Source organism: Porites lutea, chromosome 4 (genome assembly GCF_958299795.1).
Source record: "Porites lutea chromosome 4, jaPorLute2.1, whole genome shotgun sequence".
Taxonomy (NCBI): domain Eukaryota; kingdom Metazoa; phylum Cnidaria; class Anthozoa; order Scleractinia; family Poritidae; genus Porites; species Porites lutea.
In genome coordinates, this window is record NC_133204.1 from 36,287,519 (window position 1) to 36,359,607 (window position 72,089).

The 72,089-nt window shown below is 37.6% G+C and overlaps 4 protein-coding genes across 5 annotated transcripts; 3 read left to right on the forward strand and 1 right to left on the reverse strand.

The window, feature by feature from the left end:
• The first annotated feature begins 9,539 nt into the window (after positions 1-9,539).
• Positions 9,540-10,987, forward strand: LOC140934602 (apelin receptor B-like). The gene is made up of 2 exons (XM_073384200.1): positions 9,540-9,869; positions 10,203-10,987. Exons 1-2 carry the CDS (start codon positions 9,623-9,625, stop codon positions 10,985-10,987), a joined length of 1,032 nt encoding a protein of 343 aa, XP_073240301.1. The 5' UTR covers positions 9,540-9,622.
• Positions 10,988-17,262: 6,275 nt separating this feature from the next.
• LOC140934603 (apelin receptor B-like) lies at positions 17,263-18,676 on the forward strand. Its single transcript, XM_073384201.1, has 2 exons — positions 17,263-17,556; positions 17,892-18,676. The coding sequence occupies exons 1-2, from the start codon at positions 17,310-17,312 to the stop codon at positions 18,674-18,676; spliced, it is 1,032 nt and encodes a 343-aa protein (XP_073240302.1). The 5' UTR covers positions 17,263-17,309.
• Positions 18,677-28,872: 10,196 nt separating this feature from the next.
• Positions 28,873-56,400, forward strand: LOC140935526 (neuromedin U receptor homolog nmur-2-like). 2 transcript variants are annotated; one of them, XM_073385084.1, is made up of 3 exons: positions 28,873-28,960; positions 52,642-52,900; positions 55,261-56,400. In XM_073385084.1, the coding sequence occupies exons 2-3, from the start codon at positions 52,696-52,698 to the stop codon at positions 56,043-56,045; spliced, it is 990 nt and encodes a 329-aa protein (XP_073241185.1). In that variant the 5' UTR covers positions 28,873-28,960; positions 52,642-52,695; the 3' UTR covers positions 56,046-56,400. The 2 variants fall into 2 exon arrangements, with proteins under 2 accessions (XP_073241185.1, XP_073241184.1); XM_073385083.1 differs by lacking the exon at positions 28,873-28,960 and adding an exon at positions 40,283-40,378.
• Positions 56,401-68,557: 12,157 nt separating this feature from the next.
• LOC140935527 (SIN3-HDAC complex-associated factor-like) lies at positions 68,558-71,741 on the reverse strand. The gene is made up of 3 exons (XM_073385085.1): positions 71,389-71,741; positions 71,123-71,276; positions 68,558-68,940 (listed from the first exon to the last, which is right to left on the reverse strand). Exons 1-3 carry the CDS (start codon positions 71,614-71,616, stop codon positions 68,573-68,575), a joined length of 750 nt encoding a protein of 249 aa, XP_073241186.1. The 5' UTR covers positions 71,617-71,741; the 3' UTR covers positions 68,558-68,572.
• Positions 71,742-72,089: the final 348 nt, after the last annotated feature.

Below are 72,089 nucleotides of genomic sequence, written 5' to 3' on the forward strand. Positions count from 1 at the left end.
ACGGTGATTAAAATTCAAAGGCAGCTTTAAAAACAAGCAGTTCTAAGCACGGGTACTCAGATCGCCAGTTGGTGATTTCTCGTCTTGTTGCGGAGCGAGAGCATGCCCAGTTCATTTTTTTATTGTACCATTCGGTTTAAAGTTCGTATGATCAAATATTCGTGTGATTAATTCAGGAAGAAATTTATAAAACAATAAATCTTACACAACGGGTGTTGAAAACAAGCGACTCAATAGAGCATAATTACTGATAAAGCTAGCCTTCAAGCAAGGTCATTTTATTTTTTAGTAGCGTTGTACCTTACACTGGGTAGGAGAAAGTCACTAACGTCATTGCGAATATAAATATAAATATCAGACTCTGTGTTAGGCTATTTACAAGCCTACACTTAAAGCTTTAAAGGAGGTATTTAGTACACTAAGAATGTAAAACTTATTTTAACTAATAGCTAAATGTCAATTGCTTGCAAGGAAAACGTTTCTGAAATCTGGAAGCTATCAAATATTTTTTTTCTTATCTTTTTAATATAATTTTTCAATTGTACTTTTTTTTCTTTTTTGACGCGGGTGAAGCGAAATCTTATTCTCGAGGACAACATTCTGTGAATTAAACTACGTACTAAAGAAAAAGAGTAATGGAGTCTGAAGAATTCAAATGTTATTAAACTTTAAAGATTTTGGACAGGAAATAATGTCTTTCATAAAAAATATTTATATGTATGAACAGTAATTGGCAAGATCAGAACGGGTTTTGACAGATAGTACAAGATAAAACATCACAAATATTGTTATTAATGTAATACAACATTACTGTAACTCACTGTTTAATACATCGAGATGATGAATGAAACTATTAAAGTTAATGCCGACATAGGGGCAACAATTTTTTGGACGCAGACCATTATTTACATTCAGCTTTATTCAATTTTTTCGCCATTAGAAAATCATTTCGTGGAGATTTGCCGAGAAAACTGCAAATGGATTTTGGACAGGAAATAATGTCTTTCATAAAAAATATGTATATGTATGAACAGTAATTGGCAAAGATCAGAACGGGTTTTGACAGATAGTACAAGATAAAACATCACAAATATTGTTATTAATGTAATACAACATTACTGTAACTCACTGTTTAATACATCGAGATGATGAATGAAACTATTAAAGTTAATGCCGACATAGGGGCAACAATTTTTTGGACGCAGACCATTATTTACATTCAGCTTTATTCAATTTTTTCGCCATTAGAAAATCATTTCGTGGAGATTTGCCGAGAAAACTGCAAATGGCCCGGAAATGACGTGCTAGTTAATCATTTATCTGGAAACATTATTGTAGAAGGCTACTTGTCAGCCTGAAAGGATGGGATTTGAAATTAAAATTTGTGTTGGTGCAAATGAGGTTTAAAGTACAGTGCTAGATTGCCTCCACACAAAGAGTAATATCTATTTTTTTAATATTAGATTAAAAGTATCTTTTATAATAATGAAGAGATTGTAATTTTACCTTTTTAACGGCTTGTAGCTTTCTGATGAAAAACTGGTGGGGTATGTCATGCTACGGTGCAGCTGGTTTTTATATTTACACGGTTTCCATAAACCCTCTATACGAGATATTTGCCTACGTAAAAAATTGAATTTTTTTTAGCACATGTCATATGGCTAAGAGGCAATACATTTAAAAGTAAATGTTCTGTTATTGCTGGATAAGCCCAGAGTTCATATCATGATGTGATTTATTTTCATGGTAGGATTCTTTTATGGTTTATTCTTTTAACGGGTCAGTTTCCGTCGGTGTCATAAAAATTGAACAAGTATTTATTCACAACTGTCACTTTCCTGAAGCAATTAAGATAGCGTGAAAGAGCAGGCGCGTAGTTAAAGTTCTTTGTTGTGGGAGTACACTGACTCGAACAATAAGATGAGCAAAGCGAACAAAACTGAATATCAAATCATTTGAAGCATCATTTCCAGTTCTGTATATCTAAGGAGCTCTTTTCCATTGGTTTTATAGGAGGTACGTTTTAGTAAAAATCATAAAGTTTAGTTCCTTACACAAATTAATGGCGAAAATATAAACATAGAAAGCATGTAAGCATCGACTACTATAGATTTCTCAGGCACCTGCTTATTTTTTTTATAGAGTGTTGTAAAATGTTTCTTGTTAAGTTCCTTTCCCTCCTAGAGATTTCTATGTAAAAGACCATTATGTTTACAATATGATTGTCAGGTAAAAAGAATTACAGCATCTGATTATCCTTAGGGTAGTGTAAGCAGTATTTTTAATTTTCGTTATAAGAATTGAAAGCAGTAACACTGAACCCCACTGAGTTTCTTCTACTCAGGCGTTCTCAATTTCTGAACTTAAATTGGATTTCTGGAGTCCATTTCCAAGTTTTTTTATGACAAATAGGTAATAGAATAAATAATGATTTAGAGGTACTATTAATATAATGAGAGTGGTTATTCGTGCGACCATCCTCAACCGTTCTTGATCGAATAGGAGTTTTGAAAGTTTGCTCTTTGAGGAGATCAGAACCACTCGGAACAAAGAGGAGAACCAACAACAAACTTAACCAACATATGTCGTCGATGCCGGCGGGGATTTGCGTGCCCGCCTCGTTGCTGGGAAACGAGTGCTCCCAACACTGCCGGTCATCCGTTCTCTCTAAAGTGGTTTTCCACTGTCGCGTATATTTTTCGCGCTTGCACACGTAAGATTTACACGAGTAAATAACATAAAGGCACTTGTTGAAAAAGGTCGCGCGTGAACGTAAAACGTGAAGGTGAACTGCGCTCAAATTTTACGTTTACGCGCGACCTTTCATACATTGCCTCAGTGCGCTTAAACTTAAAAGTTGAAGCTCTACTATTTTAGAAATCCACTTTATTTAGGGACGAAGCATAAGAAAATGGGGTTGAGAGGGAGTTTCTGCTTATCATGTTTTTTTTGGTTTGCATTGTGTGTTTAAGGGTTGATCATCGTTTACGAGAGTTTGCACTTTTCACAATATTATTGTTACAACTGTTATTGAGGAAAAACTAGTGCTTTACAAAATTGAGGGCCCTTAATGTTCAGTGTAGCAAGATTTATGTCCTTTGCTGTGTTTGCCTGAGGGAGCTTAGAATGAAACAAGTGTCCGCAGCTGTGTCCCGCTCGCTTACTAGAGTGTGTAAATAAAGAATTTGTTTGGGAATTCAGACGGGGTTTTGTTTTCTTTTCTAAGGGTAAGGATTTGAATCTTGAGGGGAAGCTTTCCAGTGTAAAGTTCGGGTTGTATATTCCCTTTCCGTCTTTATTATTTAAGAAAACGTGAAGACTGTGCCTCTCGGAGGCTCTAAGGTCTTGAAACATGCATTTGAAGGTCAGCTTCCATTTTTGCTTCTGCCGTTTTGAAGCATTTTATGAAACGTGCGCTGCTAATTTTAATTCCGAGTTCGAAACATAGCGCAATGAAAAAATTCTTCTTTTGATTAAAAATAATAATAATAATGTCAGTGTATGGACTCTATATAATGTACAATGTAGATTTTTATATGAGGGGTAATATTGCCATTTACTCCTCAGCAAACGCAATAAATGAAAGTTATACGAGGATTTAAAGGTTTAAATTGTGACGTCTGAATATATTTTGAAAACGTTTTCTGTCGAACAAAGTACGAGTTGACTGGTAATGTAATTCACGGAGCAATTTTAACGCAAGTTCTTAGACTAAGTTAACACTTAACCCTAAATTTTTGTTACTTTTTGAAGAGTTTGTGAACTCCAAATTTCCTCTTTTTTCTGAACGGTGTTCCTGAACATTATGTTTGTGTTGTATTGTTTGTTGTGCTGTGAATGATCGACCTCTTCAACTTATCTCGGAGGGGCTCTTTCCTATTAGTTTCAGTGTTAATTGTCAGAACGGATAGTCGAGAGGGATTGAACCTCTATGGAATGAGTAGATGACTTCTAAAGGAGCGATACCTTTACAGTTTTATACACTCATTGGTCTTCTCCTTGAGTTGAGCTTAGAAAACCTAGAACGCACGGTCGAGCGAGAAAAATGTGTCGACGCGCGAAAACCGCGAAAGAGGAGCGTAAGTTTAACATCCTCAACTTTTTTCGCCAGAAGACTTTTGACCGCCGAGAATATCAACATTTTCTGGATGGTGAAACATATCAACATATCTGGATGATGAAAGATTTGAGCCTTACATTTCTTCAGAGCAGCTTCTGTAGCGTAGTACACGGGGATCTCGACTGACAGTTGACAGTAAATCTATCGTGTAAAACTTAGTTACCTGTTGTGCTGTTAAGCTTCACTAGGCGGTCCTCAGGAGTTTCGAATTTGTTGATGGAAGTCTTATACAAGCTGTCAAACTTTCGTTATAAAAGCTATCAACGATAACAGGAACAGGCTGTAATTATTCTGCAAAGGGTGGAGCTGCAGCTAAGTATGACTTCTAGCTACTTCGGTGAGATCTGTTCCCTCCTCATGTCATCAGTGGAAGAGTGAAATCTAAACTGCGTTCACTCGAATATTCTATATTTAACCATCATATAAGTGAACAATTTGCCGCGTACATACGGTCTCTTTTGTTTTCTTAATACACAGTAATGAAACTTGCAAACAGTTTGTCACCTAAACGTCGCATGATTATGGGTTATTAAGGTTGTAACATATCAACATCCTTTGTTGGGAGCAAAGTGTCGACAGTGTTTTAATGGCTACCACAAATATCTTTAGACTGATCGAATCAGAAACACATATTAAGCTCACTAAACGGAGCCCCAGTGAATCAACAAGATTTCATGTTGTAACAAAAGCCAGCCGAGTACGTTTCAAAACCGTTTACTAGTAAAAACAACAAAGACTTTTAAAACTGTATTAATAAACGCATAAATGACTAACAACAAGAGAGAATAATCTAACGACAAAAACTTGAGAGACGAACGTAATTAAGGATGTCTTAGTATAGAAATAAACTGTGACAATAATGATTGATTTTCGTAATAATTGAGGTACTGGCAATAACAACCGGTATTGTTTGTTCCGTTGCAATCAAATGCGATGTTCGATGCTCATTAAATCTAGCCGGAGTAATGAAAATAGAACTATAAATTTGTCATTATTTATATATTTTTTTCATCTCTGTTTTCATTATATTCTCTATGATTAAAGCTTCCCGCTAATCTTACAGACCTTTTGCGTCAAATACCATGAATGTTAATTACATAGCAAAATCACAATCAGATTGTCAATTCCCAAACAAGTTTCAACACTCCTATTATCTTTGATAAATAACACGCTAGTACGCGACAGTAGGCCTACTCTGGGACCTAAAGTCGCCTAAAGTCGCCCAAAGTCGCCTTTAGTCGCCCAAAGTCGCCTAAAATCGCCTTAAGTCGCCTAAAATCGCCTTAAGTCGCCTAAAGTCGCCTTTAGTTTCCTTAAGTCACTAAATCATTCAAATCTTAACGAGGTTCAAATTGTCTTGTAGTTATTACTTTTTTAGTTTTCTATTTCCAGAATGCATGATTTCTCATAAAGTGTATAATAACCCGTGTTCAATAATATTAGCCACACACCCACCCCACCCCCCACAAAAAAACTCCCACGGTGACTTAAGACCCATTAATTTCTTCTCCAGCCCTCTAATTTATACATTTAATTACTTTACACAATTTACTACACGTAATAATTAGTCGTAAGCAATACAAGAATAATCATTCCTGTATTGTTTATGCAAAAATGACAACATATAGTACACAACTTTATCCAGTCACTTGTACAGGTATTTTATTAATTTCATGCGGGAGGTTTGTCTCATATTTCTCAGTAAAAATATTGTTTAAAAAGGCATTCAAAGGTTCAAGTTCTAGCTAAACTACATTAAACAGTGTGCAAAGAGAGTAGACAGAGTAGTGTCCAGGGAATAGCCCTGGGGTACTGGATTTTATGATTGGGCTAGTGAATTGCGTTTTTAACTTGCCTGGCTGGCAAGTAAAGTTTTTTAGGGAATTCAGATTACAGAAGAACTGTAATCAGTCCCATTCATAAAAAAAATTGGGGTTAGTCAAAATGGCTTTCAGGCTAGTGTATGCTAGGCCAGCTGTAAAGCCGACTTTCTTTGCACCCTGAACAAAATATAGTTAAAACTCTTTTCTACTGCTTTGTGAGAGTCCAACATTGAAAGACATTTCAAGTAACTAAGATCAATACAGGTAGGTTGAAGGGAGAGAAAAACACAATTATTGCCGCCACAACATTAATCTAAATTTTCTGGTAGTTAATACAAGTCTAAAGGTCAATCGAAAAAAGTGTCCATGTAAATTACCGACCCAGATTTTAAGAGCAACTAATGATAAGTTTTTTCTCCGGCACACAACCTCTGATCTGTATTTACCGTCGAATTATATCCATCTATCATTGACAGAAACACAATCACTCTTATAAACTTGAACACTTAGCTTAGCTTGTACAGTCGTCTCTTTAGGTCTTCCCTTCCAGACAGAAATTCAAGCTTTGTACATCGAAGATGCGTAATACTGCTCTTTGTTTATGTTGTCGTGATTGCTCCCTGCCAAACGATTTGATGTAATCCATCATTATTGATGAAGAACGTAGAAAAGCGAAATAATACTGTTCTTTCCTCTACGTTATGGCCGCCCAGAAAGTAGTGTGTTTTGATCACGTGACTAACTGGTCTGGAGGCGGGGAGAGGGCGGGACCGAGAAACCATGGAAATTAGCTTGCGACTGCAGTGGAATTCTGGGAGAAGCAAAATGGCGGATAGAATGTTGTACCTCGCGTTTTCGTATAAAGATCTCCTTTTAAATGGAAATTTCTGACATAATAATGGAAACGTTTACACTTGGTACTGCCATCGGTTTAAACATGACGCATAATGCTTCCTTTTGTGCTGAGAGCGTAAACGCTGCCGCGTGGAACAGACCGAGAGAGGTTGGTTGAAGCTAAGCTTAGTTGTTTGCGTTTCTGCTGGTGCATAAATGCACTCATGAAATCAACCCGACTGGAAAGTTTCCAGAGAGACCATGGATAAGAGAGTACGGTTCACTAGCGAAGCAAGTATTTGGAAGTGTTTTGTTTGACTGAGACAGGAAAGGAGCAATATATATACGGCGAGAACTACAAACTTGTTGTTTTGAATTCAATTGGAAAAACATCCTCTTAGCCAAGCGTGTGGGGACAAACATTGGCAGAGTAACTGCCAAGACATACAATGGGGATCGTCATTTCCATAATGTGCGATATCGATAAGTGATTTTAGATGTTTTAAATTAATTACTTAAATGTTTGTTGTCAAATTATGAAAAAAAGACATTTCAATATAAAGTTTTTGCTACAAACCAGCTCACAGTATGTTACAGAGATGTATTGAAATACTCTACTTTTATGGTTTTATTTTTTGGAAAAAGAAATGCAGGAACCATTGATTTTTTGTCCCTTATATTATGAAATGATGCATTTAAAGACCAAGAGAAAATTTACCCTTTTGGTTGCTTCTAACTCAGATTTTGTCTCTGCTAATGTAATACTAAACCAACACCCTTGATATTAGTCTGTGCCACAGATGGAACTAAACTCTGGGTTAAGTCCATCTGCAAAACAGTGGCAAAATCCTAGTTCTGGGCCCCCTGTGTGTGTATCAGGATTAGAGAACATGCCAGGACTGGACTGTTAAAAATGCCATTGTCCATTTGCCAATCATGTTGAAGGGGAACTCAAAATGCTGGTAATTCATTTAGTGCATCAGGGCCCAGAACAAGGATATTAGAGCTGCTTCACGAATGTTACTAACCACGGTTAGAATACACCTGCAACACAAGCTACCTTGATATTTAATGTTCAAAATATTAGGTAGCTGAGATTGTTGAAAATTTGGAAGACTAATGTAGATGTCTTCAAGACTGAATTAACTATTGCTACAACATTGTGTCCCTAGAGAGGTAGTGTTATCAGATTTTGATTTTGTATATGTTGTAGTTCATTTTTATTTCAGTTAATTTTTATTTTTCCATCGTTTCTGGGTATGGTTATGTATGCTAATGAATTTAAAACAAAGGGAAACCAAAAATTAACTGAAATTAAAAATTAACTGCAACATATTGACACTAACATGTAACTCACCTAAATGTCACCTTTTTCTCCTTAAGTCGCCTAAAGTCGCCTTAAATCGCCTAAAGTCGCCTTAAATCGCCTTAAGTCGCGCAACATTTTGACCAAATTTTCCTAAAGTCGCCTTAAATCGCCTTAAGTCGCCTAAAATTACGGCGACTTAAGGTCCCAGAGTAGGCCTGACAGTATTGATGTAGCATCCAGACCAAGAAGGTTACTGCATGAAAATAAAAGTTAATGGGCCCGTTTTAACGCCTGTATTAGCTTGGGTAAAGAGGGGTAAAAACACAAGCACACGACTAGAATTCATTTCACAACATATTTGTAAATATTAATATATAATACGGCAAAGACGTTTAAAATTGTATAATAACCGTATAATGACTATAGACGAAAACTTGAGTCACACACTTTATTAAACAGCGTCTTGACGACTCATTAGCGTACATCCCATACTTAAAAAGGGTACCTTATTGGTTCGCCCAGGGTTCGCCATTTAGAAGTGTCTTTGAATTTAACAGTCCATGAATTTAACAAAATCAGTTATAAATTTGTTGTAGAATGCAAACGTTATTCTAGAAAATAAATTGCTAAAGCAATGATTGTTTTTTTTTTAATAATTAAGGCATTGGTAATAAAAAATTGAATAATTTCTTCAGTTGCAATGATGCAATGTTCGATGAGCTTTCAGGTTAGAATAATGGATAAATATATATACTTTACTTTATTTCTCCTTATTTTTTTCATTATGTTCGTTATGATCAAAGCAATCTAACCCCTAAGGTCAAAACACAGAGCTATTGCCATACACCGAAAATCAGAATCAGATTTCTTATTTCCCGAACAAGATTTCATCCAATCCAAAATACTATGCAATTCAGATGACCCTGCTGAGACGCAATACAAGCAGACCATGGTTACTGTATGCAAAGAATAGCAAATAGTACCAAACGCACGAAAGAAATTTGCAAAATTGTAAAATGTCTTTGTCGTGTACTATGAAAACAGGGGCGGATCTAGGGGGAGGGTGCAGGGGGAGCGCACCCCCCTCCCCCCCCCCCCCGAGATGACCTGCGGTTTTCTAATACAACGGGTATTCTGCACCCCCTGCTAAAAATAATCCTGGATCCGCCCCTGGAAAAGTACTATTAACAGTACGGTATTTGCCAAATTAGACAGACGTTGGGAATACACATAACTCCATTGGGATTCAGTTTTATTTGACTAAAATTATATGGCCATCGTACAGAGTTTTGTAGAAGGGCACTTAAAATAGTTATAACCGTTAATGATTCTCTGTAAAAGGGGAAAAATGGAAGACGATGATGGATTGAACCTCTTATAATAGATGCCAAAATTTGAGAAACAGTTTCCAGCAATATACCTAGTATATTCCTTACAGCGAATCCGATTCCTCACTAAATTAAGTGTTGTACTTACTTTTGCAGTTCTTTCTTCATGAAAAGCGAGTGACATCATATTTGAGAGCAGAAAAAGACTATGACTCTAGCCCCGACCGGGACAGATTCAGGGACCATCCAACCAGAAACCAACCTATCAGGTGGCGATACGGGCCAAGGAGCTAGCCAATCACAGAATGCTCTTGAAGTTGCCTTCAGTATAATCGCGAGCTGTGCTTTTGTGTTCAACCTTGCCTTCTGTGTAGTGCTCTTAAAGAAACGTGCCATGCTAAAAAAGCCACATAATTCTCTTCTGTTTAACTTGGCCTTGACTGATTTACTTACAGGTACAGTATGCTTTGATTTAAATGCACTTTTGTCTTACCCAAGGATGGTATGGTAGATCGGTATATATCTTTAGAGAACATATGTCAACCATTGAATTAGTTTAGTTTACAGCTTTGAGATTTGATTGCAATAGCCAATAGCCACCTTACTTCGATGAATAATTGTTAGATATCCGATGAATAGCGCTATCCATCGTTTGAAACACCAGGCCCAGATAAATCACTGTTCAAAGGAGGCAATTGTTTTACTTATACTTATCCGCCGTGATTTATATCTAGTAGATATCCCTGTCCAGAGTTTGAACAACCCTGAATTAATTTCTTTCTTGACAGGCGCCTTCCTGATTTTAACACCCGGTTACGTCTCGGATAAACCCTTGTTTCCAATAGCCGACGGGTTTGGTGGTCATCTGTTTTGCGCGCTGCTGGGTAATAGGTACCTCCTCTTTCTGGTGGCCAAAGAATCTGTGTTCCTGGTCACATGTCTTGCCGTGGAACGCTGGTACTGTGTGATGAGACCAATGGAGTACAAAAAACACTTTGGAAGAAAAAGACTCTTAATTTACATAGTGGTTTCTTGGATCGCTAGCTGCGCTTTGCAAAGTCACAAATTTCTTGAGCAAAAACTCAGTGGAAATAAATGCGTTCCTGTTGATGTTCCCTATGGTAGAGAAGGTGCGCAAGCATTCATTTCCGTCAAAAGTGTCAGCACTTTTGTGATCCCTTGTTTCGTCACGTGGCTTACCTTTGCTCATATAAAGTTTCGTGCACCTGTTTATCTGAATGACAAATCATCGCACAGTGAGCGCCGGGAAAGACAGCAAAAGCTCGTACTGCGCATGTGCGCTTTAACAGCTTTTGTGGTCACATTGTGTTGGCTTCCCGCCCAATTGAGTTACACTTTAACTCCGTTTGGTATCACTAGCGTTAGCAGTCCGTTCCACAAAGCGTTCAATGTTGTTTCGCTCGTTAACTCGTGTATAAATCCTTTTATATATTGGTATTATCATAGGGAGTACAGAGAGGAATTTATCCGGCTTTTCTGTTTCTGCAAACTCGCCAAGAAAGTTGTTATCAGTAAACAACAAGAAGTGAGCCCCTCAACTAGCAAGTCTTGAATTTTCGTCAAGAACTGGAACTAGCCTGAAGTCGAGGCTGATGCAGAACCTCTTTGTTAGCCGAACGCGAAACCGGCTCGAACCACTCGCCTACAAAAATAACCGGTCAACGTACCTTATAGGGAGCCAAGGAGGAACTGAACAAAATCAGATTTTATACGCAGAGGCTCCTCCCTCAGGTCTTCCCCCGGTTCTTCCAATAGACCATTTTAGTCACAGAAGGTACCCCTTTCATATACTTTTTATTGACAAATGGTACCCCTTTCACATACCACGTTAAAAAATGAATAAATCACCAGGCCAGAAAATTGCCTTGTCCTTTCAGGACAAAATACGCCTGTTAGCACTCAGTTTAGGTCCTTTCACAGACCGCGATGACATCCAAAAAACGGCTGCGAGGGAGACTAGCCTTCAAGCAAGATCTTTTTTTTCCTTTTCAGTAGCATTGTACCCTACACTGGGCAGGAGACGGTGGTCATTCCCAATATAAATATTAATAAATATCAGACGCAGTGTTATTTGCAAGCCTACACGTTAGGTTTGAAGGAGGTATTTTAGTACACTAAGCATGTAAAAATAAATGTAACTAATAACTAGATGTTAATTGCTTGCAAGAGGAATGTTTCTGAAACTGTCAGTTTTGACCTGGTAGAATGGAATTAGTCAGTTTTTTGTTTCATTCGTTTGTTTGCTAGCAACTCCTATTTTCACATTTGCCTATTTTAGAAAAAAAATGTACGTTTTTTCCCCTTATCTTTTTAATATAGTTTTTCAAATGTACTTTTTTCTTTCGTTTTTGACGCGGCTGAAAAGAAATCGTATACTCAAGGACGACTTTCAGCTTTAAACTACGCAACAAAGAAAAAGTAATCGAGTCTGCAGAATTGAAATGTTATTAAACTTTAAAGATTTTGGAAAGGAAATATTGTCTTTCATAAAAATATGTATATGTATGAGCAGTAATTGGTAAAGATCAGCACGGGTGATATTACTGATATTAAAGATAAAAAATCACAAATATTGTTATTATCGTATACAACGTTTCTGTAACTCACCGTTAAAGACACCGAGACTTTGTAGAATTCTTGATGAATGAGACTAAGTTAATGCCGACATAGGGGCAACAAATTTTTTGGACGCAGGATCATTTACATTCGATTTTTTTTTTCGTTTTTTGTTCGCCATTAGAAACCCATTTTCTCTGGAGATTAACAGAGAGGAAACCGCAAATGGCCTGGAAATGATGTGCTAGTTAATCATTTATCTGAAAACATTATTGTAGAAGGCTACTTGTCAGTCTAGAAGAAAAGGATTCAAAATTAAAAATTGTGTCGGTGCGAATGAGGTTTTAATGTACAGTGCTAGATTACCACCATACAAACGAGTAGTATCTATTTTTAATATCAGATGAAAAAGTATTTTAATAATAATGAGGAGATTGTAACCGTTTACCTTTTTAACGGCTTATAGCCTTCTGATGAAAAAGTGGGGTGCAAGCGAAACCTCGGCTAGGAGTAGGTCTGTCGTGTTGTGGTACAGCTGGTTTTTATATTTATGCGGTTTCCATGAACCTAATCTAAAGGTAATCGCCTCTGTAAAAAAATTGAATTTTTTTTGTGTATATGTCATATTTAGATAAATATTTGTCTAAGAGGAAATACATTTAAAAGTAAACATTCTGTTATTTCTGGCTAAGCCCAGAGTTCATATAATGATATGACTTATTTTCAAGGTTGAATTCGTTTATCTTTTATCCTTTTAACGGGTCAAAGTTTTTTCTTATCAATAGTTTCCGTCAGTGTCATAAAAATTAAACAAGCGTTCATTCACATTTGTCAGTTTCCTTGAAGCAATTAACCTTCAATATCAAGATAGCGCGCATGAGCAGGCGTCTAATTCAAGTTCTATGTTATGGGAATACACTAACTAGAACATATGATGAGCAAATTTGGAACAAAACTGATAGAATCTCAAATCATTTGAACCATTATTTACAGTTCCTGTTTATCTAAGGAGCTCTTCCATTGGTTTTATAGGAGGTAAGTGTTAGTACAAATATAGTTTTAGTTCCTTACACAAATTAATGGCGAAAATATGAAACATAGAAAGCATGTACGCATCAACTTCTACCTTTTTTTCTTAGGCACCTGTATAATTTTAATGGAGTGTTTTAAAACATATGCGTGTTATGTGCTGCTGAATCTTTCTTCCTTTCTCTCCTGGAGAATTCTGTGGAAAAGACCATTATGTTTTGTAATTTTCACCCCAAAAGAATTACAGTAACTGATTACCCTTAGGGTAGGGTAAACAATATTTTTAAATAAAATTTTCATAATATAAATTGGAAGTGACACTGAACCCCGCCGTGTTGTTTTGGGGACTTTTAAATTCCCTTTCTATCAAGGCATCCTCAATTTCTGAACTTTAATTTGGCTTTCATAAAAAGGGAATTGAGCGTGCTGGTTCTGGAGTTCACTTCCAAGTATTTTTTTTTTTTTGCTAAATAAGTAATGGAATAAATAATGATTTAGAGGTACTATATAATAATAATAATCGTTATTTGTGCGACCCACCTCAACCGTTCTTGATCGAATCAGATCGAAAAGAAATTTGGAAATTTTGGTTTTTGAGGAGAACAGAGAAAAACACCTGAGTGGTCAGAGATAAAAACCTCTCGAACAAAGAGGAGAACAAACAACAAACTTAATCAGCATATGTCGTCGTCCATGCGGGGATTCGCGCGGGCCTCGTTGCTAGCAAACGAATGCTCATAAAATTGCGGGTCATCCTTTCTCTCTAAAGTGGTTTTCCACTGTCGCGTATATTTTACGTCATCCATTGCCTCAATGCGTGTAAAGTTAAAAGTTGAACCTCTGCTATTTTAGAAATCCATTTTACATCGGGGTAGGCCATAAGAAAATGGGGTTGAGGGAATTCCTGCTTTTCATGTATTTTTTTTACTTTGCAAGTTCAAGTTGAAGCTCTACTATTTTAGAAATCCACTTTATTTAGGGACGGAGCATAAGAAAATAGGGTTGAGAGGGGGTTTCTGCTTATCATGTTTTTTTGTTGTTGTTGTTTTACAATGTGTTTAAGAGTTGATAATCGTTTACGAGAGTTTGCACCTTTCACATTATTATTGTTACAACTATTCTTGAGGACAAAATAGTGCCCTACAAAATTGAGTGCCCGTAATGTTCAGTAACTGCAGCAGTAAAAAACAAGATTTGTATCCTTTGCTGTGTTTGCCTAAGGGAGCTTAGAATGAAACAAGTGTCCGCAGCTGTGTCCCCCGCGCTTACTGGAATGTGTAAATAACGAATTTGATTGGGAGTTCAAACGGGGTTTTGTTTTCTTTTCGAAGGGTAGGGATTTGAATCTTGAGAGAAAGGTTTTCAGTGTAAAGTTCGAGTTGTATATTCCCTTTCCGTCTTTCTTATTTAGGAAAATACGTGGACTGTACCTCCCAGAGGCTCTGTGGTCTTGAAACATGCATTTGAAGGTCAGTTTCCATTTTTGCTTCTACCTGCTTGAAGCAATGTTATGAAAGGTGCGCTGCAGGGGTAATTTCGATAGTACAATCGTTTGGCTTATTCCTCTATCTATACACGAAATGTAAGACTTTTGAACTCCGACTTAAGCTATGGTTGATAAAAATTTCGATCTGATTCTAATTATGACTCTGAAATTAAGGCTAGAAATTATATCTTTTATGAGGGGTAATATTGCGATGCATTCCGGAGCAAACGCAATAAATGAAAGTTGTACGAGGATTTAAAGGTTTTGAGTCTCTTGATTAAATATATTTTGAAAACGTTTGCTCTTGAACAAAGTACGAGTGAAGAAATTCACGGCGTAATTTTAATACAAGTTCTTAGTTAACACTTAACCCTAAATTTTTGTTAGTTTTTCAAGAATAGTATCCAACATGTTTAATACTATGTGCTTGGAAGATAATTCGTAACGTTTTGAGTTTGCGAACTCTAAATCTTTTATCACCCAGACATGTTAAAATCTTGATATTCTCAGCGGTCAGAAGTCTTCTGGCGAAAAACGTCGAGCACCTTAAAATTGCTGCAGCTAAGTCTGACTTCTAGCTACTTCGGTGAGATCTATTCCCTCCTCATGTCATCAGTGGAGGAGTGAAATCTAAACTGCGTTCACTCGAATATTCTATATTTAACCATCATATAAGTGAACAATTTGCCGCATACATACGCTCCCTTTTGTTTTCTTAATACACACTAATGAAACTTGCAAACAGTTTGTCATCTAAACGTCGCATGATTATGGGTTATTAAGGTTGTCACATATTAACATCCTCTGTTGGGAGCAAAGTGTCGACAGTGTTTTATATGGCTACCACAAATATCTTTAGACTGATCAAATCAGAAACACATATTATTAAGCTCACTAAACGGAGCCCTAGTGAATCAACAAGATTTCATGTTGTAACAAATGCCAGCCGAGTACGTTTCAAAACCGTTTACTAGTAAAAACAACAAAGAATTTTAAAATTGTATTCATAAACGCATAAATGACTAACGACAAGAGAGAATAATCTAACGACAAAAACTTGAGAGACGCACGTTATTAAGGATGTCTTAGGATAGAAATAAATTGTGACAATGATGATTGATTTTCGTAATAATTGAGGTACTGGCAATAACAACCGGTATTGTTTGTTCAGTTGCAATAATGCGATGTTCGATGCGCATTAAATCTAGCCGGAGTAATGAAAATAGAACTATAAATTTTTCATTATTTATATATTTTTTTCATTTCTGTTTTCATTATATTCTCTATGATTAAAGCTTCCCGCTAATCTTACAGACCTTTTGCGTCAAATACCATGAATGCTAATTACATAGCAAAATGACAATCAGATTGTCAATTCCCAAACAAGTTTCAATACTCCTATAATCTTTGATAAATAACACGCTAGTACGCGGCAGTATTGATGTAGCATCCAGACCAAGAAGGTTACTGCATGAAAATAAAAGTTAATGGGCCCGTTTTAACGCCTGTATTAGCTTGGGTAAAGAGGGGTAAAAACACAAGCACACGACTAGAATTCATTTCACAACATATTTGTAAATATTAATATATAATACGGCAAAGACGTTTAAAATTGTATAATAACCGTATAATGACTATAGACGAAAACTTGAGTCACACACTTTATTAAACAGCGTCTCGTACGACTCATTAGCGTACATCCCATACTTAAAAAGGGTACCTTATTGGTTCGCTCAGGGTTCGCCATTTAGAAGTGTCTTTGAATTTAACGGTCCATGAATTTAACAAAATCAGTTATAAATTTGTTGTAGAATGCAAACGTTATTCTAGAAAATAAACTGCTAAAGCAATGATTGATTTTTTTTTAATAATTAAGGTATTGGTAATAAAAAATTGAATAATTTCTTCAGTTGCAATGATGCGATGTTCGATGAGCTTTCAGCTAGAATAATGGATAAATATATCATATATTGCTTAATTTCTCCTTTTTTTGTTTCATTATGTTCGTTATGATTAAAGCAATCTAACCCCTCTAAGGTCAAAATACAGAGCTATTGCCATACACCGAAAATCACAATCAGATTTCTTATTTCCCGAACAAGATTTCATCCAATCCAAAATACTATGGAATTCAGATGACCTTGCTGAGACGCAATACAAGCAGACCATGGTTACTGTATGCAAAGAATAGCAAATAATACCAAACGCACGAAAGAAATTTGCAAAATTGTAAAATGTCTTTGTCGTGTACTATGGAAACAGGGGCGGATCTAGGGGAGGGTGCAGGGTGTGCGCACCCCCCTCCCCCCCCCCCCCCGAGATGACCTGCGGTTTTCTAATACAACGGGTATTCTGCAAAAAAAACAACTATGTGGTTTATTGGTGTTGAAGTAGAGCAAGAGACGACTGCACCCCCTCCTAAAAAAAATCCTGGATCCGCCCCTGGAAAAGTACTATGAAAAGTATTTGCCAAATTAGACAGACGTTGGGAATACACATAACTCCATTGGGATTCAGTTTTATTTGACTAAAATTATATGGCCATCGTACAGGGTTTTGTAGAAGGATACTTAAAATGGTTATAACCGTTAATGATTCTCTGTAAAAGGGGAAAAATGGAAGACGATGACGGATTGAACCTCTTATAATAGATGCCAAAATTTGAGAAACAGTTTCCAGCAATATACCTAGTATATTCCTTACAGCGAATCCGATTCCTCACTAAATTAAGTGTTGTACTTACTTTCGCAGTTCTTTCTTCATGAAAAGCGAGTGACATCATATTTGAGAGCAGAAAAAGACTATGACTCTAGCCCCGACCGGGACAGATTCAGGGACCATCCAACCAGAAACCAACCTATCAGGTGGCGATACGGGCCAAGGAGCTAGCCAATCACAGAATGCTCTTGAAGTTGCCTTCAGTATAATCGCGAGCTGTGCTTTTGTATTCAACCTTGCCTTCTGTGTAGTGCTCTTAAAGAAACGTGCCATGCTAAAAAAGCCACATAATTCTCTTCTGTTTAACTTGGCCTTGACTGATTTACTTACAGGTACAGTATGCTTTGATTTCAATGCACTTTTGTCTTACCCAAGGATGGTATGGTAGATCTGTACATATCTTTACAGAACATATGTCAAGCATTGAATTAGTTTAGTTGTACAGCTTTGAGATTTGATTGCAATAGCCAATAACCACCTCCACTTCGATGAATAATTGTTATACATCCGATGAATAGCGCTATCCATCATTTGAAACACCAGGCCCAGATAAATCACTGTTCAAAGGAGGCAATTGTTTTACTTATACTTATCCGCCGTGATTTATATCTAGTAGATATCCCTGTCCAGAGTTTGAACAACCCTGAATTAATTTCTTTCTTGACAGGAGCCTTCCTGATTTTAACACCCGGTTACGTCTCGGATAAACCCTTGTTTCCAATAGCCGACGGGTTTGGTGGTCATCTGTTTTGCGCGCTGCTGGGAAATAGGTACCTCCTCTTTCTGGTGGCCAAAGAATCTGTTTTCCTGGTCACATGTCTTGCCGTGGAACGCTGGTACTGTGTGATGAGACCAATGGAGTACAAAAAACACTTTGGAAGAAAAAGACTCTTAATTTACATAGTGGTTTCTTGGATCGCTAGCTGTGCTTTGCAAAGTCACAAATTTCTTGAGCAAAAACTCAGTGGAAATAAATGCGTTCCTGTTGATGTTCCCTATGGTAGAGAAGGTGCACAAGCATTCATTTCCGTCAAAAGTGTCAGCACTTTTGTGATCCCTTGTTTCGTCACGTGGCTTACCTTTGCTCATATAAAGTTTCGTGCACCTGTTTATCTGAATGACAAATCATCGCACAGTGAGCGCCGGGAAAGACAGCAAAAGCTCGTACTGCGCATGTGCGCTTTAACAGCTTTTGTGGTCACATTGTGTTGGCTTCCCGCCCAATTGAGTTACACTTTAACTCCGTTTGGTATCACTCGCGTTAGCAGTCCGTTCCACAAAGCGTTCAATGTTGTTTCGCTCGTTAACTCGTGTATAAATCCTTTTATATACTGGTATTATCACAGGGAGTACAGAGAGGAATTCATCCGGCTTTTCTGTTTCTGCAAACTCGCCAAGAAAGTTGTTATCGTTAAACAACAAGACGTGAGCCCCTCAACTAGCAAGTCTTGAATTTTCGTCAAGAACTGGAACTAGCTTGAAGTCGAGGCTGATGCAGAACCTGCTTGTTAGCCGAACGCGAAACCGGCTTGAACCACTCCCCTACAAAAATAACCGGTCAACGTACCTTATAGGGAGCCCAAGAGGTACTGAACAAAATCAGATTTTATACGCAGAGGCTCCTCCCTCAGGTCTTCCCCCGGTTCTTCCAATAGACCATTTTAGTCACAGAAGGTACCCCTTTCATATACCTTTTATTGACAAATGGTACCCCTTTCACATACCACGTTAAAAAATGAATAAATCACCAGGCCAGAAAATTGCCTTGTCCTTTCAGGACAAAATACGCCTGTTAGCCCTCAGTTTAGGTCCTTTCACAGACCGCAATGACATCCAAAAAACGGCTGCCAGGGAGACTAGCCTTCAAGCAAGATCTTTTTTTTCCTTTCAGTAGCATTGTACCCTACACTGGGCAGGAGAAGGTGGTCATTCCCAATATAAATAATATATAGATTTAGCCAGGGCTAAAAGCGGAGCTCCTATTAACTCGAATTTATAATTCAAATCAAACAATAAACTTGTATTCCACAAATCAGTTAACTTTAGAGCACATTCATGTGACTTTTGAGGGAAAGACTACGTGATTTTCGAGAAAAATAATTTGCAAACAGTCCAAGCTAAGAGTGAACTTAATCTTACATCGAGTTGATAGCCTTTATATGTACACCCAAAAAATAGCAAGCATCTTCGATCATGGCTCTTGATCACAGTAGATTAGGCCTGGAAAACAAATCAGGCCGAATAGTTTGCGTTCGACATGTTTACTTTACAAAATCTTGCCAACAATTCTGGGGACGTGTAAACCAACCTTTTATACTTTTTGTACATCACATCTGAAGTGAAACAGTACCATGAGGCGCCGTTTTCATCATACAGACCTCGGACAGAATGCAGTGTTTCACAATTTTGCAATACAAATTGCACTCGTTCAATATTCAGGACGATCAAAGCACGTGTGGGCTTTTAGCGAAATCGTCAAAAAAATTTCCAAAATCACCTATACGGCTAGCCAGTTCTCACTTTTGACAAGTCGACTGTTTAAATTAAGATTAATATAGTTATACGCTTCAACACAATAAAGAATTATTATAAAGATCTGTAATCTTCAAAAGCGTTTGATACGCGCGGCATTTTGACTACTCTTGCAAGCGATGTTCTTGAGCAACTGAAAACAAACGGCACAGCGATTAAAATTGCAAAAGAGACTACTAACAATCAATAAAGAAAGGGAAAATAATTCGGTGAAACATATACAGAGACAACAATTTTCATTCACGAAGACAAGTATTAAAGTGTCTCTGAAAATCCTTGTTTACGTTTTAAGCCGGCTTCCCGGTGTTTGCTTTTTTCAAAGATGAACTCGAGGCAAGAAAATCGCTCAACGCTTTCTTTTACAGCCAGAATTGTAACCAAATATTCTTTGGAACGTTTTCTTTCTATTTGCGGTGAGAAAATGTCTAAAGGCTTTTTAAAGTTCCATAAGCTGATAATCAAACCTGATACTCGGTCACTCTCGGTCAGATCATTGTCTCAAATCTTACAAACGTGCGTAAACCAAATAGCCGCGTAAACTACGCTCGACTTCATTAAATTAGATATAAAAAACAAACAAATACAATAATCACTCAGGCTTACCTTTTGAGATGCACTGAAAACTATCAAGTAAGGCCAGAACCGCTTCAGACTTTTCAACCGTCTTACACATCAAGCAAGGTGAAAAACGAAAACGATGCCATCCGAATCGGATTTCCGACTTTGCCAAAGCGACGTATTTCTCAACCAAAAACCCAATAAACAAACTAGCCATGAATAACAGAAGACTCTTGATAGCAGCTGAATTTCACTTTGTACATTTAGTGGAAAAAGACAGTTAAAAACATCACAAGTTGACACAAAACTCTGTCAGCTTCAGCTGTCAAAGTAAACAAGTTTCAAGATGCTGCATAAATTTTCCGCGTGAACTAACCTGTCAAATTTTGACCAATCAGAGTATAAAAATTGGACGTAGAGCGTGACCAACGCGTGACCTTGGTGAGAAAAGTCAAAAGCAACTAGCATGTCCTCCCTGCCTATAAAAACTGGCTTAATTCTTAGCTTCCGAGGTCAGTTTGAAATCAAAATTTTTAATTGTGCGGCACATATAAAACACACCATAATTCATATGAATATCAATTGAAAAATTAAACTTGAGCCTGCAATCATTTGAAAACTAGTAATTTGTCAGTGGATAACTTTAAAAAGATACTCGACCTCGATGGGTCGACACCTGAGCCCGCGATACGATCAGGTGATACTGGTCAGCGGATACCCTGTTTTGACAGCTGTCAATTGATCACAAGATTGATGTGCAATATGTCTGCAATATCAGTCTTCCTGTGCTCCCAAACTAGAAAGTGTGATTGGACATTGGTTGGCCTGTGGTGCGGACGGACGGGCGGGCTGAGGGCGGTGTACGGTCACGTGATTACCAAATTTTCTGGGATGGGTAGATTTACTTACCCATGGTGCTCCGCAGGCGCGCTTCGCGCGCCAGAGCTCCGCTATTAATAAATATCAGACGCAGTGTTATTTACAAGCCTACACGTTAGGTTTGAAGGAGGTATTTTAGTACACTAAGTATGTAAAAATAAATGTAACTAATAACTAGATGTTAATTGCTTGCAAGAGGAATGTTTCTGAAACTGTCAGTTTTGACCTGGTAGAATGGAATTAGTCAGTTTTTTGTTTCATTCCTTTGTTTGCTAGCAACTCCTATTTTCACATTTGCCTATTTTAGAAAAAAAATGTACGTTTTTTTCCTCTTATCTTTTTAATATAGTTTTTCAAATGTACTTTTTTCTTTCGTTTTTGACGCGGCTGAAAAGAAATCGTATACTCAAGGACGACTTTCAGCTTTAAACTACGCAATAAAGAAAAAGTAATCGAGTCTGCAGAATTGAAATGTTATTAAACTTTAAAGATTTGGAAAGGAAATATTGTCTTTCATAAAAATATGTATATGTATGAGCAGTAATTGGTAAAGATCAGCACGGTTGATATTACTGATAATAAAGATAAAAAATCACAAATATTGTTATTATCGTATACAGCATTTCTGTAATTCACCGTTAAAGACACCGAGACTTTGTAGAATTCTTGATGAATGAGACTAAGTTAATTCCGACATAGGGGCAACAATTTTTTGGACGCAGGATCATTTACATTCGATTTTTTTTTTCGTTTTTTGTTCGCCATTAGAAACCCATTTTCTCTGGAGATTAATAGAGAGGAAACCGCAAATGGCCTGGAAATGATGTGCTAGTTAATCATTTATCTGAAAACATTATTGTAGAAGGCAACTTGTCAGTCTAGAAGGAAAGGATTCAAAATTAAAAATTGTGTCGGTGCGAATGAGGTTTTAATGTACAGTGCTAGATTACCACCATACAAACGAGTGGTATCTATTTTTAATATCAGATGAAAAAGTATTTTAATAATAATGAGGAGATTGTAACCGTTTACCTTTTTAACGGCTTACTGCCTTCTGATGAAAAAGTGGGGTGCAAGCGAAACCTCTGCTCGCGGAGTAGGTCTGTCGTGTTGTGGTACAGCTGGTTTTTATATTTATGCGGTTTCCATGAACCTAATCTAAAGGTAATCGCCTCTGTAAAAAAAATGAATTTTTTTTGTGTATATGTCATATTTAGATAAATATTTGTCTAAGAGGAAATACATTTAAAAGTAAACATTCTGTTATTTCTGGCTAAGCCCAGAGTTCATATAATGATATGATTTATTTTCAAGGTTGAATTCGTTTATCTTTTATCCTTTTAACGGGTCAAAGTTTTTCCTTATCAATAGTTTCCGTAAGTGTCATAAAAATTAAACAAGCGTTCATTCAGATTGGTCAGTTTCCTTGAAGCAGTTAACCTTCAATATCAAGATAGCGCGCATGAGCAGGCGTCTAATTCAAGTTCTATGTTATGGGAATACACTAACTAGAACATAGGATGAGCATATTTGGAACAAAACTGATAGAATCTCAAATCATTTGAACCATTATTTACAGTTCCTGTTTATCTGAGGAGCTCTTTTCCATTGGTTTTATAGGAGGTAAGTTTTAGTAAAAATATAGTTTAGTTCCTTACACAAATTAATGGCGAAAATATAAAACATAGAAAGCATGTAAGCATCGACTACTACTCTTTTTTCTTTGGCACCTGTATAATTTTAATGGAGTGTTTTAAAATATATGCGTGTGATGTGCTGCTGAATCTTTCTTCCTTTCTCTCCTGGAGAATTCTATGGAAAAGACCATTATGTTTTGTAATTTTCACCCCAAAAGAATTACAGTAACTGATTACCCTTAGGGTAGGGTAAACAATATTTTTAAATAAAATTTTCATAATATAAATTGAAAGTAACACTAAACCCCGCTGTGTTATTTTGGGAACTTTTAAATTCCCCTTCTATCAAGGCGCTCTCAATTTCTGAACTTTAATTTGGCTTTCATCAAAAGGTAATTGCGCGTGCTGGTTCTGGAGTTCACTTCCAAGTTGTTTTTTTTGCTAAATAAGTAATGGAATAAATAATGATTTAGAGATACTATATAATAATAATCGTTATTCGTGCGACCGACTTCAACTATTCTTGATCGAATCAGATCGAAAAGAAATTTGGAAATTTTGGTTTTTGAGGAGAACAGAGGAAAACACCTGAGTAGTCAGAGATAGAAACCTCTCGAACAAAGAGGAGAACAAACAACAAACTTTACCAGCATATGTCGTCGTCCATGCGGGCATTCGCGCGGGCCTCGTTGCTAGGAAAAGAATGTTCATAACATTGCGGGTCATCCTTTCTTTCTTTTCTTTCTCTTGAGTATGTTTTACGTGTGTACACGTAAAATTTACACGCATAAATAAAATGGAGGCACTTTTGGAAAGGTCGCACATGAACGAAAAACGTGACGGCGAACTGCGCTCAAATTTTACGTTTTACGCGCGACCCTTCTTACATTGCCTAATTCGCGCGTAAAGTTAAAAGTTGCTCTTCTGCTATTTTAGAAACCCATTTTATATAGGGATAGGCCATAAGAAAATGGGATTGAGGGAGTTTCTGCTTTTTAGGTATTTTTTTTGTTTGTTTGTTTTGCAATGTGTTTAAGGGCTGATAATCGTTTTCGACAGCTTGTACCTTTCACATTATTACAGTTACAACTATTAATGAGGAAAAAAAAGTGCCCTAAAAAATTGAGTGCCCGTAATGTTCAGTAACTGCAGCAGTAAAAAACAAGATTTGTATCCTTTGCTGTGTTTGCCTAAGGAAGCTTTAATAGAATGAAACAAGTGTCCACAGCTGTGTCCCCCGCGCTTACTAGAGTGTGTAAATAAAGAATTGGTTTGGGAGTTCAGGGATTTGAATCTTGAGAGAAAGCTTTTCAGAGTAAAGTTCGAGTTGTGTATTCCCTGTTTGGGAAAATACGTGGACTGTACCTCCCAGAGGCTCTGTGGTTTTGAAACATGCATTTGAAGGTCAACTTCCATTTTTGCTTCTACCTGCTTGAAGCATGTTATGAAAAGTGCGCTGCAGGGGTAATTTCGAGTTGGAAATTAACGCAATTAACAATTGCCCTCTTGATTAAAAATAGTAATAATGTCAGTGAACTCCTGGTAATGACGGTAAAGTACAATCGTTTGGCTTATTCCTCTATCTATACACGAAATGTAAGACTTTTGAACTCTGACTTAAGCTATGGTTGATAAAAATTTCGATCTGATTCTAATTATGAGTCTGAAATTAAGGCTAGAAATTATATCATTTATGAGGGGTAATATTGCGATGTATTCCGGAGCAAACGCAATAAATGAAAGTTGTACGAGGATTTAAAGGTTTTGAGTCTCTTGATTAAATATATTTTGAAAACGTTTGCTCTTGAACAAAGTACGAGTGAGGAAATTCACGGCGTAATTTTAATACAAGTTCTTAGTTAACACTTAACCCTAAATATTGTTAGTTTTTCAAAAATAGTATCCAACCTGTTTAATACTATGTGCTTGAAAGATAATTCGTAACGTTTTCAGTTTGCGAACTCCAAATTCAATTTTTTTTCTGAACGATGTTTAAGAATAATATGTTTGTGTTGTATTGTTTGTTGTGCTGTGAATGATCGATCTCTTCACGGCCATCTCGAGTTAGCTTAAATGTAACCTATCTCGCAGGAGCTCTTTCCTGTGAGTTTCATTGGGGCTCTTTCCTGTGAGTTAAATTGCCAGTACGCCTGGTCCAGGAGGGTTGAACATAAGGAATGTGTAGATGACTCCTAAAGGAGCGATAACTTGATAGTTTAATACAGTCATTGGTCTTCTCCTCGAGTTGAGCTCAGAAAACCTAGAACGCACGGTCGAGCGAGAAAAATGTGACGACGCGCGAAAACGGCGAAAGAGGAGCGCAATTTTAAGGTGCTCGACGTTTTTCGCCAGAAGACTTTTGACCGCTGAGAATATCAAGATTTTAACATGTCTGGGTGATAAAAGATTTAAGCCTTACATTTCTTCATTGTTGTTTGTTCAGCGTAGTACACGGGGATCTCGACTGACACAACCGACAGTAAATTACTCGTGTAGTACTTAGTTACCTGTTGTGCTGTTAAGCTTCTCACTAGGCGGTCCTCAGGAGTTTCGAAATTTGTTGGTGAAAGTCTTACACAAGCAGTCAATCTTTCGTTATAAAAAGCTATCACAATAATGAAACTTGCAAACAGTTTGTCGCCTAAACGTCGCATGATTATGGGTTATTAAGGTTGTAACATATCAACATCCTTTGTTGGGAGCAAAGTGTCGACAGTGTTTTAATGGCTACCACAAATATCTTTAGACTGATCAAATCAGAGACACATATTAAGCTCACTGAAGTGAGCCCCAATCAACAAGATTTCTTGTTGTAATTGTAACAAAATGCCAGCCGAGTTCGTTTCAAAACCGTTCACTAGTAAAACATCAAAAACTTTGAAGACTGTTTTAATAAACGCATAAATGACTAACGACAAGAGAGAATAATCTGACGACAAAAACTTGAGTGACGCACTTTATTAAAGGAAGTGTTAGGATAGAAATAAGTATAGGTAATAGTACGATTTGTAGTGAAATTTGACATAAATACCACGCGTGATATTTCAGAATTGTTATACGCAATTTCACGAGCCGTAGGCGAGTGAAATTTGGGACAGTTTTGAAATATCACGAGTTGTATTTATGCCAAATATTACGTACAAATCATGCTATTATTTGTTTATACTACTACCCCACAAAAGGTTTGTAATTTTCACATGTAGGTATAAATCTCAAATTAACCTGAAATACCGCTGCTCTAAGCCAATCAAATTGCAGAAACTTCTTATGTAGTAGTGTAAACTGCAAAAATAATGTTTGATTTTCGTAATAATTGAGGTACTGGCTGCAATAACAACCGGTATAATTTGTTCAGTTGCAATAATGCGATGTTGGATAAGCATCAAACCCAGAGTAATGAAAATTGAACTATAAATTTTTCATTATTTATTTATTTTTTCATTTCTGTTTTCATCATATTCCGTATGATTAAAGCTACCCGCTAATCTCGCAGACCTTTTGCGTCAAATACCATGAAATCTATTTACCCAGCAAATGTTATGTTGATTTTCACGCCACATCGCTTTAAATGCTATAATTTGCAAGATCAAAATCACAATCAGATTGTCAATCCCCAAGCAAGTTTCAATACTCCCTTATAATATTAATAAATAACACGCTAGTTCGGGGTATCGGTGTAGTAGCCCGACCAAGGTTACTCTATGAATATAAAAGCAAATAATAGTATTAGCCAAGCGAGTGGGCACGTTTTAACGCCTGTACTAGCTTCGATTAAGAAAAAAAACACAAGCACATACCGTGAATTCATTTCACAACATATTTGCAAATGTTAATATATAGTACGGCAAAGATGTTTAAAATTGTATAATAACCGTATAATGACTATAGACTAGAAATTGAGTGACACTCTATTAAACAGAGTCTCGTTGGACTCATTAGAGTATACCCTACACTAAAAAAGGGTACCTTGGTGGTTAGTCATTTAGAAGTGGCTTTGAATTTAACGATCCATGAATTTAACAAAATCAGTTAGGCGAAGACAAAAGTCCTTGTTCCATTACTTCCGTGGAGAGCTTTTTTGGAAGCGCATTTGTTGCCAGATAGGCTGTTTTCAAAGAACTTATTCATTGAAAGAATCAAATTGCAATGAACGACATGAAAACGTAAATAATGAAACGCTTTCTGCTAAACTGCCGCCTTTATTGAGTATGCTTTAGCACGCAGTACCAAATCTCAATAACAAGACAGGCCACGAGAAGCCTGGATATTTTGCCCATTCCAAACAGCGGATATCTGTTATCTAGCAGACGACAGAAAGTTTCCCTTCCTATTCCGCGGGGGGGGAGGGGGAACTGGGTAAGAGGACTTAGAAATGACGTATCCGGGAGTAGCAACCAGAAAAAAACCGAAAAGAAAAAAAAGAAACCAGGACAAAATGCATTAAATCACAGTTAGCAGACGAGACTGGTTATTAAAGGCGGCAAACATCAAAGATAGTTTATGTTGGGGGCTCTCTGACGGTGCACAATCCTTTGTTTTTTGTTCGCAACTGTAACTGAATAGATTTAAAATGCGACGTCTTTTATTGTTTAATAAGAACAAAATAATAGGAAAACTATTGAATGTTGTGCACTGTCACGTGCTCAATTAAAAATGACGGGCTTTACAACCATTTCAATCTCAGCTGATGATGAAATGAAACGAAGTCTGTGAAAAGAACTGTGCAATAAATTAAATTTTGCCTCAAAGACTAATTGCAAATCTTTTGAGGTCACCCCAATTATAAGGACCGCCTTCATCACCCACCCATCGCCGGTACATTTGTGCTTAAGTCTCTTTTGCGTATAGTTACTCCTGGGGGATGGGAACTGACGTAACTCACATGTAAGCATATCAAGCGCCTCTAGGCTAAACAAAAGAATATTGTGTCCTTTCTTCAACATGGAAGGCCTCTTTAAAAGCAGGACAAGAAATTGAATATGAAAAAAGCCGCGGCGACAACACCAAAACAACACTTGAAGAACCATGTCAACGTTGTGGTGTTGTTCATGGCTGCAAATTGATCAAATGTTTATGAGAATTTTCCCTGACTTTTAGAGCATTTTAAAGTCTGTAATGGTGCGTGGAAAAAAAAACAGTTCGTAGGCCACGAGTATATCTGACAAAAGTCTCATACTATTACCGTCCACCAACTCAGTTTTGGAATCAAAATTGTACCCGCCAACTTTGCGCTTCGAATGCTGATACCACCAAAAGATTTTGTATCAATAAATTATTCACGTTTACATTTTAAAAGTTTTAGCCAAGAGTATACCTGACAAAGGACTTATAATATTGCCGTCCACAGGCCCAGTTTTGGAATCAAAATTGTACTTGGATTATAGCGCTTCTTGAGCTGTTACTACCTAAAGGTAATCCAATAAACTGTAGCAATAAAGTACAATATTTACATTTGGTGGAACTAATCTTCAAATTTCCGTCACAAAGAATGTAAATATTTTTATTCTGGATTAAAACATAAACGCAGGTGAGATTCATCACTTGATAGAGGTGTAGTGTAGAGTATTCCATTTGGTTTAAAGGTTTTTGTTGTTGATGGTTCTTAGCCTTTGTCAACCAATCTTTTTAAATACATGTGCGCTTAACGTCCAAAGTTAGTGCCTTTGGATTTGGCTGAGGAACGTCTCGAAGTAGGGGCTGTGGGAAGGGGTGCGCTCATGACATCACGGCGCCCAAGTTGGTGTACCCAAATAGTTCACTAAGTAAGAATATGTAAGAATTTCCTCCTGTCTGGTAAGTAAGTTACGGTCTTCGCGAGCAATTGCCCTATCCTTTTAATCTCTACGTTTGGGGGGTTTACAACGGACATGAGCACGTGATATTGATCGCATTGGGTAGAATTAGAATCACACACAAATCGGTGTAATTAATTTAATTTATTTCAACACGTTTATTGGTTCAGGCCTTTAAGACATCCGGCACTACTTATTATTTTCACTGCTTTTTTTTATTTTATTTTGCCGTCACGTACAGAGATTTTATGATCCAGCAAAGTTTGGTTTCAATTATAATCCTACCCCAACACCAGCATGCTGCTTGTTCTTGGTCTTGAATCATCAATCGTCCTGAGGTATGGCCACTCAACAAAACTTTGGCTTTAGAAATTTTTTTTTGCATATTTAATGTATAGTCGAGTTTCATTTAAATATATAGCGCCTGTATTGCGGAAGAGAGGCCTCTGAAAAGCTTCGCAATAGATTTGAAGATAACAACGACTGCAGCTAGAAATTTTATCGTTTCAAAAAAACAAATATGGGCTGATCATTCATTCTATTACTCAATGTTGCATTCGTAATTTTAAATTATACTGTTGCAATCACTCACTGATGATCCATTGTTAATAACATAGGGGTTTAAGCCAACTCATAATTTAACCTTCAGGGGGATTGATGAAGAAATTTCATCCTAGCTACGACTGAGTTTCTTATCAAGATATTTTATGGTGCTACAATCTGTTGCGTATTTATCGAGTAAACAGGCCGCAAACTTTTCATAACCAGCTAATCCTGTCAAGAATTTATAATTTGTTTGCTGTAACATCAGTATCAAGGAACTGATTACTGAAACAGGACTGACAAATTTCAACTGTTCAGTATAAAGATTAGAAGATCATGAAGGAGAGTCTGAGTAAGTACGAGAAGAGTTTTTAAATAAATTGTGCGACGAATTGGCAGCATCATTGACCAACCCTAAACAGAGAGCTCCCCAGAGGTTTTTTGTTATCCGGGATTTGCCTTACTTGAAGGCTGGGATCCGGGATTTTAAAGCAAAATGAGGGAGAGATTCGGGATACCGAAAATAACCATTGGCTTTACGGGATTGAAAAAAAAAACAGTTGGGGACCCTCTAAACAACATTTTGCAAAAGATCTAGGCTGACAAAACACCAGCATTTAGCGACCCCACCACTGGTTTCGTCATTTCGCGGGGAAACCAGTGCAGTGTTCATTCTTCTCTCCCTCTATTACGTGTCCACATGCAGCAGAAAAGTTTTAGTTGAAAATACATCAAATTTGATTTAACTTCTCAGTGAGTATAGTTTACGTTAAATATCTCAATCTGATTTTAAAAGACTCCTGTCTGAGTCCTAGCAATAATGAACAAGTACGTGCTATAAGAGGCCTCACCTGAAATTTGAATACACCATACCAAAATCACCACATGAACGACGACAAGATCATCTAAGCTTATAACACTAGGGTATATAAGTTTAGCGTACTTCGTGTATGACGGGTAATTAAGGAACTGAACAGCAACCATTTAGTAGTTCATACTCCAAAAGAATACTACAAGTAATTCTGTTCAATTTTTCCTAGTTTGTTGTTTGTTCCAATGACGTCCTAAGGGGGATTTACTACGGCAGGGTTTTTTTGTCTTTCAATGTAGCTACTTTCAAACTCATTAATAATACTTAATGCCAAAAAACAAAGGAAATCACTGCAGAATGTTCGAGGTTTTAACTAGCATGAATTTTTACGACTGTTGCTCTGCATGTCGTCTTTCTTCAAAAAGTGATTTTTTGCCGGTTCAGCCTATTCCTCGAAATAGCGCGGGGGGGATCGGGGGTAACCATTAGCTTTAATGATGGCATTCGAAATCGGTTCTTTTTTTAAGCAAAGGTATAAAAAAGAGCTATAGTAACTGTACATAAAGCCTTCCTACAACGGCCACCTTGGGGAAGCAAAAAAGTTGCCCTTTGTAGGAGGGTTTAAACAAGAGTCAATGAATGGTTTTTATGTCCGCCGGGACGAAAAAAGTGGCCGTTGTAGACACACATGTCCAATATACACAAACGGATACGATTCGTCAAACCGATGGTCGATCGGTACCAATGGTACAATTGGTACCAATAGAAAATGATGTCATTCCAATGGTTCTATTGGTAAATGTGCATCTCATTAAGGGGACTTAGATTATTTTCCCATGTGACCTGGCTGGGTACAGGCCAATTCCGATGGTCCATTGGTACCAACGGTTCGATTGGTACCAATAGAAAATGATGTCATTCCAATGGTTCTGTTGGTTAATATGCATCTCGTTTAAGGGGACTTAGATTATTTTCCCATGTGACCTGGCTGGGTACAGGCCAATTCCGATGGTCCATAGGTACCAATGGCACGATTGGTACCAATAGAAAATGATGTCATTCCAATGGTTCTATTGGTGAATGTGCACCTCATTAAGGGGACTTAGATTATTTTCCCATAGGACCTGGCTGGGTACAGGCCAATTCCGATGGTCCATTGGTACCAACGGTTCGATTGGTACCAATAGAAAATGATGTCATTCCAATGGTTCTGTTGGTTAATAGGCATCTCGTTTAAGGGGACTTAGATTATTTTCCCGTGTGACCTGGCTGGGTACAGGACAATTCCAATGGTCCATTGGTACCAATGGTACGATAGAAAAGCACATCTATGCAAAACAAGTTCCCTTTTACACCAAGTAAAAACGCGCAAATAGTTATTATGAATAGTCCTCGTTCTATAAGCTAACCACGTAAAACAATTCCGCTCTCACGCAAGGTAGAAACGCGCTAATAGTTATTATGAATATTCCTTGTTCTATAAGCTAACCACGCAAAACAATTTCGCTCTCACGCAAGGTAGAAACGCGCTAATAGTAATTATGAAGATTCCTCGTTCTGTAAGCTAACCACGCAAAATAATTTTGCTCTCACACAAAGTAGAAACGCGCTAATAGTTATTATGAATATTCCTCGTTCTATAAGCTAACCATGCAAAACAATTTCGTTCTCACACAAAGTAGGAACGCGCTAATAGTTATTATGAAGATTCCTCGTTCTGTAAGCTAACCACGCAAAACAATTTTGCTCTCACACAAAGTAGAAACGCGCTAATAGTTATTATGAATATTCCTCGTTCTATAAGCTAACCATGCAAAACAATTTCGTTCTCACACAAAGTAGGAACGCGCTAATAGTTATTATGAAGATTCCTCGTTCTGTACGCTAACCACGCAAAACAATTTTGCTCTCACACAAAGTAGAAACGCGCTAATAGTTATTATGAATATTCCTCGTTCTATAAGCTAACCACGCAAAATAATTTCGCTCTCACACAAAGTAGAAACCCGCTAATAGTTATTATGAATATTCCTCGTTCTATAAGCCATCTATGCATAACAATTTTGCTCTCACACAAGGTAGAAACGCGCTAATAGTTATTATGAATATTCCTCGTTCTGTAAGTAGCCACGCAAAACAATTTTGCTCTCACTCAAAGTAGAAACGCGCTAATAGTTATTATGAGAATTCCTCATTCTATTAGCCATCTATGCAAAAAAATTTCACTCTCACACAAGGTAGAAACGCGCTAATAGTTATTATGAATATTCCTCGTTCGATAAGCTAACCACGCAAAACAATTTCGCTCTCACACAAAGCAGAAACTCGCTAATAGTTATTATGCAAGCGCTAGGTTGGAAAACGAAGACCGAAGCAGTCTGCACTTTAAAAACATGAGACAGTCCCTTCTCAAGTCACTAATGCCAACACAGCAGGAATCAAGCACGATAACGAATAGAATGCAGTTCAGAACTATTTAAGTAGAACTGCGAGGTGTTGCAAATGCATTTCGGCCGCCCTCAAGTGACGATTTCCTGTTTTGGACGTGATCAAAGTGTATTACATTGGCTGCTGTTTTCACTACGCCAAATTACTAGCTGAACATTCTTTCTACTCTATTGGTGTTAGTGGTGATAAGAAGGGTCTCCATTGATACCAACCATTGGAATGACATCATTTTCTATTGGCACCAATCGAATTATTGGTACCAATGGACAATCGAAATTGGCCTGTACCCAGCCAGGTAACATGGGAAAATAATCTAAGTCCCCTTAATGAGATGCACATTTACCAATAGAACCATTGGAATGACATCATTTTCTATTGGTACCAATCGTACCATTGGCACCAATGGACCATCGGTTTGACGAATCGTATCCGTTTGTGTATATTGGACATGGGCATTTGGGCATACGGAGCCCACTGCAACGATTCTAGTGCTTTTAGTGCTTCACCACCATTAAATAATAACTTCCCAGTGCGCATTATACCAAAAACAATATTCGTCGAACAGCTATATATCTTCTTTCAGTTCTTTGACATTAATTTCATGTATATCGTTTTTTATGAGTCCTCCTATTAGTAGAACGATTTTTTTCAGTCCTCCGGCTAGTCTTTTGTGTTATTCAATTTACCTTTACTTAGATTGAGGAAAATTAACAGCAGATCCCTTACATGGTGAAGAAAAACATATTAGAATAAAATATAAAAATGTTTTAGTAATACATGAATATTCTGTGATCGAAATATTGGTTTGAAACACAATCTTAGTTTGGATTTAACGTTAGGATTCATGGAATTGCATGCCCTGTGGCCCTTCAGACTCCCCGATTAGTTTAACATTTTGAATTTTGCAAATGCTCCGTTCTCACGATGATAAGAATTTGTCTTATTTTCAATAAAAGCCTAATTGCAAGTCACATAATTAATCAAAATTAAAAAGCAGCCGGATGCCAGTATTGTCACAACTCGACACAACCGCACCAAAGATTCTTTCGTTTCTCGTTCAAAACTTTGACTCGGCATTCTTCACCTAACAAGCGGATATGAAAGCTTAAGAAATTAGATGTTAACCCTCTGCACGTAGCAGCTACAAGATTAGACCTACCAATGCTAAGGTAAGCCAGCTTTACTTGAAATCTTTTGAAACTAAATATTTTGTGGCGTTCGGTGAGAAAAAAAGCGTTTTCAATGTATGTACACTCAACTACAGCAAACTGAAACAAAAGGGAAATCTGATGAACAGAAAATCTAAGAACATTCTTCATAATTCAGTTCAAATTAAAGCAGAGAAAAAAACAGTTTTCTCACTGAGCGAAGCTTTTGAGCCGTTAGGCCATCCCCCCCCCCCCCCCTTTTTTTTTTTTTCGTTTCGCGTCCAATGCATTTCCTGATATTAGGTCGGTCGGTGGGATTGAAAAAAAAAAACCTAAAAAAAATTTCAAAGAAGTCTCGGAATAGGAGGCCCTGGTACGCCAGAATGACGTTAAAACTGTTTACTTATACATATTTGGATTAACAAAATGCAAAATATACTGTAAAAAATGTTCCTGTTTTTCTCTATGCCGTCGGCTATATATGCTCATTTTTCAGATTAAAAGAATTATTTCAAATGAAAAATGGTTTAAATACGTCGTTACTTTTTTTTTTTTCGAAAATGCCAAAAATTTAGGTCGGTCGGACGACGCGAAACGGAGAAAAAAAAAGGGGATGGCCTTAATTGCTGTGAATGAACATTTGTTTCATCTTCTCATAAAATGTTGGTTTAAATATTTGTTGGAAGCGAAAGCTACTTAAGCCATACAAAGTACTAATTGAAGTCATTCATACAATAAATCATGATTGGATGTCAATGTATTTCAGGTAATGACATTATGATAATCTTAGGGATGGACCTTTAGAAAACTTATGGGGGGCGGACGAAGTACAAAAAGATATTCGTGCAAGGGAAAATTAAATGAAAAAAATTCTTGCACGCCAATTTATCCTAAAAAATATTCATACTATGGCCTAAAAAGAATTCATTCAAGGAATTTGATAACGAAAAAAAATTCCTGCCGCTCGAAAATTCCCCTTCACCTCCAACCCCACTTAGGCATAATAGCATCATACCAGGACGTCTACCTGGATGAACCAGAAAGGATATAGAACAACTGCCTAATTTTTTTTTTTTCGGTTACGGGTGACGGGTGGAAATGCTAAACGTGTTATATATCCTAGAAGCGCTCAGGCATAATGAACATCATGCCAGGACTTCTACCTGGATGAAACAGAAAGGATATAGAACAACTGCCTATTTTTTCCTACGCGTCAAAATTCTAAACGTGTTATTCTTAGAAGCGCTCAGGCTTAATGATGTGCCAGGATTTCTGTGACTGGTTTTAGCTGATTTTGCGGTGAGCAAGAAGGGATAATTTACCCGACTTGTAAACAGATATTTTCTTCAGCCGATTGTGTCACTGGTCATGCAGGAGAATGTCTGCGTTGTTTTGTTTCTACTGAAGTTTAATCAAAGAAAGCTTAAGCGAAAATAGGGAGATTGCAATTTATACTCTTACGAACTATAATTAGGGCTGACCTGGAAGACACGTTGAATTGTGCCGCCATCCTTCAAAATATAATCTGGCTGCGTTTAGGGAGACAATTTCCTCGTCCATCCAGATTTACTTGGTATGTTTTGTTTGCTAGAATCTTCAGATAAAGAATTGGGTATACAAATTCGAATGGCTTGACGATACTAAGTTTTTAAGTCTACTTATCGATCACAACACGTTTTGGAAGAATTGAGAAGCGCGCCAAACGAGGTTGTGGCAGCGTTCTAGAGCGAACACGGCGCGACCTGCTGGATTGATAAAATTACCATTACATGAGCTATCATGCGAGTGATTTCTCCTTTCGTCGCATAGTGAATAGTTTGTGAGCACATCCTCGACTCTCGAAACATTTGTCTTGCGCCGCTATAGAAGTTCCATTTCCCGCAAATCGTAGGTAGATTTCCCGCTTCACATAATGTTTGATAATTTATGCAAAAGCTGACCTCGTGAACGTCAGAAGTGCATTTATCGACTCAAAAATAAACAGACTTCCTCCATAGGGGTTTGAACACGATTTGAATTCAGTACTTTACGAGCGCTGCGGTAGTTGACCGCAAAAGTGTTACGGTGATGGATACTGATCTGGATGATTACGTCACTTCATAGTGTTAGGGTAAATTGTTGCTCAGTGAGTCTGCTTCATTGTATGCGCTTCTCTTCGCAAGCATTAATATTTATTCAGTTTATTCTATTTATTTCGGTGTTGGGCATTTTAACTTTATTCAGGGATATATGTTATATGTTACCTTTGCTGGTCAGTTAAGTCAGTTTGCTAAACAATTTTTGCACCGACCTCTTTGGTGTTGGGATCAATCCAAAATAGAAGTTGGACGCACGGTAATTGCAGGAAACATCATAAGTGTAGTTTCACTCTTTCACAACTAAAGGTTTAACTGAGGTTAAGAAAAACCTCTTCAAGCTTATGTAAGAAACACGGAAACAAGATCAAAAGATAGAAATAAGTAGATGTATTCAGCTGTGGAACTGAGGAGCTTTAAGACCGACTGAACACAGAAAACAGTTCAGAGACGTTTTTAGGAGAGAAGAAATTACTCAAGTAATTAGACAAGAACTGCAGTCGCAACATTTCTCTTGTCAACGTAAAGAAGCAAATAAAATTTGCTATTATTGTGGCAAAAGCCGCCACATCATAGTTACGTTTTTGTCGGAAGCGCCAATATGATTTGCGTGGCGCGCAACAATACGCCTATAGGCAATATTTAAACTAAATTTGATCTCCCTGGATCGGGACAAAGGAGAGATCGAGAAAACCAATAAATCTTTTGCAGTATTAAGGATAACGCCGCTAGTGTCAATGAATTAAATTTTACTTCACCTAAGGCTGTCGCTAGTGACTCTCCTAAGCAGGTGTGTACACAACCAAAAATTACGAAAACCCAAGCTGAATGGACTGCGCGTGGGTCTGTTGTCCCCCCGAAGAGACCCATGAAAAACTCCAGTGAGAATGAAAAAACTAAGATTACACTGAAATTTTGTCCGTTGAAACCAGCACAAGATCATTAAAAATGTAATAGCCAGGAAAGGCAAAATAAACTGGAGAAAAAAAGCAATCATCAGTCAGTGAAAGTTCCTTCGGAGAACAGGATTTTTTCGCTAAATTCAGTTGCAAATTCGTGCAAACGCAAGGCAGTTCAGACAAAAATAAATGCTATGAGTATCACTGAGAATAACCATTTCAGTTACGTTCATAGCAGTATTCTCCGCGTTCGTGAAGAAATTGGTAGTCTTGAGAATAAATGAAACATGTTCTAACGTACGACAACACGACGCTAATATTTTGAAACTTGATGTACAATTGGAAACGCCAAAGAGCGCTATTGTTGAAAACTATTCAAATGTTGTGCCCAAGAAAATTAAAATTTGTTCCACGATAAGGAAACCCTCACGACACAAACGGACTAGTGAAATCGAAACTGGAAATTTTAGTTGTTGGATAACTGAGAAAGAAAAGTCTGTAGTAATGCTGAAGAACTGGAACAAAAGTTTCAAACAGTAGAGCCACAAGAGAGCGAAATTATCTTCGAAACAAATCATTTTGTTTTTGAGGAACCCAAAATTTCATGTTACCAAATAGAATCATATATAGAGTGTAACAAAGAGAAACAGCCTGCATTGCACATCGACATCTTAAACGGTTTACAAAACGGCTTCAATGCAATAGTCTCACTTGTGTCCCTGCCACTGAAAATCGTCTCGACCTTGTTCAGAGAGGCGTTAACAAGGAAATGCCACCCTACTCTTACAAAACTCCTAGAAAACAGAAACCTACTGATAAAATTTCTTTTATAATTCGTGGTTTGGGTTGAGACAATTATTACATTACGTGCTAATGACAGATAAATGTGCGATGTAAAATTGTAACCTTGTGTTGAACTTCAAGCTGAGATAGGACACCAAGCGGAAAATAGATAAACAAACAGAACTTAACATTAGAATTAAGAAAAGATTAAATCAGGTAAAAGGTTAAGCTATATTAGTATAATTTATTCAGATAGTTGTTAAGCTGAGGTAATTGTAAAATTGGCCGGTGTTCCTTAAGCATTAACTCACTTAATTTCAAGACTTCAAGTGGACAGGAGAGAATAATCATGACTGAACCATTCCATTAAAACAAAATTACAGCGACATACATCGCCATGGTCACAATATGAGCCTATGTTTTGTACCAAGGTGTGAAGAAGATATTTGTGAAACGATCTTCTATTCGAGAAACACTGGTGTTACCTGAAAACCGTCACAGGAAAATTTTTTGACCAAGGAACCAAGAAATGACGAAAGGAAACTCCTTCATTGTTATGGTCAGCAACTCTGGTTTAACTGCTGCCTCCCTGTACTTTAATGAACCGCTAGAGTTTGAGAATACGAGGACAAGATATCTCACCCATGTTGAATTGGCTAAAAACACTGGACCTCCTGATTCAAGTTACTAGGAATTGCTACAATTAAGCAATACAAAACGTTTTCCGTGTTTGCATAGCTTGATATAAACACGAGAGGGGTTGGGAGAATTCAAGACAGTTATGCAAACCCGAGACGAAGTCGAGGGTTTGCATAACTGTCGAGGAAAAAAAAATAAAATTACTTTTCTGAGAAAAAAACGCAAAACTTAACTCTTTGTTATGGCGATGATTAAAAGAGAAATTCTTACCAGTCGCAAAGTCCTGTACACCAACTAGTGTTACACGCGTAATCAGTTCTTGTTTTGCAAAAAGATGCTTCGGATTTTTCTCGCTTAAAATGTCAGCTTAAGCGAAAAAAAGTTGACACAGCTTGATTGTAAAGATTTTACAAGTTTCAGCCGACGAAGGTATGGGTAAATTAAGTAAACTTGTCGAGTTTTCATCACTTAAACTTTTTTTCAAATTCGTGCTTGCGTGATTAGCACGCGAAAAGCAAAACATCTCACTTCACAATCATGTTTGCATACTCTCATTCAAACACTCCTCTCAGCCAATCAGAGCGCGCGTACTATCTCAGTTATTTTATAATAACGTGTGCGAATGATCTTTGGAAATCTCCCTGGCACAATCTGCGGGAAACATGTCTGGTTCTAACAAGTTTCTTCTCTCAATGAGGGAAACTTTTTAAACTATTATCATTACTGTTTTCGTTAGTTTTAGCGCTTACACTGCCTAAGTTCATTCTTGTATTTCTGTCGCCGGGAGGCGACGCTTAAAAGGGGGGAATAATATGTTAGGGTACATTGTTGCTCAGTGAGTCTGCTGCATTGTATGCGCTTCTCTTCGTAATCATTAATATTTATTCAGTTTATTCTATTTATCTCGGTGTTGGGCATTTCAACTTTATTCAGGGATATATGTTATATAAATAAATTTGTTTTTAGGTCGGTTCGGAAATCAGAAGTTCCACCATATCTCAAATATCTTCTGTTAAGGGACAAAGGATGGCATTTACAAGCTGTCAGAGAAGCTGGACACACTTTAGTTTTTACTAGCAAACCTTTGCTGGTCAGTTAAGTCCTTTGCTAAAGGATTTTTGCACCGACCTCTTTGGTGTTGGGATCAATCAGAAATAGAAGTTGAACGCACGGTAATTTCAGGAAACATCATATTAAGTGTAGTTTCAGTCTTTCACAACTAAAGGTTTAACTGAGGTTAAGAAACACCTCTTCAACCTTATGTAAGAAACACGGAAACAAGATCAAAAGATAGAAATAAGTAGATGTATTCAGCTGTGGAATGGGAAAACAATTGTTTCCTGTTAACGAAGTTCGTTTACTTAAACCTGGAGTTGGTTCTCACTTTCGCTTCCAAACTTGAATCATAATCAGATTTTCTTATCTCATTAAAATCTAACGTAAGGCCACGCGTCCTAACACCTTTCGAGTTCTTTGTTCTCTGTTGAACCAGTTTTAGCCAAATTTCACTTTCCTTTCTGACCTCAAACTAGAATTTCTTTCGACACAATCTTAGGAAAATTTAGTTTCTTCCAAACTATCGTTTTGGTTCCCTGTAAAGGAATTTGGGTATAGAGATATTTCTAGTTTTGCAAATTTCTTCCACGCGTAGCCGGAGTCAACTCAATTTCAGTTCGTTTTGTTTTCTATACTCTGACACTTACTAGATCCTACTAACACCTTTCCTTGCATATGAATACCATGTAAAATTGTCAAAAATCAATGAACTTCATTGTTCAATAAAAATAGAACCTCTTGCGAGTAGCTTCACAGTTACGCCTTGAGATCTGAGATAGCTAAGAAGAGTTTGCAACTTCAACGGAAAGATTAAAACCATCGTCAACTGCCAAACTCTGGTTGTGTCACCTCTCTTCACGTATAATCCTAAAGTCTGTAGAAGTCCCCCTCTACAATAGCAGCCAGACGGTACGAATTTTTCAACTTCCGGAACGCTGAGGCTTGTGATGTTTGTTCCTGCTTTTTTTAACGTCTCTATTGATCACCTATTTGATAACCTTTAGTCTGGAAAAAGGCTTGAATTTTGGATACAAAAACCTGTACGAACCCTGTCATCCACTTTCGTTGATCATTCTTTGGTCTAGGTTAATACTTTCTTCCACCAGTGTTTACACGTAAAACTGACTGATGCATGAAAAGTGCGTGATAATTCATGATAATTGTGACAATTAATATATGGAAAAATGACAGCCCTATTACGTCATTTCTGTACATTAGGGAAGCTTTTGTGGTCCTCACGGCCTCCTCATTCAAGGTTATCAGCTCAAATACTAAACAGCTTATGACGCTTATCACTGTGACTTTTACTCGACGTATCACAACAAAGAAATATCCACCAGTTAAAAAGTCTGTGGTAAGTAAATCAGTTAATAAGTTTCCCTTGAAACGCTTGGCAAATATATTTCTCAATCACTGCCCAGGCACACAATGATTTCTGAATAACATGTTTGTGATTGGTTAAAAATTGTCGCTCTCCGAAAGCTGTTTACAAAAACTCCGGTCTACAAAAAAATCAGAACTAGTACTTTACCTTTGAGTAATGTCTGGCCACTAGTTCATCACGACAAGACGTTCAAATTAAAAAGCAACTAAGAGTGAGTATAATACGAAACATATCGCATGAGTGCTTTATAACGCCTCGTTCATTTTGTACTAAGGGTAGATTTAAGGTCTCTTAGTCTTGTCCTCGGTGAGATACATGCACTTTTTATTTGAGTGTCAATGTATTTAGCACGAAAGTACTAATTGGGGACACTTGTTTTACGTCTCCAACTGGAGACGGGACCGCCATTTTACGTGGTCATCCGAGCAACGCGAAGGTCTAGCCTGTTGCAGTGCAAAGGGAGTACCATCATTTCTCGGTTATTTTAAGACCCTGAGTATTGGTCCGGCCCCAGGAATCGAACCCGCGACCTCCCGCTCTGCAGTCAACACGCTCTACCGACTGAGCTAACACTGCCGCGTACTATGATATGCGGTGCAGATCATATTGTGAACAAGAAACTTAAAGATACCTTTTACTAAAGGAGGGATTACTAGCCATTTTTGTTAGACTTTATACTCAATGCAGATTTTGGCATATCACTTATTAATAAAACTCAAGTAGAAGATATCAGTAATCTCTATGATTTTTTTTATTCTTTCGACCTAAAGAAATCATTTTTAACAATTTGGAAATGACACGACGTTAAAATATAAATCAATTGCCTTGAGTTATTTCGTAAGCAAAACACTTCAGTTTTTTTAAAGATGAATTTAGTGCCCTGTCATTATTTCGTTTAAGTTCCTCATTACCTGTCCAGTTAAGTTAATTTATACCGTCTCATGGAGACAGAATATTTCACAATTGTTAAAGATACCGTCGATCGGATTTCCTTCTTCGATTTAGTTTCTCCGTCATATCTCAAAGAATACTTGGCAAAAGGCTCTAAATTTTAGGATAGATTTTATAAAAAGCAATCAGTTTTTAATCTAAAGCGCTGTATTTACTTTGATGTCGAAGCTGATACCATGATACGCCGGGAAGAAATCTCTACTAAGTTAAACTAATCACCAAATCGATCTGTTCAATTCGTAGCCGGTTTCTGGCACGCTTAAGCCTTTGACAACTCTTTTAGTTCGCTTGAATGTTATGTTGCCTCACTGGCAAGATATTGAAGCTGCGTGGCTTTCCAAGCTATCGCACAAAGCGGCGAAACCGTGTCCAATATCCGCACAAAAGTAGATCAGCAAAGATCTCGATTCTAGACGGAATGGAATGAAAGCATATGGCCTTACTGTATGTGCGATGAACTAGAGCTTCCTAAACTGTGAAAAAAGTAGCCTGTCCTCTTAAAGCGATTTTAATCTTTAGATCCGGCTGCGGCATAATAATCATTCATAAAATCAGAATTTGCACAATCATGCCTTTGAGCAGTTTCGATAACCAAAAAAACAACTTTAATTATAGAGTTCTTAAACATTGAAAAAAAGAAAAATTTTAAAAGACAATTTTTGAAAACAACTTTCCGTTATCTGTTGCCACTATCACAAAAAAGTGGAGAATGTCTTCTATTTTATTTATTTGTTTGATTAATTGTTGTTTATGACATGTGCTAAACTGGTAATTTGTTCAAGATAGCCGGTAAAAATAACTGCTAAATTACCTCTGGCGCGAGGCTAATTGATGAAAGTGACGACAATGCTGATGGCGGTGGTGATGTTAATGATGGCTGAAAAGGGAGCTTTAATATTGTGCATTGTCTGCTTTGTGTTGTAGCGACCACGAACAACTATGAATTGATAATCAGACTGAAGGTGAACCAAAAGGAAATTTTGTAAAAAGATTGAAATCTATAGTTATTCTCTTTCGTACTCTTTTAAAAGAATAGGTCCTTAGTTATTCGATTTATACATGCGATAACAAGTTGGTATTAAGAAAGGAAAAGAAGCAGTAAAACAAATGAACAGGGACACGTCCTGATACTCAAAGACCATCTGATTATCCGCAGTTTATAAACTTCCAAACATTTTATTAGAATTTAATTGAACACACAGTTGGAAGAAAAAAACAAACTTATTTTGTCGTGGAAAATCAACAAAGGCCATTTTCAGGGTCACATTAGGGTTTGCGCTGTCGGACAATTTTCCATGCGGAATTTTCAGTAGTATGATCCACAGCTCTACAATTGCGATATTGCGAGATGCGGTATTACACGTGTGAGGTCGTCCGGCGGAAAAAAGATAAAAAGAAATAATGACAGCCAGTTACTAACGTTTAAAAATAATCCGCTTTAATCTTGCCTAGAGAGAATGATCTTGCCTAGAGTTTTTTATTCGTCAATATTTTACTGAAAACCTGTTTCTGAGTATTCTTTTACTCATCTTAAAATATTATTTTATAATATTTGGTGAAAAAAAATTATGAATCGCGTATCTTGTAAAATGCATGAAAATGAAATAAAAGAGTTAAATGATTGAACCTACATGACTAAGGCCTAACGTACCAAAATATAAAATATCGTCAAGTCCACAGCAACAAACCGTTGAGTGGTGCTGGATCTCCCAGTTGTTGACCTGGATCAGTACAACAACCTGTAGAAAATATAAAACGGCAAACGGATGCTTACGGCAAGTCGATGAAGAAGTAAACAAAAGAATAAAAGAAAAAATATATATTTAAACAAATTTGTCCAATATTTCCGTTTGAAACGGTCACCGAAAACACATCTTTTCAAAAACGCTCTCCAGAGTAGAGATTTTTGAAAACGCCGGCTTTTCGGGTTTTCGTTTACGTTTGGACCGACGAAAACGGAGGGTTTTCGAATACGATGATGTCGTACATCAAAAAACTTCATTTAACTACGTCATTATATCATAGCATTACGCATGCTCAACAAGGAATGCTATCGTATTTCCATCGTTTTAGCAATTTGGTGTGGACAGGTGAAAATGATTCGAATACGCCACGTGTGGATACGTTTATTTTATTTTATTTTTTTGGAAAACGGAGAAAAAAATCTCCGTTTTCAAATATATCCGGATACATGTAGCCGGCGCCTAAGTTGGCACTTAAGAGCTTAAACAGATCTATATTTAAAAGGTGAACTTTCTAGAAAATCACTGGTATACTTCATTTACAAAAGCATTTTCTTTAATTTCTACGAAGATTTGAAGAATGTTTTATTAAGGAGTTACTCATTGCCCTCCTTTGATATTTTCCGCTAACATCAAACTGTAGAAGAAAATCAAGCGAACATTGAACAGTAATTTTGTAGGCACGTTTATTTCAGTTGCTAACTTTTCAAACTGAACCGCCGCCTAGATTTTAGCTTCATTGTCTTAGCCTGGATTACTCCACCTTTCTAATTACCGTATTAATACAAAAATATGGCCAAAGGAAATGAACATGATACAAACACCTGCTCGGCTAACATCAAGACCTACATTCCCTATCGCTTGTTTTAGGTGAGACAACGTGTGAGATATATCAGAATGAAGAATACGTGTTAGAAGATTAAAAATAGCTTAGTACGGAAACTCGAAGTAAAGAGTGTCCTGTCCTTCAAGCTGTTTAAATGAAATAAAAAATCTTCGTCCATCTCCTATAACCTTCCCCGACTGAACTGGCTGTTTGCAGCACAACTTGATTCAGGCTGTTCCGAATTTCAGTTTAAAATGATAAAAGACAGTTCTTAAGTAACGTAAACCCGTCGTGAAAGCTATTAGGCATCGTGGTCCGTGTATACTTCATCATCATCATTACCTTATGCTACGCGGAAAACTCCAAACTATTCCCTCATCATGGTGAAAGTTTGCATCATATTGACTCGATGCTGCAAAAAAGGATTAACGTTTTACATGTGCTTCTAATATGAATCAGAGGCGGATTCGGGTCTTCATTTGTAGTGAACGCTAGCTTACCCATCCAAAGCCTAAGAAAAATGGGCCCAGCCTCGAAAATTAATTTCTCGGCCCTGTAGGATCAGTTTGGCTAAAAATAAGGAGGGTTCCCGGATCCCTCGGGATCCTCCTCTAGATCGTTCTATTTACACTTTATTCAATTATTCAAAAAGACTCCACAGTCTTGCAAAGGGACGACAGAGCATGCCAAGTTTATTTTTTTTCATTGCATCATTCGATTTAAAGTTTGTGTGATGAAATATTCGTGTGATTAATTCAGGTAGAAATTTATAAAGTAATAAATCTTACACAACAGGAGTTCAAAATAAACGACTGAATAGAGCAGAATTACTGATAAAGCTAGCCTTCAAGCAAGGTCATTTTATTTTTGTAAGCAGAGGAAGGTTAAATATCAGACTCAATGTTAGGTTCTTTACAAGCCTACACTTTGAAGGAGGTTTTTCAGTAAGTAAATGTCAAATGCTTCCAAGAGGAACCTTTCTGAAAATTTTCAGTTTTGACCTAGTACTAGAATGGAATTAGCCAGTTAACTTTTTTTGTTTTATTTCGTTTGTTTGCTAGCAACTCCCATTGTTACATTTGCGCATTTTCGAAACAAATGGACGCTATCAAACGTTTCTTTTTTCTTATATTTTTAATATAGTTTTTCAATTGTACTTTTTTTCTTTTTTAACGCTGCTGAAACGAAATCTTATTCTCAAGGACGACACTCAGTAAATTAAACTACGCAGTAAAGAAAAAGAGTAATCGAGTCTGCGGAATTAAAATATTATTAAACTATAAATATTACGGAAAGGAAATATTGTCTTTTATAAAAATATGTATATGTATGAGATAAGCAATTGGTAAAGATCGGTACGGGTGATATTACTGATATTAAAGATAAAACATCACAAATATTGTTATTATCGTATACATCATTACCTTAAGTCACCGTTAAAGACACCGAGATTTTATAGATATTCTCGTTGAATGAAACTAAGTTAGTGCCGACAAAGGGGCAGCAATTTTTTGGACGCAGGCCATCATTTACATTCAGCTTTATTCATTTTTTTTTTTCGCCATTAGAAACCCATTTTCTAAAGATTTACAGAGAAAACCGCAAATGGCCCGGAAATGATGTGCTAGTTAATCGTTTATCTGGAAACATTAGCGTAGAAGGCGACTTGTCAGTCTAAAAGTACAAGATTCCAAATTAAAAATTGTGTCGGTGAAAATGAGGTTTAATGTACAGTGCTAGATTGCCCCCGCACAAAGAGTAATATCTATTTTTTTAATATTAGATTCAAAGTATTTTTAATCATAATGAAGAGATTGTAATTTTACCTTTTTAACGGCTTGTAGCTTTCTGATGAAAAAGTGGAATCTGTCATGTTGTGGTGCAGCTGGTTTTTATATTTACACTGTTTCCATGAACCTTCTACACTTCGAGATACTTACCTTTGTAAAAATTTCATTTTTTTGTGCTTACGTCATATGGCTTTGAGGCAATACATTTAAAAGTAAATATTCTGTTATTGCTGGCTAATGGTTAATGATATGACTTACTTTCGTAGTATGATTTCGTTTATCTTTTAACTGGTCAGTTTTCGTCGGCGTCATAAAAATTGAACAAGTATTCATTCACATCTGTCAGTTTCCTTGATGCAATTAACCTTAAATATCAAGATAGCGCGCAAAAGCAGGCCTGTACTTCAAGTTCTTTGTTATGGGAATACACTGACTAGAACGTCTGGTGAGCAAAGCGAACAAAACTGAATATTAGATCATTTGCACCATCATTTGAAGTTCCTGTTTATTTAAGGAGCTCTTTTCCAATGGTTGTATAAGAGGTAAGTTCTAAGTAAAAATAAAGTTTAGTTCCTTACACAAATCCATGGCGAAAACGTAAAAAATAGAGAGCATGTAAGCATCGTCTACTAGGTTTTTTTTCTTAGGCACCTGTTTATTTTTTAAAGAGTGTTTTTTTAAATTGTATTTTGGTGTTATGTGCTGCTGAATCGTTCTTCCTTTCTCTCCTGGGGAATTCGACCATTATGTTTGTGATTTTCATGCAAAAAGAATTACAGTAACTGATTACCCTCAGGGTAGTGTAAACAGTATTTTAAAATACAAATGGAAAGCAGTATCCAGGCGTTCACAATTTCTGAACTTAAATTTGGCACAATATAAAAGGGAGCTGTACGGGCTGGTTCTGTAGTCCCCTTCCAAGTTTTTGTACTACATAATTAATAGAATTAATAATGATTTACAGGTGAAATGATAATAAACAGTTATTGGATGAGGTTTTTGACATCTCCGGAAAAATCAAGGTCAAGGCAAGAGTTATCAGCCGAGTCGAACGCCGAGGTTGATAACACGACTTACCGACGGCCTTGATTATTTAGGATATCACAAAAAAGGAATCTAATAATTGTTTTATTATACGTTGTTTTGAGGAAAACAAAGACACAAAAACAAACATAGGTTATTTGCCGCTGAGTCGCTGGAAAAAGATAATCTAAAAACAGTACGATTTGAAAGCTTGAACTTTAGCCAAAGGGATATCTGTTACAAACAACAAAATCATTGTGGGAAAAGCTGATCGTAATTAACAGAAGAAAGGAAAAAGCGACGAAACCAAAAGAAGAAGTAAACTTTTTAAGAGGGTGTGAATGAGGTTAACCGACTAGCGACAAAGGGCGAAAAATATTACTGACTACCGACAAAACGAGTAAAAAATTACCGACTACCGACAAGAAAAATATTAACCGACTACCGACATGGGCTGACATTATCAATATTTGTTTCAGATTAAAAGAGCATTTTGCATTTTTTTCCAGCCGTTAGGAAGTAACCTCTTTAAATTTATGACTCATCAGATGGTCTAACAGAAAGAACTTCCTCTTTTGTTGATAAGGCTACGTTACTACAACCAATATCATAATCACAGAAGCCACAGTCCTTAAAGATGCTACCGACTTTATATATTTTATTGAAAAGACAAAGGTGAAAAAACTGAACATTTCTTGTTTCGGTCCGAGAAATGTTTAGATTAATCCTGAAAGAAAATTATTTCCAGTTTAATGGAAAGCACTATCAGTAAGAAACCACAGTACCGCGATGAGCACATACAGCAGTTTCCTTTCCAACATTTTCATGGCCGCATATATTGAAACACAAAGTTTAAATAAAACCGTCTTTAAACCAACTGTTTGAAAATGCTACATAGATGGTATTTTTTCCCTGTGGGACATAAGTAATTAAACCAGACATGGTAGATTTCTTCAAATTCACGGAAAAAGTAAACTTACTTCACCCTACTGCTCTACTGGCTATGAAATTTACGCCCGAAATATCTGCCACTGAGACAATCTTTTTAGACTCCGTTGTATACCAAGGCACAACATTCAACGAAAAATGAGAAAAAGCTATCATTGACGTAAAGACGAATTTAAACGGAAACCTCCCAGTATATACATTTTCACCTCTTACCACCCACCGAATGTTAAAATGGATTTGATCAACAAGAAGCCTTGAGTATCCTACGAACAAACTCCTCTGAGGAAGTATTTCAGATTTCAAAAAGCGGTTGATGGACAGAGGCTGGCCACACAATTTTGAAATAAAAATTGCTATTAGAAGTAAAACTCACGGGAGAAAAGCAGCGCTCCTGAAACAAAAACGACAAGGAAGAAAAAGAAATATTGCCTTTCGTGACACAATACAAGCCCTTAGTGTCTATTATAAAAGAAACTTTAATGTAAAAGTGTAATCTCATACAAAACCAACCACTACCTTGCCAACTTAACCCTCAGACGTACACGCAAAATCATACCCCCCACCATGGTACGAGAGGATGGTAGATGGAACCCCTCCCCAGAGTTTTTGATATGTTGCAGTATTTCGAAGCGATTTTGCCTTCACTGAAAAGGCTTTGATCTTCTTAACAAGATAAGGTATATTTTATGAATGGTGGCACTGCTGGAGGCCTGTTACGTCACCAACAATGGTTGCCATCTTTGCCGCCATCTTGGACATTACAAAGAATTAGAAACCAGGTTAACACAAAGAGAAATGGTAATTGCTGGACATGAATAATAACGCATAAATAAGCACTTTGCATGATTTTAGCTACAAGGTTTTTCTTTTATTGTTGAAAAAAGTTGAAAAAAACATATATTTTCACTCAAAATGGCTTGACAACCTGCTACTTATTACGTCATACCTCGTAACCATGGGAAATGATCATCACTGAACTTTTCTCAAAATGCGTGCGAGGGATAAACGAACATCTACTGAAAACGCCAGGTGCTGATGTTTTATCCTCTTGGAAAAATCCCAGAAAACCTAAAGGGGGGTGGCATCCACCCCCCCCCCCCTCCCACTCCGTGTATGTCCGAGGGTTAAAGTGTTATTTCTTTGAGGAAGGAAAATTATGGCAAAGGATAGATGTGCAGCCCGTCACCCCTTGCAGTTTTTCACCAAGCTGATAATTTGAGTACGCAAAAGGCTGGAGTCCATTAATTAATTAATTACTATTTACTGTGCCGTGTAATCGACAGGGAAACCGAAGTTCGCATTTACAGTAAAAGGTTTGGTGATCTTATCAGTACGCCTGATATTCATTTGGCAAACAATGGTGAAATAAACGACCACAGGAGCTGATCAGCTCCTGACGATCATGTTGCATAAACAACCAAGAGTTAAGTTTAAGGTGGCTGAACACAGTTTTGGCAGTTTGTGAGTTTATGTCATTTGCCAAATCATGGAAAGAGAAAGGTTGCAGCTCACAAGCTGAAACTTGGCAAGTGAAAAATATACTGATGAAAAGATTTTGATCGACAGGTAAAATGTGACGTTTTCGTAGTTTCCATGGCAACATGAACAATTGAATACAACCGTAAAATTTTACTTTTGCTCAGTTTAAATAAAATTTGTTCATTAGATTTCCCTATAAAATTGCACACAGCTTACTATAATTAATCATAACCATTTGAAACTTATTTGACCAAATTTTAACAGACGGGTTTTTAGATAATCAATAATATGATTGTACTGTAATTATTAAATGTGTCACAAAATTCGTCTGTTCAACTTCCATTTTAAAGTTCTTGTTATTGAAAGTACGATAAAAGTAAAAATTCTGCCTAATACCACAAAATTTTAAATGCGTAGATTTTGAGAAATTGTCGTCTGTGTACCATTACTTTTTTCGCCGCCATGTTTGTTTGTTTAATTTAGAACACGCGCCATCACGCGAGTTACCGCAGACCGCCCGCAAAACTGTGTTCGGCCACCTTAAGTGCAATCAAATGATGCACTCTTACAAGTTTTACTCTTTCCCTAGGGATCAACGTCTTGAAACTTGGTGAAATATATAAAAAATATTAATAATTAACAAGCGTTTTTACTTATTAACTGAGATTTTCGGACAACCGACAAAAATCAAGAAGTTTAACCGACTACCGACAAAGATCAAAAATTTTAACCGACTACTGACAAAGTAACTGATTTTTAACCGACAACCGACAAATAGACCCCCCCATTCAGACCCTCTTTTAAGTTTGAAAAGGGTAAAGTTTGTTAAAATGACAATATTTCATTCCCTTTAATTATTTTACTTCTTAGTGTTTTATTTAACTCTTGTGTATATCTGTAAAATGGAGTTTAAACTGCTCAGTATATCGTCTGTATAAGACTCTGGTGTTCGAGTTATCGTCGAGTGACATGACATGTGCGTACGTTTTTTTAATGTGTCTGAATATTTTGATAAATAATGTAAGCTAAATGAAAGCTCAAGAATAAAAAAAACTTATACTATTTTAGACATCTTCGTTTAAACCGATTTAACCGCCTTTCAGTGCAAGGAATTAACCAGAACTTCTGCCCCGTCGGTTTACTAGTCTTGCTTGCGTAAGCAGCGAGACTCATAATCTGCGCACTGTAGCGCACTTGTGCACTCTAGTCTTCAATTAGGTATCTGTTTTTTAGAAGAATTAGCTACTTCTTCATCATTTGGCGATAAGACCTTCTCTCTTTTAATGTTGACACCAACTACCTTGTACGTGCCGTAACAGCTTGTCACGCGCTCTGGTCACGCGCAAGGCTTTTGCGCTTCAGGTCTTAATTAGGGTAGGGAAAATCAGGAAAATCACAGATTTTGGTCTGAAATAGGGTAAGGGTTTCAGGAAGCGTGCCGCACACCCCTCCCAATATTTCTGGAAGTACCCCCCTCCCCGGAATTTTTGGTCGTAATTTAGGACACAAAAGGCAGGTCATTGTGCCAGGCGTTCCTTGCGGAGACCGTAGAAACTGGGACTAAGAATCGTTGCGTGATCGAAGCCACCCATGTTTTGCGAAGAAAGCTTAGGAAAGGTTAAATTCAGGGCTTTTCCGTAACGTGTCGGTCCACGAATTCTATCGCTTGAAAGCGTTGATTACTTTGGAGCAAGTGAACAATACTGAGTGTTCGAAAAAAAAATAAGAATCTTAATTAGCAAAATTGCGATGGTCGGGTGTTGAAAACTTTTACTGTATGCAAATGAGTCTTGTGATAAGCATGCGATTTATTTTCGGCGATGATTGAAATGACGTGCCATGTAAATCACGTTTTCGATACCTGTTAATGATGTAATTTCTCTGGAATCGGGGCCCTTGAATTTTCGTGTATTTATACACGCTTATAGCTTGCTACCGGAGAGGTATTTTTGGTCGTCGCTAACACGCGTACTAAATCAATTCAGAAACAAATAAAAAGTATCGACGTCGATAAAGTAGGAGGTAAAAAACCTTTAGCGAGTAAATCATGTTTCTTGTAGAATTAATCGCTTCTTCATTTTTTGATCTAATCTCCAAGCAGGCGAGACTTGTAGGCCGCTCTAAGCGCGTTCTTGTTTTTTTTTTTAAATACACAAGAATTTGCATTCGCTCCGTTGGAAAAGATGTCAACTAAAAAGAAGGTTTCAGCTTAACCTGCAGGCTTCGACAAGTTTGAAATTTTCAAAACTGTCATGAAATACTTCCTTAAGCATAAAAAGGCTAAAATCTCCTTTAAAGTGGTTCGGTAGTTTGATAATTTCATATTACAGTTTATTGATGTTAGAATAGGTAATCACATGATTTCAAGTGCAATTTGGAATAAATAAGCACGAGTACATTTTCCAAAGACCAACAAAAGTGCACGAGCCAGCGAGTGCACTTTGTGGTCTTTGAAAATTTTACCATAAAGGAGGTAATTTGTTTGTTTGTTTTTGCCGGCCCGGTTCATGTAATCAGGCCCTTAGTTTAACAGCCAGATTTTACCCCCTGCCCCTTGACCTCACCCATTTTTCAAAGCCCCCCGAACCCACACACCCAAATTTCAGCCCCCCTCAAAACATCTTCATACCCTCATCTTCATACTACCAATGTTTAATGAGTGTCTTTACATATGATATAGAAGAGGCTAAACTTTACGTCCAAATGTTTAGACCATTAGCGCAGTGTGCATTATCATTAAAGTGTCGATTCATATGAAAAAGACTGAGCGGTCGCTGAGTGGTCGCTTAAGAAAGCTTAAAAACAAAAGAAAAGTCCAGTTGGGTAATCCCAAAAGTGGTTGCGTTCGCTTACGAGAGCTTTTCATTACAAAGTTTAAGTCACAGTTCAAACGGGGTTTCACAACGGCGGTCGTAACCAGAGCTGGTAGATTACGAGAGTGGAGCTTAGACCATAAAACTGTACACGTAAAAGACATCACATAAGCCTAGTATAACGATGCCCAAATATACGCTCCCACAGCGTCTTGTTAGATATATTTTGAAAACGTTTGCTCTTGAAAAAAGTACAAGTTAACTGGTGAGGTAATTCACTACGCAATTTTAATACAAGTTCTTAGTTAACAATTAACGCTAAATTTTGCTACTTTTTGAAGAATGGTAACCATCCTGTTTAATACTATACATTGACAAATCCGTTTCTACAGAATTTACATCGAGATATCACAGTTAGGACGCAATGTGTTTAAGATGGCGCTTAAAATGAATGAATGAAGAGTCGTGGATGAGACGACAACAGACATACCCTCTTACAATACATATTTAACATGTGAACAGTAAGCTCGGACGTCAGCATACAAAGGCGCCACTGGCAGCCGCTCTCAGTCCATTTATGAGCTTACTGTACCCACCCAACCCATTCCTTATAGCAAATCCGATTCCTCACAAAAATTAAGTGTTGTACTTACGTTTGCAGTCTGTTCTTCATGAAAAGCGAGTATAACATCATATTTGAGAGCAGAAAAAGACTATGACTCCAGCTCCGACCGAGACAGATTCAGAATTGTTTGCTGGCCAATCACAGGATGCTCTTGAAGTTGCCTTCAGTATAATAGCGAGCTGTGCTTTTGTGTTCAACCTTGCCTTCTGCGTAGTGCTCTTGAAGAAACGTGCCATGCTCAAAAAGCCACATAATTCTCTTCTGTTTAACTTGGCCGTGACCGATCTACTTACAGGTACAGTATGCATACTTTGATTTAACTGCACTTTCGTCATACACTAGGATGGTAGATTAGTAGTATACAGTGTCGGATCCAGGGTAGGGCCCACTCCTTACTTTTCGACCAAAATGAGGCCCGAAGGGCCGAAAAAAATTTTTTACTGATCAAAGGCTCTGAAGCACTTACATTCCCTAAACTAACAATGAATCGACAAACTTGACATCAGCATTCAGTAATATCGGCCAGGGATGCTATTATTATGCTATAAGTACTGATCAATCAGTGACGGCAGTAGGACAAATCAAGGGGAAAGTAAATGCAACTTACTGGCCATTGGTTACGACAAAGTTGCGCAGGATAGTGCGCAAAAATCAGTCCCTCGAAGCAATCCATAGTGCAGTTCGACCCATAAACTATCTCTAAGATAAAATCAAGGTTGAATCCGAACGTTTGGACCAAAATTCGGCAAAGTTTTGCGGTAATGAGGAAAGTTACTCTAAGTCTATATTGCAAATTCAGGCGCGTGAGGGGGGTTCGATGGGTTTGAACGAACCCTCTTTGCAGGGAAATGACTGATGGAGGACAAAAAACACAAGCTGTTCATTTTCAGCTTTTAGCAAATAGTGGAGGAATGGAAAACAAACTTTCAGTGTTTTAGCTCAGTTTAAATTACCCTTCAAGAAAAGGCTAACAGTATCGGGAGAGTCTTATGGGCACAAATACAAATTGATAGGAGTCTGAGTACAAATGAAATTCAAAAAGCCTTATACTTATTGTTGACCTTGCAGAACATGTCGAGTTTTGTACTTAGCCGGTATGTATCGGCATGTATGAATGTTCCAAGTCAAACGGAAATATTGTTGTTATGACTAAAAGTACCTGTTATTTTAGAATTGATCGATTTTGAAATATTCACGTGGAGACTAATGAAAATAGCATTTCCAGGTTTCTAGATTTCAACATTTTCTGGGGGAGCAATTTGCCCCAAGAAACCCCCAGAGGCTCGCGCCTTTGGCGCTCGCAGTATTGCCCGCTGTTAAGAAATACCGTAAAATTCCGAAAGTAAACCCCTCCATGTATAAGCCCCTCCAAATATAAGCCCTCCCAAACCAGTAACGCAAAAAAAAACCCTCCGTTAAATCGCCCCTCCAAATATAAGCCCCCCAGGGACTTGTACTTAGAAAATTGGCCTCAAATACTAAGTAAAACAAAGCAAAAACGGAAAATTTACTTCCAACTACAAGGTTAGCCCAATCGATTTTGAAACGCAAATTTCCCTTTGTAAATAAGCCCCTCCGAATATAAGCCCCTCAAAAAGGGCCTTTGAAAAATATAAGCCCTAGGGATTATTTTCAGAATTTTACGGTATTCTTATCAGTACGAACACCGCTTCCCAAACCCCAGCTACGCGCTTGACATTCATTTCTACTTATTACTTGAAATAATCATCTTTGTTCAGGCCCCAGTTGTTCAAAAGGTAGATAACACTTGACTACCCACTGGATAAATCCCTATCCAATGGATAGCGCAATTGGTTTTCTCTTTTCGTATCCGCTGGATAGTAATTTTTAGTATATACTAAAACAGTGGATAGTGTTTTTCGCGCGCTCTGATTGGCTACTCAAACAGTGAATATCCTGCACTATTCACTGATTCACCTCCAGTTCCTCCGAGCGAGCGCTGCCAAACTCGCGTAGGTTGCGAGCAAAATGCTTTCCCGGTTTGCTGCCGTAACAAACTAAGAAATTTCACAACTAATCAAGCAAGCTATTTCCGAAATACATGAAGAAGGTGACGAAGTTCGATTTGGAAGTTTTAATAGGTAAAGCTTTGTCTTTCTGACTTGAATAGTTATCGATAAAACCGGTGAAAAAGTTTTTTGTTTACAAATGCAAATTAAGCTTAAATCTTGCGTTACTTTATTTAGTTGACTTGCTCATGAATAAGCTTAAAACTAAATTTAATAATCTTTTTTACAGAATTATTTTAAATACAAACAGAATTCATAACTCCTTTTGAAGAAACTTCCCCGCAAGAGCTAAACAAACGCCTTCAAAAGTTTTATTTGTCGCTAAGAAAAAGCGACGACCGCGGCCGTTTGGTCATCGCGCGCCAAAATTGTAATCGTTGGCAACAGTAAATGAGTTAAAAATCATCATTTTGTGCTCAATTATCTCACTGTTTTAGTATATACTAAAACAATTATTCACCTCAGTGTCGGTGGCTAGTATTGGATATTTACCTCGCCGCTTCGCGGCCTCGGTAAATATGCAATACTAGCCACCTCCACTTAGGTGAATAATTGTTATATATCCGATGAATAGCACTATCCATCGTTTGAACAACCAGGCCTGAATCAATTTCTTTCTTGACAGGAGCCTTTGTGATTTTAACACCCGGTTACATCTCAGATGAACCCTTGTTTCCAATAGCTGACGGGTTTGGTGGTGAGCTGTTTTGCGCGCTACTGGGTAATAGGTACCTCCTCTTTACTGTGGCCAAAGTATCCATTTTGCTGGTCACATGTCTTGCCGTGGAACGCTGGTACTGTGTGATGAGACCAATAAAGTACAAAATACAATTTGGAAGAAGAAGACTCATAATTTACATAGTGGTTTCTTGGATCGCCAGCTGTGCTTTGCAAAGTCACAAATTTCTTGAGCTAAAACTCAGTGGCAATAAATGCGTTCCTGTTGATATTCCGTATGGTAGAGAAGGTGCACAAGCATTCCTTGCAGTCTACAGTTTCAGTACTTTTGTAATCCCTTGTTTCGTCACGTGGCTTACCTTTGCACATATAAGGTTTCGTGCACCTTTTAAGCTGAATATTAAATCATCACAGAGTGAGCGCCGGGAAAAACAGCAAAAGATCATACTGCGCATGTGCGCTTTGACAGCTGTTGTGTTCACATTGTGTTGGCTTCCCGCCCAATTGAGTTACACTTTAACTCCGTTTGATATTACTAGCGTTAGCAGTCCGTTCCACAAAGCGTGCAATGTTATTGCGTTCGTTAACTCGTGTATAAATCCTTTTATATACTGGTATTATCATAGGGAATACAGAAAAGAATTCATCCGGCTTTTTTGTTTCTGCAAACTCTCCAAGAAAGTTGTTATCAGTAAACAACAAGACGTGAGCCTCTCAACTAGCAAGTCTTGAATTTTAGTCAAGAACTGGAACTAGCTTGAAGTCGAGGCTGCTGCATTCATTAGTTCATAACTTTATTTTACTTCGAATTGTAGTGTAGCACATGGTGCTGGTATCTCAGAACCACATAAATAAGAACCGATAAAAAATTAGTTATTTAAGCAATAGACCACACTTTCTATGGGTTTACCGGCTTGATAACCCACGCGAGATGTTGGGAGAATACGAGAAAAGCTTGATACTTCACGAGCCGAAGGCGAGTGATTTACATCAGCTTTTCTTGTGTTTTCCCAACATCCCAAGTGTGAGTTTACTGGCACAATAAACCACAAGTTTTTAACCAATCAGAACGCGCGTACTATCGTAGTTATTTATAAAGTATCATAATATTAAAAACCGAAGAGAAAAAGAAAAAAAATTATTAGTAAATGTAGTCTATGATTTTGCGTTTATAATATTTCGTTTCAAAGTTGCCGGCAATCGTATCAGATTTTCTGATATCATCGGAAAGGTCATTCCAGGCATAAGGGTTATAATATCTAAAAGATCGTAAACCATATATTAGTCCTAATACGCAGTATTTGCAGCGTGTTAGAGCCTCTCTAATTATAATTTGATACACGCCACTCTTGAATGAACGCTCTGAGGTAAGACGGGGCCATTCATTTAAACATTTGTACAATGTCACCATCATGCTTTGCACCCGTCCTGCCTCCAGATTGGTCATATTAAGTTTGGTAAGTAGATCCTCGTAAATGCTGGATGAATCTTTTAACACTACTTTAAGTATCTGCTTATTTAACTGTTCTAATTTGTGTCTGCTGTGCGCACTGCAAAAATGCCACATATCGCTACAATAACGAAAACAGGCTGTAATAAATGCATTATATAGCTTTAACCTTGTTTGTCCTGTTATCAACTTTCTAAATCTTTTTATAACTTAAAGTTGCTTATTTACTCTACTGTGCAAATTTCTAACGCGTCTATCAAAATTAGTATATTTAATAGCATGATTTGTAGTGATATTTGGCATAAATACCTCGAGTGATATTTCAAAATTGTTATACGTAATTTCACGAGCCGTTAGGCGAGTGAAATTTGGGACAATTTTGAAATATCACGAGTGGTATTTATGCCAAATATCACGTCCAAATCATGCTATTATTTGTTTATACTACTACCCGCAAAAGGTTCGTAATTTTCACATGTAGTTATTTCAAATTACTGCGCTTTTCACAAACATCCGAACTCTAAAGTTCAAAAGGCGCCTTCACAATTGCGTTTTTCGCTGCCGTCAATCATAATTACGATCACAAGCAACGAACCTTGAAACACAGAAACACACAAAACGGATCGAAATCCACCAATCACAAACACAAACCATGACCTTTTGAACCCGTTAAACTAAAGTTTTGTTTCCTAAGAGGTCCGTTAAGATGATTGACGGCAGCGAAAAACGCAATCGTCAGTTGACTTTTGAACTTCAGAATTCGTATGTTCATGAAAAGCGCAGTAAGCTGAAGTACCACTGTTCTTAGCCAATCAAATTGCAGAAATTTCTCATGTTGTAGTATAAAACTTATTAGAGTCAATGTTAAATCAATACAATCAATATTGTGACACCTGGTGATCTCTATCCCATCAACAGCAACTGAAAACTCGTGATCATCTCCCAGTAGCATTAACTGGAATTTTTTAGGTTTGGCCATTAAACCGTTGTGCTTGAACCAGTCCACTGCTATAGGGAGCTCATTATTGAGTTGGGTGAGCAGAGCCAAATGATCAGTATCAGAATAGTACAGTTGCTGATCATCAGCATATGCGTTAAGATGAGCTCCAATTATAAAGTGGGCCAGGTCATTGAGAAAACATTAAATAGCAGGGGGCCCAAGACGCTGCCTGGTGGTACACCTCTACTCGCTAACTCCCATGACGACACAGCGTCTCCAACTTTAACCCGCTGTAACCTGTTCTGGAGATACTCCAGAAGAAAAGAGCAACTCCGATTGTCAAGGCCGTACGCTTCCAGCTTCTTGATAAGAAGTAAATGAGGGAGAAAATCAAATGCCTTGGATAAATCCAAGGTCACAATGGCAACGAGCACCCCTTTATCATAACTTTTCTTCCAGCAGCGTTTTATAGCCTGCAGAACCTGTGTAGAGTGTTAGCCGAGCTCGAAACCGGCTCGAACAACTCCCCTACGAAAATAACTGGTCGTCGTACCTCAAAGGGAACCAGGGGGTATTCAACAAAATTTTATACGCAGGGGCTCCGCTCCCAGTTCTTACCCTTACCCTTTTATATACCATTTTATTCAGAAAAGGTACCTCTTTCGTATACCTTTTATTGACAAATGATACCCCTTTCACATACCAAGTCTGGGACGCTGCATCCTGTTTTTAAGGCTGTAAATGCACCGTCTTTTAAATACGAATAAATCACCAGACCAGAAAATTTTCTTGTCCTTTTCACAGCCATAAAATAAGCCTGTTGACCCTTTTAGGCCCCTTCAGAGATCGCCATGACAGATTTCCCTAACCTTTCATAATTATACTTCAACTTACCCTTTGATATACCTGAGGAATAAAAAAGTTCCCCTTTCGCGCGGAGCCTCCCTGTTCAGGCCATTATAGAGCGTAACACCTCGGATAGTAAAGTAAAATTGGTGGGTTGTCAATCATAATTAAGGTGATGTTACACTGGACGATTTGCAACGACGATTTTTAGCGGAGCTCCTCGCGCGCGAAGCGCGCGCGGAGCGGAGCACCATGGGTAAGAAAATTTGGTAAACTATCCATCCGAGAAAATTTGGTTATGACGTAGCGTACGCCCGCCCGCCCGCCCACCCGTACACACTCTTCATGTAAGCAGATGTCAAATGTCACAATAGGTCTTGCACAACTTGACTAGCCTCTTAGTATGTAAGCCATCCGTATGAGTACGATTAGATTGACAGCTGTCAAAATCAGACATCCGCTGACAATTATCACATGACCATCTCGCGGGCTCAGATGAAAGACCAGTCGTTTTGCCCCTACATATAAGCTGATATAATATGTCACACTTACCAATTCAACATAAAAACGAAACTACGCCGGGCAAGGCTGTTGGCTGACAGTCGTTTAAAGTTATATTGGCAAGCCAAATTAAGGTCAATTGACAGCTGTCAAAATGGGACATGTGCAGACCACTATCAGAAAACTAATAACGTGGGCTCAATCAGGTTCGCTTAGGTACACGATCTGGCATTTTCCACTACATGCCGGACGGATATGTCTTACTCACACTCGTAGTCTGTTAATTCGAATATTCGCCATCCTAATGAAGGTTAATTGACAGCTGTCAAACTAGAGGATACGCTGACCATCATCACCTGAGTGTATCGCGGGCTCATTTGTCTATCCATTGAGGTCACGTAGTGTTTAAAGTTTTGCGCTGATATCTTATTTGATCACGGGCTCAATTCGAAGCCCCATAGCTTAGAAAATCTATCCATCTTAGAAAATTCGGCAATCACGTGACCGTACACCGACCACCCGCACCACAGGCATACCAATGTTTAATCTCACACTTTCTAGCGAGTTTGGGAGCCTGCAACCTGATATTGTACATCCATGTTTTGATTAATTGACAGCTGTCAAAATAGTGTTTCTGCTGACCAGTATCGCCTGACCCTATCGCGGGCTCAAGTATTGACCCACTGAGTTCGAGTGTTTTTTTGAGGGTATCCGCTGACAAGTTGCTACTTTTCAATTAACGCAGGTTCAAGCTCAATTTTCTTAAAATGCATATGAAATAAGTCGTGTTCATGAGCCGTACTTTTAAAATGTTGATTTCGAATTGACCTCGGACGCGAAAATTCAGCCGGCTTTTACATTTACATGCAGGGAAGGCAATCACCATGGATAATCCATGCAATCACTTTTTACTTTGCTCGCTGTCACGCGTTGATCACGCTCTACGTCCAATTTTTATGTTCTGATTGGTCAAAATTTGACAGGTGAGTTCATGCAGAAAATTTATGCAGCGTCTGGAAACTTGCTTACTGATAGCTGGAGCTGACAGAGTTTTGTGTCATCTTGTCTTGTGATGTTTTAAACTATCTTTTTCTACTTGGTGTACAAAATGAAATACAGCTGCTATCAAGATTGTTCTGTAATTCATGGCTGTCTTGTTTATTGCGCTTTTTGTTGACAAATGCACCGCTTGTCAAAGTCATTGGAAATCCGATTTCGGATGGCATCGTTTTCAAAAATGAGCTTACTCACTTGCCCTTGCTTGAGGCGTAAGAGGGTTGAAAAGTCTCAAGCGATTCTGGAACTCTTGATGACCTTCAGAAGCAGCATCTCGACTGGTAAGCCTGAGCAATTATTGTCTTTGATGTGCTTTTTTTTTTTCGGTTTCCTGACGTCGAGCGTATGGTTTATGCGGCTTAAGTTTATACACGAGCAATGATCTAACCTACAATAGTATCAGGTTTAAAAGCCTTTAGATATTTTTTGACCGCAAATTCAAAGAAAAGGTTCCGAAGATTATTTAGTTATGATTTTGGCTGTAAACAGAAAGCTCTGAGCGATTTTCTTGCCTCAGGTTCATCTTGAAAAAGAGCCAACACCGGGAAGCCGGCTTAAAACATAAATAAGCTTATGCTTACCTGACTCATGATTTTCAGAGACACTTTACTCTCAATACTTCTCTTCGTGAATGAAAATTATTGTCTCTGTACATGTTTCACCGAATTATATTTATTTTATTGATTGTTAGTAGTCTCTCTCGCAATTTTTATCGCTGCACCGGTTGTTTCCAGTCGAACATAAACATCGCATGCAGGAATACTCAAAACGCCGCGCGTAAATATCACTCGCTTTTAAAGATTACACATAACCAAACCATACACAGTTTAATAAAAAAAGGGAAATAAAACCTAGCATAACAATTTCTCTATCATGTTGAAGCGTAAATGGTAACTCTATTAATCGCACTGCAAATTTGGTGCCTGTCAAAAGTGAGAACCCGTCCGGCTGGCCGAAAAGTGATTTTGGGAATTTTTTTAGCGTTTTCATTAAAAGCCCATAATTATTACCCTGCATATCACATAGGACCAAATTTTTCTAACTCAAAAGTCCCGGCATTATAGAATTCTCTTGATGAAAACGTTTTATAATTCAATGCTATAATTTGTTGTGCAAAGGAAGCGCGTGCTTTGATCGTCGCGGATATTGAATGAGTGCAAATTCCCTTGCAGAATTGTGAAAAACTGCAGAATTATAGGTTTAAATAGGGCAAAAAAGAACAAATTCTGTCCGAGGTGTGTATGATAAAAAAGGGCCTCATAGTACTGTTTACCTGAGACGTGGTGAGTAAAAGTATGTTTAAAAGGCTGGTTTACACGCCACCAGATTCGTCGCCAAGATTTACTATAGTAAACTAAACTTGTCGAACACAAAAAATCCGCCCTCATTTTTTATTTTGGCCACTCTTTACCTAGGAATGCAACGTGTAAATTGGCTGCCACCAAGGACTATCGTGGCGCGTGTGTTTCTTAAAATTATATTTCGGGGTTGTCCAATTATCCATAGTCTCTCAAACGGAGCAATGTTGGAGAGACTGGTTGAATGCCACATTATGATGCAACAGCTAATGTAAATACAGTGCACGAATAGGTAGGTCTATTTGTTTTCCAGGCCTAATCTACTGTGATCGAACATGATTGCTATTTTTGGGTGTACAAATAAGACTATTTAATAACTCGATGTAAAAGCTGTTTCACTCTTGGACTGTCAAATTATTTTTCTCTAAAATCACTTAGCCTTTGCATCAAAAGTCAAATGAAGGTGCCCTGATCTGTGGATTACAAGTTTATTGTTTGATTTAAATTATGAATTTATATACGGGAGCTTCGCTTTTAGCCCTGGCTAAATTTATATATTAGAGCAACAGAGCGTTGCAATATTTGAATGTTGCAGCTATTCGAAAAAATGTTGCAACGTTGCATTTCGCTAAAATTCGTCATTGCAGATCGTCCCGGTAACATCACCTTTACTATCCCAGGCAAGTAAGATTCGTTTGGTTATTAGGGGCAGGGAAATTTCCGAGGAACACTCCTACATTTGTACGGGAAAGGGACAAAAAATAGTTGAGCAATGGAGGCGAGCAGTGAGAGTTAGTAAAGAAAAAGGAAAAGAAAAAATGTTTGCATTGAGCTTCCAGCTCTGCATGTTGTCTCAAACTTGACCAATGTCCAGCCTCGGATAACGCTGTTGTTGCCCAGACTGTGAGAAACGTGGAAAACATTCTTTGGAATGATAAGAAAGATAAAAGAATGTCGTGTGGAATGATAATAGTAATAATAATAGTTTGAGTTGGTACGAAAGGAATTCCGTGGTTTTGCCCAGGAAAGTAGGTGAAAAAGGAACAGTGAAAGTGGATGAGCAAAGGACCCAAAGGAGTATAAGAGTAAAAAGAGAGAAATGGAAAACAAATGGAAAGAAAAACAAATGCAAGGGTAATATGTCAGGGACATGACGGGAGTGGACTGTGAGAAAACATGGCAGTGGTTGCGGAAGGGGAACCTTAAGTGATGTACAGAAGCTTTGATCTAAAGGGCACAAGAACAAGCTGAATTAAAGAACTAATTATATCAAGTAGTTTCATATTGACAAAACCTCAGAATCACCTATTTGTTGGATGTGCGGAGAGAAGGGAGAAAGTGTAAGTCACCTAGTAATAAGTGAGTGCAGCAAGTTAGCCCAACGTGATTTACAAGAGGCGACATGACAATGTGGCGCGATATGCACATTGGCAACTAAGTGTGTGGGAAGGCTGAACTGGAACGGGCAAAGTGGTAAAAAAGACAGGTTTTAAAGTTCTATGGGATTTCAATGTACAGTGTGATAGGATGGTTGAAGCTACAATAGAAGGCCGGAAATCATCTTCATTGATAAGCAGGCAAAGGAGGCTAAGATCATGGACATCGCTATCCCTGGAGATGCACGAGTTAACGACAATGAACTGGAGAAAATAGAGAAGTGCCAATTTCTTTGAGGAGAAATAGGAAAGTTGTGGAAGCTGAAGAAAGTGACGGTTGTGCCAATTGTGATTGGGGCATTAATAGCTGTATCCGATTTGTTTGAGAAATACTCGGGAAAGCTTAACGTTACCATCAGATTTGAAGTGGCTATTTAGGGACTCAAATGTAACGACTCCTTTGGGGCCTTTAGGAACTTGTTGTTACTTGCTCCCAAGGGTTATTTACCAGGCAATGTAAACCTTTTAAACCTGAGATTTCACAATATAATAATCATAATCATAATCATAATAATCATAATCATAAATATTACTCTTTTGGCAACAGCTCACATTCTCCCCTTCCCCTGTGCTTTAGAGACTAAATATGCAAGTCAGGGATTACAAAGAGCATAATAGTAATAATAATACAGTTGAACCTCCTGTAAGCGACCAAATAGCAGAGACTTTAAGTGGTCGCTGACGTAAGGTGGTCACTTATTATGAGAAAAGAATCACAGGGAGTCTCTTCTGAAATGTCCGGACAAATCTACTCTATGGAAGATAATTTATTGCAGGCAATTTTTAAGTTATGATATATGCAGTTCCATGTTGTTACTTAAGTTCTTCATATATTGTAAGTGGCATAGTACACACAAGAACATAGAGGTCAGACAATGCATCAAGCGGTTGCTTACAAGAGGTTAAAAACACTGGAGAATCATTAGCGTCAGCCCCCAAAAGTGGTCACTGTCGCTTACAGGAGCTGAGGTGGTCCTTTACAAAAGGGGCCAACTGGAAGGTCTTGACTGGGAAAGTTTTAGTATTTTGGAAGGTGGGTGGTCGCTTATGGGAGGTGGTCACACACGGAGTTCAATAGTAATAATAATTTTTATAAAAATTAATATTATTTTTTTATAAATAATTTTAATACTTTATTAAAATCTTATATAAAGCTGAACACAAAACTTCAGAAAAATATTCATAAAAAGGAAATGTCAAGATCAATACAAAATTCACATAGAGTTAAAAAAAACCAAGTCAAAAGTCCCGGTGGACGACATAAATGTCAATGTGCTGATCCTAAAAATACGGATAGGTTTCTGATCCATGAGGTGAGATATAAATCTATTGCTGTCCATTTTCCGTACCAATTTCCCGATAAGAAGACATAAGTAAAGATTAAGAGATCGATAATTCAAATAATAATAGCAACAGTAACAAATGATGAAAATCATTATTATTGTTATTTAAAAACAAAACAAATGAAAAACAAGGAACCTTGCTAAATTTGTCCAGTTTCACTACCTTTTAATTTATGAAGATAAACGCTGGATTGTAACAAATCTATTGTAACATTGTATTATCCATGAAGTATATATTACTATCTCATCTTAACAAGTTTTAAAAAAAAACAGTAATGTAAAAATACCTATACAATATTCTACACCACAAAGGAGCTATTATAAGAAAGCAGATAGTAAATTCCCTAGTTGTTAACTATCTCAAATTTGTGAAAAAACAAAAACTATTTCAAAATGTTTCCTTGGAAACAGAAGATTGCTACTAATTACATACATAATCTGGAACAATATGCTCCAAAAGATGTGTCAGTTCTTTGATGGCTTAAGATAATTCTCTGTGTCAGAACTAAGAAGGAAACTGGGAGCGGTTAACTTTGAAAAACTTCTGGGACTGTTACCAGGTGGCCTGTAAATACAGCTGGTTCTCTTGCCAGGAGTAACATCTGCGACTAAGTGACAGAAATTCCATACTGATGACGTAAATCAATGTTTACATTATAAATCCGGTAGTCATGAGGTTCCAAATGTAATTTTTTTTTAATTTTTTGTTTCTCCTCGTCGATTATGGTAAAGTTTTCTGTTCTTCTGCAAATGAGCTCCAGCAAAAGTCAGATGCTTTTCCTAAAGAAGATTATATTCTAGGAATAGTGACTGGTTGGTAGTAGATTCATCATGTTTACATTTGACCTTTGTGGGTTTTTATCTTTTGTCTGTCATTCGTAAACAAAAGGTAAAACAATATAACTACTATGTCAAGTAATCAGAGCTCCTGAACAGATTCCGGGCAGATTTTACATCATCAGTACCAAATTTCTGTCACTGAGTCACAGAGGTTCCTCCTGACAAAACATCCTTAGCCGCGAGAAGCAAGGAGAAACGGTTGTTACTCGGGACAGGCTAAAAAAAATTGGTCAATAGCTGAACAGCGCATCTCCAGTAATGATCCCAGAGACAATTGCAAAGTGCATTTCAACTCCAGATTCCTTGCCACTTAACCCTTTAAAGCCCCAATATCCATATACAAATTCTCCAAACTGACCTTTATATATTTCCTTAAAGAATGAGTTGAGAGAATTTGACAAAAGATCAAAGCATTTTCTCTAAGTTGATCATTTTATTAATTCTCATAGCCTAATCTCTTGACAATGTACGGATATCATTGGGAGAAAATTGATGTTGGTCACTATTGGGACTTCAAGGGTTAAAAGTGGCAAATAAAATATATATACACCAAGAACACATTCTATTAAAGAATGACTCACTAAACAGTCACGATGGGATTGATTTCACCTGCAAAACCAACCAAGCTACTGAATCAGTATAAGACTCTGGCAATTGCCTATTTGTTACTAGTCCCTATCAACAATACTTTTTAAATGAAAGTTTAAAAATTAGAAAATCTATCTAAGCCTGCAAAAAATGGCCAAAATTCCTGTAAACAGGTATGAAGCTATAAAATATGTACACTTACAGTAGGGTTATGTTGCGAGGTATTTTCAATATTATTTATTTTAACTACTTAGGGTTAACCTAGGTACTGGCTACTCAAGATGTTTTCAGAAGCAACTGCTAGCTACTTAAGGTTAAACAACTTTATCACGACTATGAGCAGAGCTTGGAAAAAAACTTGAATTACAGGTTGTCGCTTGGACAAGCAGTACCACCCCACCCCCTCCCTGGGCTATTGGGCAAACATGCTTTCCTGTCCCGGAACCAAAAGATGGGGCATTTTTCATTCCCCAACTTGAGTGATTGATGACTTTTATGGATAGTGTGGGTGACAGTTTTAAAGGCTGCCTGGAAAAAGTCCCAGTGCCTTTTGACCAAGATTCTAGTACTAAATTAACCTTTGTTTGCTTACATACAGAGGGAGAATTTGTGTCAAGAACATGATCTTGGCCTTTTGCCCATGCACCTCTTCTACTGTTATGGACTTAGATCAATTATACCCTTACATTTCTGTGGAAATTAAGGACAGAACCTTCCCATAGAGTACTTTGACAGCTAAGAAAATTCATATCTTCAAAGACATAATGGAAAACTATACAAACTGTAAAGCTTCATCACAATATGCACTAAGAAATGGCAATTTTCACAAACTGATGCTCATTTATCTGTAAAACTGTGCTGTTAGTTACCGCTCCCCCACCCCTCACTTACCTATACAAGTTGGACCCCATCTTTTGGTTGAGAATGGGCTACTTTCTACTGTCAAACCTGGTTAAATAATCCCTCGTTTACACTTGCGATATCCTGCACTTGTCTTCAACAAGTGTATCACGATAAACAATAAACTTCTGTAGAGATGAATTATTCATCTCTACAGAAGTTTATGGTAATTCTTAACATTTACTATCAATGAATATTAAAAACAACTGACTATATATTCACGATGTAATAGCTTTGTACAAGCCAAGAAGTGTAGCCAAAGAAATCTTGTTTCTATAGGGATTAGAAATAATTATCAAAATTAAATTCATCTATATTATTAACTTTTATTGTTAGGCCATTAATGCAAAAATATTTCTGGTTGTTACTTCTTTCTAACTGAAAAGTAAAGAAGCCACATCCAGAAATAATTAGACCCATTTGTACATGTAGGCTATTATCTACTTTGTTGTATGACTAGGTGAAAGAACGAGGACACTCATCTTGGAATGTCTGTATGGTTATTGTCAAAGTGCAGGTACTAATAGCCTGCGTGGCAGGTGCAAAAAGGGGAGGGGGAGGGAAAAGGGAGAAAAGCACGAAAGAGGGAAAAAGGGAAGGGAGCGCCTGCTATAAGAGCCGGTGTTTTTGTATTCAACCCACCATTTGCTGAACTAACCCGATAATGTCAACCGTCAATACGTGACCAATCACAAGTAGGGCGCTTCTCAGCATGGTCCGAACTTAATATTAATTGTCAAATTGTCAAGTCGAGACTCTTTTTTCAAATGATATCATAACCGAGCGAAATAAAACATCTTTACTGTTCTTCCTCCTGAAGCAAACACAACAAACACCTAGAGTACGAGCAGTCTTTCTATCTTTTTTACTACTTGCAGTCTAAGAAAATGATCAATGATCAGTTTCTTATGAATACATAAGACCTTTGGTCTTACATCATCAAACAGAATGGTCACAAAGAACAGAACAGTCACCAGTAGCCTGAGACGCAAATAATGAAAGGAGAATTATAATCAATCGTCAAAAGCTCAATGGATAGTTTTTACCAAAGCTTCAGCCCTCTCTTTACAAACCATTTAGAAATTCATTCAAGATGGTATATATGTTTTTGTGAAAAAGGCGGTCTTGTGAATATCAGCATAGCCGATGTCTGGCAAGAATCGCAATTGCTTTGAATCGACAAATCCAGTATACAAAACCTCCTGAGCATCTCTGCCTGCTAAAGAAGCTGTTACAGTTAGTTCCAGTTCTGGTTCTAACGTGAAGTTCCTACATGATTGGAGACTGTAATTTTGATCTTTCTTTTCCTTGATGCCTTCATCGTGTTTGTCTCTCACTATTACATGCACGGATCCATGCCAATAAGCTACTCATCAAGGCTCACCCAATCAGGAATTTGCAGATGCCAGCATCCACAGCAACGAACAAAATGGGGTTCTTAGAGCAGGCATCCCTAACCCTCTCTCCCCAACCCCCCTCCTTTTTCCCTTTCCCCCTATTTCCTACCCCTTTCGACGCCTGCTACCAGGCTAGATACTAAAACGCTGGCAGGAAGAAGTGTGAAAATTATATTTTTAGAGTAAAAATGTGTGTGAAAAGTATGTTGAATAAGTTCTGTGTTTTTTTTATTCCTCAGATTGGATGATCGTTTTTATGTTCTTTTTCCTCATGACTGTTGGAAAAAACTTTTTTTGGTTTGATTGACTAATCAACATTTTGAAAAAGCTCAGAATGTACAAAGTTATAGAATAACTTGGTATTTTCTTTTTAGTAGAATATATACATAATTTCTGTCAAAAGCAAAAAATTTCAAAATAAGTATAACTGTATGAAACATAAAGAAATGCCAAAAAAAATCAAATTATGTACAATGTGAAGAAGTCTGTTCTTAGATGATAGTGAACTGTGGTTTGAATTTGATTTCCTTTTCATGTAATGCCAAAACATGAATTATGGTGAGCTGAAAAAGCTAAAAAACTGAAAAGATAAAAAACCTCTGGGGCAGACAGAATAAAATAACGGATATTAGAGTATGTATTTGAAAACCTTTCATTTACTAGTTTACTGTACACTCTTTGGATGGCTAACGGCCACAGGGGGCCGTAAACTGCATGAACAGGTGCAAACAGGGTTCAAAAGCTTGGGGTCAACAAGGACCTCACCATAAGGACCCCTGAATATAGTGCCACAGCAGATTTCTTCACGGCGCCACGTAGAGAGGTCAATAAAAGGAAGCTTATTTTTTGTTGAAGATGTAAGAGAAGGAAATAGGAATGATGTCTGCGAAGCTGTGGAGACACTTTTGACAGGTTGGGTAGTTAATGAACTGGATGAAAACTCATCTGACATGTCACTGGGACTAGGACTGGGCGAGCCACACATCAAAGTTGGTGACAAGTCACCACTGTCTGTTTCCATTTCATCTTCATCTGCAAATCAAGAGAAGAATTAGTAATGTAAAAGTGTAAATGCTGTACTCATTCATCTTTGGTGCTAACATATTTAACCCATTCGTCCCTTGAGATTTTGCCCAAAAACGCATTTTGAAGCTAGTCAAGCGGTTTTCTGGTCACTGTCGTGCTTTTAAGATCTAAAACTTACCAAAAATTGGTTTACAGGTCGTACACTTTGCAGTTTTCTGATCCAGATGCAAAATATTAGCTTGTGAAGTTCGGGCATGTGCAGAAAGTCCAAAATTTTGGGGGTTTAAAAGTAACACAGCACTCTTGACTTTTAGTTTTTGCTTTCTCTCCTCCCTCTTGTTTCGCTTTTCTTGCCTCATTACTTTGTTTTTCTTTTGCTGGGCATTTAGTAGGCTTCACTTTGGTGGGAAAAATTTTAGGAAAGCTTTTAGGATCTTAGGATTATTTGAAAGGAAAGGTAGGTGGGTGGTGGAACAAGATTTTCATGGCAATTTTCAGGTCAACGTTACATGGTTTTTTGCAGTTTTTCTCTAGTGTCGTTCACTGAATTGTGATCATTCTGGCAGGGTGCAAAGAAAATCATTTTTACATTTTAGCATTTACTAGCCCAGACGTCATTTCAACTAGCCCCCAAAAATTTTTGACTGGCATAATTGATTTCACAGTTCTTCTGTTATTTGCATTCCTCAAAAGACATCACTTGCCGTTGGGCAAGTTAAAAACAGAATTCACTAGCTTGATAGCAAAATCCACTAGCCCCGGGCTATCGGACACTACTATCTTTGCACGCTGTTCTAGTATGGTTTGAAAGATCTCTTCACTCTGCTCACGTTAGCGAACAAAGTTGTCCTTGACCACTAAAACTGATGACGTCACAAGTGGTAGAAGGGACGTGCATCTGCACTGGATGTTATAGGTGAATGGGTTAAGGTGCTCTTTTTAGCAGTGTCAAGGTCTATTGCAAAGGTGCTCATATTTTAAGAAATTACAGTCTGGAGTCGTCAAGTGCCTGATTCATCTGAGTAAACCATTTCACTTCTAATGGCAGCCAAAGAACCAATTCACAAGAAAATTTAACTTTCTTTTGTAAATCCTCAGAAAAAAAACAACACTTTGCAAAGTTTTGCCAGGGAGGTTTTACACAAACAGCAACCACATGGAATTTTGTCCACAAGTTTTTAAGTGTGAGTGACAATAATAGTCCTTCCATAACATTGTCGAGGAGTTACAAGGATTTAACTTTTGAGGGGGAAGAGGGTATGGGTGATTTGGTTTGGGCAAGAATTTTTTTTCCAAACATATAATGGTGTAAGATTTTTGTTTGTGGCATTATACGCCATAAGATATATTATTTTTCATTACCAGTCATTCTTTTCCCCAGGTTTTTTTCTTGCAAGATTTTCCCCCCTCAAAATTAGTATGCAGGATATTTTTTTCCTGAAATCACCCATATCCTGCCTTAAAAGTCAAATGGTCAGCCCCTTAAGGATATGTTGTCATGTTTGATTAACATGTGCTTTCCTTACTTTTTGGTGAAATCCTCATCTCAAGACAGCATTGTAGCCTCTTTTCAGTAGCAGGATTTTTCCCCTGACGTACAATGGCATTGTTTTGTTCACGAATGTCAAACATATTTATTGTGGGAATGGCCTGGAAAATTATTTACTGCACTTAAAAACACGAATAATATTATTGAAATAAAACCTTCCGCAGAAAATATGATGAACAGTATTAGCATTTTGTCCACGTCCACGTCTTTAAGCTCAAGTCACATGTAATAACAACAACAAAAAAATTTATACGGTCATGAGGAAAATTTAATAAGGATAGGTTTAATCTACATGCACGTGCTGTCGTACGAACTCTAACCATTTCAAATTATCACTGTTTTTTTGCTAGTATTTATGTTATAACAAAATGAGATTTAAATAATAATTTAAAAATTGCTTTTAGGTGTTTAGTGCACGACAGAAGAAGAAGAAATCTACAAAAGGGATTGAACTTAACTCATTTAATTAAAAGTCAACGCTCTTTATAACTTGAAATTGAACGATAAAAACCTTCTTCATCGCTTTCACTGGCCTTATGACTAACTCAAAGATTTATTTCAAACTGCAAGACGACTGTCATCCAGGTAAGCCAAGGAAAGAGCGAAGAGTATCACAGGACAATAGACAAAAGAACTCACCTCGGGTCGACTCGGCTCCACAACTATCATTTCGGCCACTTGTTGCTCTTCCGTTGGCAGTCGATGTCATTTCTTTCCCGTTTTCTAAGCTCAAAGTCCTTGAGCTTCTTCTTGGTTTTGTAGTCCTTTTCACACTTGCTTTGCTGTCTACAACCTGCATGAATAAAAAGTTACGATTCACTGACTCAAAAATTACGGAGCGGAAATGACAGCGGGTTGGAAAATTACAGAATTGGAAAGAAAACAAAAGTTTTGCTTAAGCTTACATGCTTCCAGTTTTTTGAGCTTCCAGGCGGCAGTTTCTTCCAGCGCTTCACGAGGAGAACACAGGCATTGCAGATCTCTCCTTGTCTTTTCTCATTCAACTGAAAGCAACCACTAAATAGCACTTCATATTTTGACGAAGACGTGAATCGCGAACTGGAGGACTTAGCACCGCAAATGCAGCAGCCCAGACGGGATCGGAAGACGCGAGGTCGATGCGAAGCAAACATAACCAGAAGAAATGTTATGGACCTGAGCGAAGGAAAGCTCTTTGATAAGACAGCGTTGCAGTGCGCAAAGCAACTACTACCTGCTTTGTCTTCCAGCTGTACCTGATGAGAAAGAACTTGAAGAATAATAGCGTTTTGTCTGGCAAGAGGCCCAACGAGCATGCTCAGAAGCGGTCTTCTTTCGGCACGTTGCAGTGTCCAAGCGAACACATGGCAGCAATTCAAGACAGTCAATCATGGACAAGAACAATACATAACCCATTTGCTTTGTTGCCTTTCAAAAAGCACTGTATACAGAGAAAATCCCTCAAAGAAATGTAATCTGAGAATTGTAAGTTTATTGTAAAATTGTTAGGAAGCTTTTTGTACACACACAAAGTGTTCGTAGCCGGCTGCAACTTCACGGCCCAGCCGGGCACATCGAATCCTCGTTTGCTGGCGTCAAGGACATCCTTAGCTGTTAGAAAAAGTAA

Bases quoted from the DNA above. Each gene is read 5' to 3' on its own strand.
- LOC140935526 (XM_073385084.1), top strand. From the start codon at position 52,696: ATGACTCCAGCTCCGACCGAGACAGATTCAGAATTGTTTGCTGGCCAA. The intron at 52,901-55,260 runs GTACAGTATGCA...CTTTCTTGACAG, and splicing joins CGTGACCGATCTACTTACAG to GAGCCTTTGTGATTTTAACA.
- LOC140934603 (XM_073384201.1), top strand. From the start codon at position 17,310: ATGACTCTAGCCCCGACCGGGACAGATTCAGGGACCATCCAACCAGAA. The intron at 17,557-17,891 runs GTACAGTATGCT...CTTTCTTGACAG, and splicing joins CTTGACTGATTTACTTACAG to GAGCCTTCCTGATTTTAACA.
- LOC140935527 (XM_073385085.1), bottom strand. From the start codon at position 71,616: ATGTTTGCTTCGCATCGACCTCGCGTCTTCCGATCCCGTCTGGGCTGC. The intron at 71,277-71,388 runs GTAAGCTTAAGC...TTATTCATGCAG, and splicing joins GCTCAAAAAACTGGAAGCAT to GTTGTAGACAGCAAAGCAAG. The intron at 68,941-71,122 runs GTGAGTTCTTTT...CTTGATTTGCAG, and splicing joins TGGAGCCGAGTCGACCCGAG to ATGAAGATGAAATGGAAACA.
- LOC140934602 (XM_073384200.1), top strand. From the start codon at position 9,623: ATGACTCTAGCCCCGACCGGGACAGATTCAGGGACCATCCAACCAGAA. The intron at 9,870-10,202 runs GTACAGTATGCT...CTTTCTTGACAG, and splicing joins CTTGACTGATTTACTTACAG to GCGCCTTCCTGATTTTAACA.